The sequence below is a fragment of the Gossypium arboreum genome, chromosome 3 (assembly GCF_025698485.1).
Source record: "Gossypium arboreum isolate Shixiya-1 chromosome 3, ASM2569848v2, whole genome shotgun sequence".
Taxonomy (NCBI): domain Eukaryota; kingdom Viridiplantae; phylum Streptophyta; class Magnoliopsida; order Malvales; family Malvaceae; genus Gossypium; species Gossypium arboreum.
In genome coordinates, this window is record NC_069072.1 from 31,240,171 (window position 1) to 31,312,259 (window position 72,089).

Here is a 72,089-nt window from a genome sequence, read left to right on the forward strand (position 1 = left end):
GCATGGAAAGACTTCTGAATGAATTAATGTATTCGAACGAGAGGTGATAATGAAAATGAATAAATACGGGAAAGTTCAGGTTTGTATGAAACCTATGTGGTAGATAATACTATGTGCATAAAGCTTGATGAATTAGTATGAACATATTAATTGTGATGGAATAGAATTGATGGATGATTTGAGAACTACTAAATGTTTATTAGTAGATGTCTTGTATTATATAAATTGTTGATTATATTTAGTATGAACTTACTAAGCTTCAAAGCTTACTGTGTGAAATGTTCTCTGTTTTACAGTGTTATAAAGCTAGCTCAGATCCGAGGATCATCAGTGACTCATTCACACTATCGTACATCTATTTTGGTTCCATTTTGAGAGTTGTATATATGGTATATGGCATGTATAGGCTAAAAGTATTTTAGTATGTTTTGTGATGTGAATATCTAGCCATGAGATTTGGCTTGTAAATGTTGGTATGTATGGCCTTTTAAGTTGGCCTAGATGATGTGTTTGATAGGTAAGTCATATGATGTATATAATGTTCATGTGATGGTTTGAATATGGAATGTTGAATTGGTAGTTTTGTGGTATGAAGTATGTGATAAAATGATGAGTTTATGTATTTGAAACTTATGTAAGTTGTGATGATTTTAGTACATTGGTTAGGTATGTCTTGGTTGTGAAATTGAGTAGTGAATTGAATGGTATTTGAATGGCGTGAAATATATACAAAATGGTTGAATTGGTTGCCTATAAATGTATGCAAAAAATGTTAAAATGTTGTGAGTTTTGAGTGCTTGAGATAGGTGGGAAATGTGGCTTAAACCAAGCCTAATTTCACCCCATACAGTTGAGCACAGAAGCGTGTGCCTCGACTATGTGTCTGTTGTAATTTAGTTATTCAAGTCAGTCTAGAGCATGGCTTAGACACACGGGTGTGTCTGGTGGCCGTGTGAGGCACACAGCCTTGGTACATGGGCGTGTGTGGCCATTTCGAAGAGTACATGGGCTAGACATACGGGCGTGTGGTCGGTCGTGTGATCCAAGTTAGTTTCAACCACGACCAAGGTACACGGGCGTGTCTTGTGTCCGTGTGGTGAATTCAGTATGTATGCCCTGTTTTGCCACAGTTTAGACACACGAGCGTGTCTAATGCTTTGTGAGGCACACAGCCTACTCAAATAGGCGTGTGACCTTTATAACTTTGAAAAATCTTTAAGTTTCAAAAAATTTTATATGTGCTCGTTTAGTCCTAACATTTTTCTAATGCTTATTTAAGGTCTCGATGACCCTAGTAAGGGACTTACTGTTGATGTTTGATTATGATTCGAGAATGATGTATATGATTTGTTCGTAAAATATTTTGATTTTTTCGGTAACGCCTTTAACACTAATCTGGCGACGGATACGGGTTAGGGTTGTTACATTTAGTTGGTATCAGAACTACGGTTTAGTCGATTCTAGGACTAACGTAGCTTATGTGAGTCTAGCTATACATGCTATATATATGAATTGCGATAGTGTGATGATTCTGGACAGTTAAAATGTGTTTTTCATATAGCTAATGGATCCCGAACGAGTAATAGCTGATGATGTTGAGAGCAATGTGCCCGCTCCCGCTCAAGGAGCAGCGCTGGCTGAATCTAAGCTGATATCTAGTAGTCAGGAAGGAGAGGATAAGCAAGCCTTCTTCCAAATGATAACTGAGTTGTTCACGAAATTCGTACGAACGAATTCGGCTGCTCAACAACCTCCACCCCCACCTGTTCCTCAACAAGTCCTGGTTGTGCCACCAGTAATAGATCTGATTAGATTGAGTAAGCCACCTGTTGATAAGATTCGTAAGCACTGGGTTGAAAAGTTTCGGGCTACAGTTGATGATGATACCAAGACGGCTGAATTCTGGCTTGAAAAGACCATCCAAGTATTCGATGAATTGTCTTATACTCCAGATGAATGTATAAAATGTGTAGTATCTTTGTTTATAGATAATGTATATCACTGGTGGAAAACATTAACATCGGTGGTTCCTAAAGAACGAGTTACTTGGGAATTCTTTCAGACTGAGTTCCGAAAAAAGTATATAAGCCAGAGATTCCTTAATCAGAAAAATAAAGAGTTTCTGGAGTTGAAGCAATGTCAAATGACTGTAACAGAATATGAAAGAGAATTTGTACATTTGAGCAAGTATGCTCGAGAATACATGTCTACTGAAGGGATCATGTGTAAAATACTTATTGATGGATTGAATGAAGATATAAAGCTGTTACTCGGGATACTTGAATTGAAAGAATTTGTAGTATTGGTTGAGAGGGCCTGTAAAGCCGAAGATCTCAACAAAGAAAATAAAAAGGCTGATTTCGAGGAAGAGATTTGAGGAAGAGATCGATGAATAAATCTTATCATTCCTCGTCGAAGAAATCAAGAGATTATTTTAACTTATCAACAGCTTCTGTGGGATATCATAATAGAGATCACGTGAAGCAAAATACCAACCCTAAAGCTCAAACTACATCAGTATTGAGTGTTTGTAATGCAAAGGATGTAAAGCATAAGTGTCAACAATGTGGAAGACGACATTTTGGTGATTGCTGGGGGAAAAATAATAACAGAGCTTGTTACAGTTGTGGTTCACGAGATCACTTTATAAAAGATTACCCAGAGTTAGCTAAAAAAGATAATGTTCAGAACTCAAGGCAGAGAAACACTGCAGCTAGAGGTAGACCACCGAAAAACACGGGAAATGTGAGTGGTGGTAGAGGTGTGACGCGAGACACTGGAACGAGATCTGATGCTAGAGCACCTGCACGAGCCTACGCTATCCGAGCATGAGAAGAAGCGTCACCTCTGAATGTTATTACCGATACTTTTAGTCTCTATGATACTAAAGTTATTGCATTTATAGATCCAGGGTCTACTCATTCATATATATGTGTGAATTTAGTATCTAGTAAGACTTTTCCTGTAGAGTCTACTGAAATTGTAATTAGAGTATCGAACCCCTTAGACAAGTGTGTGTTGGTTGATAGATTATGCATGAATTGTCCATTGATGATTTGGGGTAATTACTTTCCAGTCGATTTGATGTTGTTACCATTTGACGAGTTTGGCATAATCCTGGGTATGGATTGGCTAATGTTACATGATGCTGTTGTAAATTGCAAACCAAAGATGATTGATTTGAGATGTCAGAGTAATGAGATTATTCGAATTGAATCAGATGTTTTGAATGGATTGCCAGCTGTGATTTCAATGATGTTAGCTCAGAAATATGTGAGGAAGGGTTGTGAAACTTATTTAGCTTATGTGCTCGACACGAAATTGACTGAAAAGAAGACTGAATCAGTGCCAGTTATTTGTGAATATCTAGATTTGTTTCCTGATAAGTTACTGGGTTTACCTCCGATCCGAGAAGTTGAGTTTGGTATCGAATTAATACCGAGAACTACTAAAATATCGATAGCTCCATACAAAATGGCACCGACTGAATTTAAAGAGTTGAAAGCTCAGTTGCAAGAATTGACAGATAGAGGCTTCCCACGACCGAGTTATTCTCCCTAGGGTGCACCAGTTTTGTTTGTGAAAAAGAAAGACGGAACTATGAGAATGTGCATCGATTGTAGACAGCTCAATAAAGTGACGATCAAGAATAAATATCCTCTGCCCCGAATTGATGATTTGTTTGATCAGTTGAAAGGGGCTATAGTATTTTCGAAGATAGATTTGAGATCGGGTTACTATCAGTTGCAAGTGAAAGACTCTGATGTTCCAAAAAAATACTTTTCGAACGAGGTACGGACACTATGAGTTTCTAGTTATGCCTTTTGGATTAACGAATACACCTGCTGTTTTTATGGATTTGATTAACAGAATTTTCAGACCGTATTTAGATCGATTTGTTGTCGTATTCATTGATGATATATTGATATATTCACATGATGAAACCGAACATGCTGAACATTTGAGAATAATGTTACAGGCTTTGCGAGATAAGCAATTGTATGCAAACTTCAGTAAATGTGAGTTCTGGTTACGCAAAGTCAATTTTTTAGGGCATGTTGTGTCGGCATCTGGTATTCAAGTTGATACAAGCAAGATTTCAATTATTTTGGATTGGAAGCCTCCGAAAAATTTCTAAATTCCACAGTTTTTTAAGACTTGCTGATTATTATCGTCAGTTTGTAAAAGGCTTTTCGTGTTAAAATCCTCAACAATCATCAATAAATATACACATATGAATTTAAATTACGTCTAAGATTATATATAAATGCATTTTTTTGTACTTTATAGAAATCTTGAGATTTAACTATAAAGAAACTCGACTATGGATATATTTTGATGTCTTTTGCTATATTCAAATAAAAAAGAAAAAAAAACCTTGAAGATAATGAAATAATATCATAAATGTTATTTTTGCATCATTGGGATAGAAAAGATTGTTCGTTTCTTAGTTCAAGAAGAAGAAGAAAAAAAAGGGGGTTAGAAGAAATTTGATTATGAAAGACGAGAAAGTGGGAAGAAATTTAATAGTGATGAGAGGATGGGCTCCTCTTTCTACAACTTGAAGAAAATGGGGATAAGATTGAGGTTGGACTATCAAATCAAAAACTGCCTCCGTGGATGCGGTCCACACGGTATTTGTAGTTTCCTGGCAACTACTAGTTAGTGAGAAACACGCGCCTAGACTTTTCTGCTTCGACGCCCACTTTGACTTTGACTACCTCCCCAATATATATAACATTCATCCCACTCAAACAAGTTGGAACTGCCTGCCTGTCTTCTTCTTTAGTTTTCTGAGCAGCTTATCCATCAATGGCTTCCTTTAACCCAAGTGGGTACGAAAAGTATTCAGGTTCAGCAGCAGAAGCAACCAAGTTTGGCCAAGACGCCGCCACGACTGGGATTCCAGTTAGCTCCTCCAACGCCTACTACACCGACACTTCTCAAAACACCAACACTCGTCCTCAGACTAAAACGAGAGTCCGTTGGTCATCTGGCCTCTGTGACTGCTTCTCTGACTGGAGAAACTGTAATTAGCTAACTCAAACCCTTTCTTTTATTTGCTGGGCTTGATTTGAAAAGGTGGAAGCTGATGATGGTTTGCTTGCAGGTTGCATAACGTGTTGGTGCCCTTGCGTGACTTTTGGCCAAATTGCTGAGATTGTAGATAAAGGATCATCATGTAAGTTTTTTTAGTAGAGTCGTGTTTGATTTAGAGATGGTGGTTGGTTAATAAACAAGAGGTTGGGTTTGTGCAGCGTGTGGGGTAAATGGAGCACTTTACACACTGATAGCATGCGTGACGGGGTGCGCATGTTGCTATTCCTGCTTTTACCGAGCCAAAATGAGGCAGCAATACATGTTGAAGAAACACCCTTGCGGGGATTGCCTCGTCCACTGCTTCTGCGAGTATTGCGCCTTGTGCCAAGAGTACCGTGAGCTCAAATCCCGCGGCTACGACTTATCCATTGGTAGTCTATTCCACTCCTCATTTATATTTCATATACATATTTCATATATGCACCATCTAGGGCTAAAGGTAAGCGTCGAATTCAGTGAAAAAAAATTATAAGTTAATTGAGTTGATGAGTATTATTTTATTATTTTAACTTGATTTGAAATTTTTTCGAATTAAATAGAGTGAAATAAAATTCGAGTTGAGTCGGATCGAGTTAAATTGTTCGACTTAAATTAAAATATTAAACATGTCAAATAAAAATATTGTTATAGTATAACTAATTCTATATTAGAATACATAAATTTGAAATCATATATATTTGAAAAAAAATTTAAAGCAAAATAAAAATATATGATAAATTTGAATAATTAATTAGGTTCTAAAATTATTATTTTGAAAATTTTAAAATCTTAAATTTTTATATATATTTTAAAATTGTTATAAATATTTTAATTTTTAAAATTATTTGAATTTTTAAAATTTTTAAAATTATTTTATAATTTTTGTTGAGAGAGACCCATTTGCTTATTTTTAAAGTTGACAAGGTCTAAAAGAGTATTTTCACTAATCTGTTATTCGAGTTATTCGAATTATGAAATTCAACTCGGTTCAAGCTCGAAACTCGACTCGAGTTATTCAAGTTGACTCGAATAATTCGAATAACTCAAATAACTCGATTAGATTAACTCAAAATTCGAAAAAATTTTCAATTTTTTTTCAAATTGAATCAATTTTGCTCACCCTAACACTATCTACAATAATTTTAACTCAACTTCATATTACTTAATTTAATATGTCTTTTGATAAATCATTTAGAATTTTATTTCACTGAAAATAAAAGTTTTTGACAGCTAAACTTTTAAAAATATTTTTTAGGATTTGATTAATTTTTAATTAATTACAAAATTTTTAACAAAATGTTAAAAATTTAGGTAAATAACTAATTATCATTTAATGTTGAAAATGTTAAGTTAGTTATCTCTTTTATTAAGTGAAATGCTTAAATTATTGTATTTAATTTTTATGAAAAGTATATAAGATAAAATAAAATATAAATATTAATAAAATTAAATTTTAAAAATAAATTTATTAAACAATAATCACATTCAATACTTTATATTATTAATATACCAAATAATTTTCTAATATAAATTTATTACTTATAAATGTTGAATATTTGTAATTTATCACTTTAACTGAGAAATTACTAAACTTTAACTCAATTTAAGAATTACCACGTAACCAAACTTTAAAAAAATCATATATTAAAAATATTATATAAATAATTTAATTTAAAATGAAATTAAAAATCACTCTCCTAAATATGCATAAGGTTCAAAGATCTCAAAATTTAATTAATAAGATTATTTACATTTTTATTACTTTACCAATAACTTTTTTCCAAAAGAAATTATTGCTTAAATATTTTTACATCATATGTCATAATCGAATTTTATTGAAGTGGGTGATTTTTAAAAGAAAATAGTGGGCAAAATATATAGAAATTTCTTAAGTGTAAATCCTTGTAGAGGAGATGGGTATTTCCTTTTGAAGTAAACAGATTTTTTTAATAAAAGATAAAAAAGAAATAATTAATAATATGTTTTATTTTTAAAATTTATATTATTTATACTATATTTTATTATTTTATTGACTTGATATCTCAACCAAATAATTTATTTAAAAATGACTAAAATTATATATTACAAACTAACAAATTTTATTAAAAGAGTAATATTGTCTTTTTATATTATCAAATTTATAAAATTAATTTAAACTAAAAATAGATTTAGAAATATACCTACAGAATTTGAATCTAAGATAACATGAAATCTAAAACCTCAAATCAAAGCTTTGTTTTTATATAAAATTTTCATAAATATATTTTTAACATAATTTTCTCTTATATCATAAGTGTGTCATTGTTTAATTTTTATTATATTTTATCACATTCTGTCAACAAATTTAATTATATTAGATTATTGAATTCCCACAATATGGGTAAATATATATAATATTTACAAAAATTATTTTAAAATAAATAAAATTTTAATTGAAATGATAAAATTGAATTAGTATCTTAAGTTCAAAGTTTACTATTTAGTGGTTTTATTTTTAATTTAATTTTTAATAAATTTGTTAAAATGTATAAAAAGAAAAAAACACTTACTGTTACCTCTTAAATAGAATTTTTTAAATTATTTTCTAATTAATTGAAATTGATTAATTTGTAACACCAATCTACTAAAAAATTAGATTGCATACTAATTTAAACGTAAAATAGAAAGAAATATAGTAATGGTGACAAGTGACGTGAATGCGTGTGATGACGTGTCCTAAAACTTATTGATGAAAAAAGTGAGTAATATTTTATTACAACATGACGCCTTTTCATAGTGTAAAATGATTATGCGAATGAGGGCCTCCTACCATTACCAGAAAGCTGAGGCTGTAGGAACGAGGGCTTTTGCAAGTTGTGATTTTAGGATTTTGAGTGTTTGATTATTGTTTAATTATACTAAAATGTCATGGGTACTTTTTAAGTTGTGTGAATTCTAAGTTGAATATATTTCAATTTTAATTTTTTTGTGATTTAAATGAGTTGATATTAATTTTAATTAATCGAATACGTATTATTTATTTATTTTACTTATATTTTAAATTGTTGTAACATATTTCTTCAAAAAATTATATATATATTAGTTGGTTGAATTCTTCATCAGCACTATAATAAGTACTAAAGTTTAAGTCTGATTTGATTTATAAAATAATAGTATAATGACTTATTTAACTTTTCAGTTTTATAAAAAAATCAATTTAATTTTTATTTAATTTCTCATCTTTTTAGCCCTTGAATTTTTCTATATATTTAGGTAATTTGACAAACATAATAAGTTTAAGGGTTAAAAGAGAAAAAATTAAATTACATGTTAAAATGATTTTTCTTTGTAAATTTGGAGAGCCAAATAAATCATTATGCCTAAAATTAATATCTAAACTATTATCTAAATCCTGAGTTGATGTCACAAGTCAACCAAATATCAATTTGGATGGAGAAATTATTAAATTATTTTTATATATTTGCAAAAGTTATATTCTTATAAGAGTTCTCTTGTTTTTTCACATTTTAAAAATAAAAATAAAATGTAAATAATGACATTTGAACCCATGCCATTAGGATAGAAAAAATCTCAACTTTACCACTACAACTAAAACTTTATTTTGATTTTTTTTTTTACATTTTAATAGTATTAAGTATAAGTTCTCACTCACATTGTTAGTATCTATCTAAACTATTAGTTAAACCTCTGAGTGAGTTAATGTCACGAGTCAACCAGTCACCAACTTGTTTGAATTTTAAATAACAATATAGATTGATAATGTCGTTGATTGAGTTTGTATTACATTTCAACTCAATATTGCATTTTTATAACTCTTTTATATTGAATTTTCCTTTCACTAACATGATAACATTTTGACATATTATAGAAAAATATCAATAGTGTGATAAAAATTGGAGTAAATTTAATATTCTTGATATAATATATTTGCCTATTTAAAAAATTTACTCACAATTTAAAGTATTTTTTAATTTTAATTTTATGTATATTGCATGTGTTGTTATTATTATTAGATTCAAACTATAGATTTTTTATTGTATATTACTTTTAAACATATAACTATGTAGTTATATTAAATATGTAATTTCAATATATATATATATATATATGCGTGTGATAAAATTTTTAATTTTAGTAATTTAACTTAATTGAATTGATGTGATTTAATTAAGGGATGGATCTCGATATTCATTTTGGAACCAATTAAGAGACTCAATTGTTGACCATGAAATTTTAAAATTTTTTCCATGCAACATACATGTGTGTATGCATATAGTAAAATTATTGGTGGAAAATCTTAAGGGTATTTAATTAGGGGGGAATTATTTGTGTAGGGTGGCACGGAAATATGGAAAAACAGAGTCGTGAAGTGGCGATGACTTCAATTCCACCGACGGTGGAAGGAGGGATGAGTCGATGAACCTACATCACCCACACTGCAAGTTTTCATCTTTCTTTAACTACCATTGTTGTTATTATAGTAAAAATCTCATTACTGCCAATGTCATTATTATATTTATCTTGATTTTAATGTTTTTCCTATAACAGTCTCTACCCGACTCAAATCACTGAGTTCAGATATCGAATGTTATGACATACAAATACTTGGCATAAATATTTAAACAATCTGTGTATAATCCCTTTTCAATACATCCCTTTTTGTATTATTAAATAATTTCTGAATAAAAGAAATAAAGAAAACATCTAAAAATACAAAAAAATTTTAAAATAATGTAAGACATTACAACACAAAAGTCCAATAAAGACAAACTAATCTTGGTGTCCTGTACTATACACCATATTCCTAAAATGTCTTTTGTATGCATAATAACCCAACTTGTGGTTTCCCTAGTACATTCTTGGTTTGGTCTCTCTCGGCGTACTCATTCTTACAGCAACACCTAAAACATGAACAAAACACTTGTAAATTCACGCAAACTTAGTGAGTTTTAATACAAAATACCTTGGAACCTTTCTAGTTAAATTCTTCATCCTGCAGATTTTGGATTACCACTTTGTCTTTGGTGGATACATTCATAATATCGAACATACACTTATACGCCAATTGTCATACTTAACGTATCAACTCTCACTTCACTCATTAGCTAACTCTAGATCTTACTAGATGATATATATATATATATATATATATATATATATATATATATTCTTTTCTCTTAGAACAACGAAGCTAATTCTCAAAAGAATTTCTATACAGAGCCCACTTTCAACGGATTTCCTCTTCGAACAACATTTAATATTTTTCCCAGAATGGTTATTCACAGATATTATTCCTCGACGAATACTTACTCACTAATCTTACATTTGTCGGATTCTCATACTGAGTTTGATGACTATCAGACTACCAATTAGATCATATCCTGATTCAAACCCAAACAAACTCATACTGATGATGAAACGTTCTAGATCATTTAGAAGAATTCCAAACGTCTATGTTACATAACACAAGAACAACTAAATTGACAAACAAATCAGATTTCAAATAACCCTAGAATGAGACATGATACTATTCAGATATGGCATATACCAAAAAACTCAAATTTGAACCCTACATAGCGTAGACGAACTCAGACCAACGAACACTTATACTCTTATAACTGCAAATACGCTCATATCCTATACTCGCAGACTACTATGGTGGATTCCCTCTTTAGAAATATAGATACATACTTTCTTTTAAGAAACGTCCCTTAAGACTAATTCAATTTCATCACAAGGCTAACCAAACCAAGTTAACTTTAGACGTATCAGATCCTTATCATAGAATTATCTATCGGAGAAATCTCATAACTTACCCAGATCTTACCACAAAGGCAGATAACTAGATTCTGTCACGTAGGCATCCCTGAATACACCACATAGGCATTTTAGAATTCTCCACAAAGGCTACATAGAGTACGTCACTAAGGCTTAGCAGATCACGCCATATAGGCAACACACAAAATCACGAGTTTATTGTCCCAGCGGACTTTCACAAAAGGTGTCATGGGGCAACACACAAAATCATGTGTTTACTGTCCCGACAGACTTTCATAGAAGTTGTTATGGGGCAACACACAGAATGATGTGTTTACAGTCCCAACGGACTTTCATAGTAGGTGCTATGGGTTTCTCCCTCATAGACTTACACATATCTTCATGTCGTGATCTTTCAGTCCAGTTTACATATTACTGAAGGCATCACCATGAGTATTCTTATTATCATATTATGCCATGGGTCTCAACCACATAGACTTACACATCCTTATGTTGTGATCTGCTAGTCCAGTCTTCATCTCACTGGAGGCAATAGCATGAGTGTTTTCATTGTCATATAATGTCATGGGTCTCTACCACATAGACTTACGCATATCTTCATATCGTGATTTGTCAGTCTAGTTAGCAATATAACTGCCCTACCATATGCATCACAAAAGGGATGTTTTACTCAAAAGTTACTTACCCATATTTGTTCACATACCTAACTGATTCTTACTTTCTCATATTAGATATCACATGCAAACTTATATAACTTCTTACTCAAATAGTACCTCTCACATATTATCCTTACTCATGCAAAATCTTTACATTACTTCATATACACACACCTACCGATTGTCTAAAATATTATCATCATACATATCTCCAATTGAATAGTCCACATGTAAGAGCCAAGATAAAAACTCATCTAATACTCGCCTAGACTGTAACTTGGAGTTCCAAACTTGAACATCCCTCTCGAACCGGCTGCAACAATTGCTTAAAAAACATGGAACCACCATTAAAACTCATTTACAAACAAACTGCTAACATCTCAATTACAGACAACCACATACAGGGCTTCTTATTCATAACTTACTATTCATATGCTTCTTAATATCTTTATTCTTTTAAAAACTTAACATGCAGAGCTATCAAACTTACCAGAAGGTGGAACATCCACTGATTAATTCAAAAACCTTAGATTCCAGCTTAATAAAGGAGAAGAAAACATATAATTTTAATAAGAAGAACCAGAGAGTAATATTGAGGGAAGAAAAACCATCCAGACAAACTCTTTTCACAATATATATACACCCAGTTCCCCTTAATAGAACTTGACAAGTGTTAATTGTATCCGAATTTGTCTTAATAAATGACCTACAAATCTGGGAGAAATATAAATAAGAATCATGTACATATGTTATTTGACCAATCAATTCAATTGGCTTCTAACTAGATCACGTTACAAAAACCCAATTAGCATAGTGCTTAGGCAAACTAGGTGTACTATAAATTTGGTGGTAATTCCAATCAAACTTACACTTCGCTTGTCAACAAGTTTCTTAAATAGCAGAATATTGTGAGATAAAATCTTTAATTACTTATACGACGAATACTTTATGCCAAACTTTAATCTGCTAGAAAACTGTTGATTGGCGGACTATACTACGCCAAACAAATAACTTCATTCTACACTCCTTCTCCTTAGATCCGCTAGTTTTGTGGTGTGACATTTCCATTTTTTTGGCCAAAAGGATATCAATATTGATTAATTATAAAAACTCAAAGTATCACATAAAGGATTTACAACTTAACAAAGCATAATCTAATAATCTTATAAAAGCAGACACTTAGTCAACTCTACAGATATTAGATAAAAGCATAATAGACATTAGGCGAAGCTGGCAAGCCTTCTTTATCCTAAATAAAAACCAAAGAAGATGGTCGTTGGTGAACCCAACCCTCAATACGCATCTCTTTTTTAGAATGCTTAGCTACCCAATTTGCAGCTTTGTTAAAACCCGTTTTGATCCTCTAGATTAAAATGTTGTTGAGTTGATTCCTCAAAACGTCAAATCTTTTTACAATCAGCTGTAATTTTCAATTCCTATTAGCCTCAATTTTCTTAATTTCATTATCTACAATTAGAGAATCAGTCTTTAATATCACATTTTCCTATTCATTATTAATCGCAACCTCATCCCCTTTAGTGATAGCCAAGGGCTCTACTATTTCAACTTTATCAACAACAACATTTTAATCAGCTCCATCAAGAACAAATCATCTACAAATAATACCAATACTTGATTTCCCGTATTTTATATCCACCGTACCATCACAATTATTTTTAATCTAACCCAAACTTCTCTTTCCATAGAGTCATGTTTGATATCCCTTCCAACCACATGTTCATTCTTACAGTCCAAATACTCTTGAGTCCCAAGTCTGATTCTATGAATAGCACCACTAATATCCACCCATTTACCACCAAGGATAACCTCACAATAAACTTTCCAAATAATCCAACATATAAAGACAATTCTGGTAATTAAACCATCAACATGACCAACATACACCAAAATATAAGTAAACCAACAATTGAGAGAATTAATATACTATTTATGAATTCATAAAATAAAGCAACATTCAAACCAAATGCCCTTAACCTAATTATAGCCAAAAAAAAGATATATTCAATAGTATCCTCCTCAATCTAGCACAGAGAGCATAATGGGCTTGGCAAACATTTTCTTCCCCAAAGATTTAACTTTCAATGGGATAACGTTTGAGCAGAGTTTCCAAAAGAAAATTTTCAGTTTACTAGGAACTTCCATCTTCGAAAGAGCATTCCATGCTTTAGTGTCAACATTGTGATAACTTGAAGGCTTTATCACCAATTTGCTTCTACTGCTCTTTCTTAAAACCTGGTAGCTCGATTTGACAGTATAGACTCATTTCTTATTAAACAACCATACCAGTCTGTCTTCCTCTTGAATGTTATAAACTGGGATCTTTAATATTTTAGCAAGCGTTCTATAATTAATCTACAAGAAACAGTAGACATATCCCATTTACATTCTTCCTTGCACATAATCTCCATAGCTGTGGTATCCAAAGGAACATTAGAATGTCCATTATGAGTTGGTTAACCTTCTACAATACTTAGAACCCTGAAGCTTTACCTCTCTACCTTCCAAAAAAGAGAATTTGAGTATCCGCAATAAATGTAGGACCTCAACCATTGGTAGGACATTCAAGACCAACACCCGAAACATGAAATCCCTAATGACATATCATTTGTAACTTATGAATTCCTAAGGTTCAACCGGGACTCGTTATCCGTTAATTCATCATAGCATTGATATGTTCACATATTAATCCCTTTGCAAAATATTTAACATAATAACAAGCAATGTAAATAACATTAATATGATAATTGTTCATACGACCTTACCTTGACGACTAAGGCGTAGAAATATGATCGAGCTAATCTATAGCTTTCGTCTTTTCTTAATTTAGATTTGGTTGAGGCTTATCTTGATCTAAATAGAAAATTATATTCAATTAACCTCAACATTCAATTAAATCCATAATTCACATTTATACATAATTACTATTTTACCCCTAACATTTTAACTTTTCACAATTTAGTCCTTAAGCTAATTACTTAAAATCTAACCATCATCTAAATCCATATTAATCTAACATTCAAGGAACCTTAAAAAAACTCATATCACAATAAAACCCTAGAATTAATGCCTTTAATTAGTCCCTAAATGCCATTTTCATCAAAAATCACTTCACAAAACTTGTTTATCTCTCAACAAAGGTTCATAATCTATCATTTAACATCACAACCTATTCAAAAACATTCATGGCATAGCCCTCAACCTTTAACAATTTTACAAATTGACCCCCGGATTAGTTAGATTAAGTTAAAATGATCTAAAAAACATATAAATCATTAAAAACTAACCTAAAAAAATACTAACATGCAAGAACAATGCCAACTGAACCTTCAAAGCACCAAAAATGGTGTTTTTTTCTTAAATATTTCAGTGGGTGAAATCAATTAGAAAGATGATACCATCTTTTCTTTGTTTTAATTTTATTTTATTTATCAAATTACAAAATTAACCTTTGACATTAACATTAGAATTCACTTAAACTATGTCCATAATTGTCCACTAGCCTTAAGAATATTACAATTACCATTTAAATTCATTTACTTAGATTTTCATAGCCATTAGACCCTTTTAATTAATAGAACTCAACTTTTACTCATTTTATGATTTAGCCTTTTTTGCTTAATTAACTACTTAAACATCAAAATTTCTTAACAAAATTTTAATATGATTTAAACATAATCTCGTAAACATTAAAATAATAATAAAATAATAATTTACTCATTGAATTTGTTGTTCCGAAACTATTTTGATTTCACTGAAAATGGACTATTACAGATAGAATATTGAGACAAGGATTAAATTGAATAGAATAGAAAATAGTATGATTTGATTAATACATGATCATTGTTATAAAATTGTATTGAAACGTGTTATACGATGAGTTAAAATTATGAAACATCGATGAATTGATGATGAATTGAGCATTATTGACTGAAAATTGCTCGGGCCAAGTCGAATATAGTTGGCATGCCATAAGGTCAAATTATTGACTGAAAACCATTATTGTCGGGCAACCCGAGGTGGTAGATTGTACACATAGAGTTACCATTTCTGAAAAACCTGAGATGACAGATTAGACAGATTAAGAAAATCATAGTTGTTGGGCAACTCGGGGTGCTAGCATGTACATGTATAGCGTCATCGTTGTCAGGCAACCTAAGGTGACGGATACGCGTATCCATTCTAAGTCTGTGTCTAGTTAATAGAGTTATAAATAGACGAATTGGTTAATTGATATATGAAATGAAACAATACTAAATTTTAAAATATGACAACATGTGAAAGACCGGGTGAGACAATTTGAAAACAAGCCCTAAGGGCTGATTGAATATGAATGAGTTTAGAGGATAGGGGATAATTGAAATGGTAACATGGTATAGATTATATGCATATGTTTATAAATACAAATTGATGATAAAATTCTTACGAATGATAATGTGAAATGTGTAAAGGGTGATATGGTAAATATACATATAAATTTAGATGGCATAGTTTAATTATGTGAATTGGTTATTGTGATAAGTTATTGGTTAACTTGTTACAATTGAAGGAATGGTACTAAATGAAGAATAACATGGATAACCTGTTTAGGTACTTATATGATGAATTGATGTGTCAAATGAAAATGTGCAAGTTATGTAGCAGTAGATTTGGCATGAATAAGTTTATGAATTGGTGTGTAAAATTGATTAAATGCTTGATCATATGAAAATGAAGAGGTATGACATAAAATGGCTTGAGAATATGTTACTATTTGAATGTGTGACTTTATTCAGCTTGTTTTATATTATATTGAATCATGGAAATACCACTGAACGTTTTCGCTCAGCGTACGATTTGTTTTCTCCGTGCACAGGTATAAAAGATTCCTAAGAGTTCCAGTATTAGATCTAACATCCAGGGGACTCAGTAAAGTTTGTATAAATATCATATTGTTTTTAGTATGGCATGTACCTAGATTGAGTTTTTTTGGGGTAAAATATGTGTTTATGTGGATGATTGAAGCTTGAATTGATCTTTTGCAAGTAGCTAATGGTTTTAAATGTGAATTTAAGTTTACTATAGAGTTTGAAATGTATGGAACAATATTATGTTATGGTAAAATAAAGTGTGGACCCATATTACTTGTTTAATGTAGTTAAAAACCATGAATAATATCTATTTGATGAATGGAATCGGTTAAATAGTTAAATTACAAATGAAATTTTACAGGTGTAATATAAAGGTTTGGAACTAAACTTGTTGATGTTTAGTTTTTGGCTGGAAAATGTGATTGAAAATATAGGTTGGTTGTTTTAGTTAATTGTAGGTTGGTGTCACTTTGATATTTTAGAAATAGCTTGTCACGTCACGACGTCAAGTATTTTTCGTCACGACGAGATTAGGTCCTTATGCCATGCCACGACGTCGAGCAATGGTTGCTGTGGGGAGGCTAAGTCAATATGTCTCATCACGATGAGAAACCCTCAACGTCATGACGTCAACTCCAAACTTTGAAAACATTACAGTTTAGTCCTAATTCGACTTTGGGTTAGCATTAGAGCTTTCTTAAGCTCGTTTAGGACCCGAAAGTGAATATGAATCATTTTATATACTTGTTTTATTTATTTTTGAATGTTTAATGTTGTAAATTGAACTGTATTTTTATCGTAGTGGCTCTAGCAACAAATGTGGCACCTTATAGCTTGACTCGACGATTGGGTTGGGGTATGAGATGTTACATTTAGTGGTATCAAAGCTATATGTTTAGTCGATTTTCAGAATAAATCAAGCTCAAATTTATGTTTAGAGTTACATGCTAAAGTCAAGTCGAGTTTGAGTTGGGATTTGGATGTTGATTATAAATCTCTTTTGTGTTATAGCTAAAAATGTATAAAGAATTAAGAAATGATGTTGAAGATTGGATTTATAATAGTGGTTACTCTGTTGAGAGTGAGAATTAGATTGACGTTAAGGCATCTAGCATAAATCCAATTAGTGCTCGACATAATAGGGTTGAGTGTTCTCCATATGAGTGTGTTACGCACGATGTATCCCTCCTGAAAGAGGAGGCATATCAATGGTGGTTATCAGTTATCTGACATGTGTCAGTTGACCAGAATAATTGGACTTTCTTTCAATCTGAATTCCAAAAAAAAACACGTCGGTGAGAATTTGGATGATCTAAAGCTAGATTTTATGGTGTTGAAATAGGGTGAGATGTCAATTGTTAATTATGAGCACGAGTTTCTTCGGCTAAGTAAATACGCTTCAGGATTAATGCCAACTGAAGAGGAAAGTTGTAAACGATTCCTTCAGGGATTGCGTAATGAACTTAGAGTTCAATTAGTCTCGCACAAAATAAAAGAGTTTGTTGATCTAACTCAACGAGTGAAAACGGTCGAGCAAACAATGGGCCATAATAAGAAATTTGAGCCCTCCTGTGTAACAGCCCATTTTTAGTGATATCAGGAATAGTAGTTTCGGGACCATAATTTTGACAGACAAATTATTATTTTATTATTTATTTAATGTCTACAAGGTTATATTAGGGTCGTATTAAAATTTTATTAAGAAATTTTGAAGTTTACATAGTTAATTAAGTAAAAAGGACTAAATCATAAAAAGGGTAAAAGTTGAGTTCTATTAGATAAAGGGGTCAAATAGCTTTGAAATCTTAAAATAAAGGACTTGAATTGTAAATATACCATTTAAGGTGTTAATGGGTGTCAATGGGCATGGTTTAAATGAAATTATGATAGTTTTTAAAGGATAAAATGGTAAATGATCGATTAAACCTAAATTAAGTAAAAGAATTGTTTCATCTTCCTTAATTTCCTTCTTTGCCAAAATTTAAAGAAAGAAGTAGTCATTTTAGGGCTTGAAGTTTCAGCTAGCATAAATGCTTACATGGTATGTGTTTTTGACCCTATTTTTAATGATTTTTATGTTTTTTAGTTCATTTTAGCTTAATCTAGCTAGCTCGGGGGTCAATTTGCAAAAATTTAAATTTTGAGGGACTTTTCATGAATGTTTTTGAATAGGTTTTGATGTTAGTTGATAGATTATGAGTCCTTGTTGAAAAATAAACAAGTTTTGTTAAATGATCTTTGATGAATTTTAGAAATAGGGATTAAATTGTTAAAGGTATAAGTTCAAGGGTTTTATTGTAAAATGTTGATAAATATGAGTTGCTGTAAAGTCCCTTGCATCATGGGTTAAGTTGGATTTTGGTTAAAATGGTTAAATTCTAAGTTATGAGTTTAATGACTTGTGAAAAGTTAAAATGTTATGGGCAAAATTGTAATTTTGCATAAATATGAATTATGGATTAAATTGAATTATATAAGTACTTAACTAAATGAAAATATTTATTTAGAGCAAGACAAATGATATATGAACTTAGATCGAGGAAAAGAAAAAGCTTTCGATTAGCTCGACTAAACTACTACGCCCTAATTATAGAGGTAAGTTCGTGTGAATTATAATCATTTTAATGTTATCAAAATTGAATGCTTATTATGTTGTTTTATTACAAATGAATCAATATACGAATGTATTCATGCTATGATGAATTGTTGAATACTGAGTCCCGGTTGAACCTTAAAAATTCTTAGGATTCAAATGATATGTCATCGGGGATTTCATGTTTCGAGTGCTAGTCTTAAATGTCCTACCAATGGCTGAGGTCTTGCATTTGTTGGGAATTCTCCACAGCTCGTGTGAGCAGCATCGGATAGCTTACATTTCGACCCATAGCTCGTGTGAACAGGCTCATTTCATAGCTCGTGTGAGCATTGATGTAAAGGAAAGGTTACGGTTATATGTAAAGACACACTATGTATGAGCTTTCTCGAGTATCCAATGCAATTCTATTTAATTAAATGTATTTATCTTTTTAGAATTTAAGTTAAATTAGACTATCTCCCTAGCACTATAAATAGGGGGTGAAGTGACTCTATTTGGGTGTTCATCTTTTTCTGTAAACACTCTTCCCCTGAAAGTCTAGGCTTTTGTTTCTTCATATTTTCTTTCAATAAAATTCCCTTTTCCATATTTGTATTTATTTTCTTTTCCACCATTATCATGAGCCACTAAAACCTATCTAGCCGAAAGTTGTCAATATTCCCCAAAAAGGGTTCTTGAGGCCTAGAATCCATACTTAGCCTTCTCGCCAAGTATTCATCGTTTCTCCGTTCTACGGGCTGACGCTTCCGTCCATGGCCCTTAAGAAGTAAGCTTTTCACCATATGCAAAAGCGGCCGCTTCGTATGTTTTGGAAGGATTGCACAGTCGGTTCATTAACTTACTGCGTCAGAGGTTGGCGAGCCAAAGAGACAAAATGGCGTGGGATTCGCCATTGAGAAGCGTTGATCTAGCATAGATTACTGGCTAAAGTCAGGTTCCCTAAAAATCGTAAGTCTAATCTTTGGAGCTGGTGGTCGTAGGCATCCTCTTCCACTATAACTGGTTTACTTGAGTTGAGAAGGGTTATTTAAAAACCGAGGTTTGAACCAATAAGAATCTCTTTTCCTTTAACTCTCTTTATTATTTTTATTATTTTTGTAATCACAATTTCAGTCAACTTTAGATTCTATTTTTCCAAATCAAATCTTTAATTCTGTTATTTTTATTTTTTTCTATCACGCAGGTTTTCTTGGGCACGATTCTGCCCAGGATTTCGAGAAACAAGCATTCATATAATCTGGTCCCTGAGGATTCAACCCTACTTCCCCTTTACTGTTATTTCTATTATTTCTATTATTTTACAGGGAATAGGATATTTTTGGTGCTCTCAACGACAGCATCAAATTTTGGCGCCGTTGTTGGGGATCGGTAACGTACTATTCTTGTTTTTTGTTTCTTATGACCAGATCTGCTCCAGGAACTCTTGCGTTTGATTCAGAGATTGAAAAGACTATGAGAGCCAATCGCAAGGAAACAAAGCTAAGGAAAAAGAAGTCAGCGGTGGTTGGAACTCAAAGCAATCCACCACCAGAAATCAGAATCGACGACGAAGCAGAGTCTAGGGTTAACGAAAACCCTACTCAAACTTTTGAAGGTGAAAAACTAGAAGTCGATTCCCGAGAAGAAGTGCTTAACGCTAGGGTTGACGTAAACCCTAATTTAGCACCTCAACCTATGGCTCAGACAATTTGGCAACTGGCCGAAGCGCCGACAGAATGACTGTCACTATGCATTACGTATCCTACTATGGATACTGATTTTGAATTAAAGTCAGGCTTGATCCAGCTACTGCCAACTTTTGGGGGGTTACAGAATGAAAATCCCTACAAGCATTTGAAAGAATTCCATATGGTTTACCTTAGTATGAAACCTCAAGGGGTAACTGAGGATCAAATTAAACTGCGCGCTTTCCCTTTTTCCTTAGTAGATTCTGCTAGGGAATGGTTATTTTATTTACCTCCTGGATCTGTAACAACTTGGGGTGATCTGTCTCATTTATTTCTCAACAGGTTTTTTCCAGCATCGCGTGCAGCCGAGTTAAAAAGAGAAATTGTGGGCATAAGGCAAAAAGACGCAGAGTCTTTGTATGACTACTGGGAGCGATTTAAAATGCTGTGTGTGAGCTGTCCACAACACGGTATTACAGAATAGTCTTTGCTCTAGTACTTTTATGAAGGCCTGAAACCCATGGAGATGAATATGGTAGACGCTGCGAGTGGAGGAGCGTTGGTCAACATGACTCTACAATAGGCAAGAGATTTAATCTCCACAATAGCTGCAAATTCCCAGTAATTTCGAGCCAATCCTGAACCCCCTAGAAGGGTTCATCAGCTAAGTAATTCAACCTTAGAAGATCAAGTTGATAGAATTGCTAATATTTTGAATTCTCTTGTTACAGAAAAAGAAAAAACAGCCCGGTCATGCGGAATATGTGCCACCCTTGAACATACAACTGATGTATGTCCCAGTTTGAATGATGACACTATGGCTCATTTAGATGCTGCGGGAAATTTTCCTGGGCCACCACAAAGGCGATACGACCCTTACGCTAACACCTACAACCCAGGATGGAGGGACCACCCTAACTTAAGTTATGGGGCCAATCCACGATATAACCAACCATACCAAAATTAGGTTCCATAGCAGCCACAAGATTCAGGTAATTCTCTGGAAACATTGGTCAATAAATTAGTAGCTAATATGCTTGATTTTCAACAGAAAATCGAGGCATCTAGAAGAGAATTGACCATGTCAATTGAGAAATTGAACTCTCAAGGGAAGCTGCCGTCACAAATAGAACCTAATCCAAGACAACACGCAAATGCAGTGATGTTGCGAAGTGGAAAAGTACTAGAATCAATTCCTGATAGGAATCTTAGCCAAGAAATCACCCAGAAAAATCCTGAAAGCGACGAACAGGTCTGAGCAAAACCCCCACTGCCGAAAATCCAACCTCCATTCCCAGGACGATTAAACCAGTGTCAAAAAAATAAAGAAGACAAGGAGATCTTCGAAACATTCAGAAATGTCAAGATCAATTTACCACTATTGGATGCCATCAAACAAATTCCGCGGTATGCCAAGTTCCTTAAAGAACTCTGCACCAACAAATGAAAATTAACAGGTAATGAAAAGGTAAGTGTTGGTTAGAATGTATCTGCAGTGTTACAGCGGAAAATGCCAGCAAAATGTAAAGATAGGGGCATGTTTGTAATACCTTACAAAGTAGGCCATTTAGGAATTAAGAAGGCTATGTGTGATTTAGGGGCCTCCATAAACGTCATGCCTCTTTCCGTTTATGAATCACTTAACGTGGGTTTTTTGACAAAGACAGGTGTTATCATTCAGTTGGCAGACAGGTCCATTGTGCATTCCGAAGGAGTCCTCGAGGACGTATTAGTCAAAGTCAATGGCCTTATCTTCCCTGTAGATTTTTATGTGATAAAAATAGAGGAGGATAACGCTCCTGGGTCTTCAGACATCTTGTTGGGACAACCTTTCCTTAGTACTGCGAATACTAAGATCGACATACGAAGCGGAACCCTCACGATGGAGTTTGACGGGGAGATCATGAAGTTTAATGTTTATGGCATTATTAGTCACCCAAGTGAAGTCTTGGATGTAAACCGTGTCGACATAATTAACTCATTAGTAGAAAAAACTTTTGAGTCATCTTATGGAGAAAAATCTAAAATGATGTTTGGTGATTTTGAATCTGTTAATAAATTATTGGCTCCCATGAATACTAAACTTCTACCTTCTATTGTGCAGGCACTAGATCTGAAATTAAAACCACTTCCAAAACATCTCAAATTCACATTTTTGGAGAATGATGAGACTATTACCGACTTAAAAGGAATCAACCCCTTGGAGGAAAATACGGAACCAAAGAAAGAGGCGCAAGGACAATTAAACCCAAATATGGTGGACATGTTAAAAAATGAGAATTTTCAAGCTCATAAGAAAGAAAGAATTCAGCTGGAATAGTCCCAATACTAGTTGGGGCGTCAAGCTAGCAACGTTAAACAAGCGTTTATTGGGAGGCAACATAATTTTTATTTTTATTTATTTTTTCTTACTATTTTATTATTTATTATTTTCAGATATTAATAAAATTCTCTTCTTTTGTCTAGGTAAACCGAAGCAACAATAGGAAGAACTCATTACCATAATACACGAACGACAGTAACTACACGGGGAGTTCTTCTAAACTTTTCTTCTACCTATTTATTTATTTATTTATTTCACATCAAGGACTATGTGTTTTAAGTAGGGGAGAGACATTCCTCATTATTTTTGTCGTTTTAGATGCTGATTTGGTTGTTGCTGGCCATATAATTTTTTTTTAAAGAATATTTTGCCTCTTTTCATGACCAGGAATTGCCTACTGTTTGCCCCACAAGCATGATTCTTGCCTTTTGAGGAAGTTATGATTTTTCCCCATATTTGATGCCATCTCCACTATTTTATTTTTATTAGGCTAAAATAATTGTGATTAATGGAGTTAACTCTATCTTGCTTTTCGTAAAATCGATCAAGTTTAATATAAAGTGAACACTTAAAATGATTGCATGCTTAATTTATATTCATGGCTATTAGGTGATTATTGAAACGTGTTCTTGACACTTAAATTGTTTTTCTTGAGTTCTCAAAATGTTAATTTCATTTAATTGTTAATAATTTTTTCCATGGTTATGAGTACAGCTTAGAACGTGACTGACTGAGTAACCGGGGTAGGGTGCTTGGGTTACTTCGTGTCAAAAGGTTGTGTGGCGTGATAGTTAAAGCTCCGCTAACCGAAATTAATTATTAAGAATGTGTTGGGCTGAGTAACCGAGGTGGGGTGCTTGGCTGTTATCGCTCTTTGCGTCAAAATGTTCCACATGTTCTTGGGGAAAATAAAAATAAAAAGTATGTTGGGCTGAGTAACCGGGGTTTGGTACTTGGCTGTCATCACTCTTCGCGTCAAAAGGTTCAACATGCATACATAAATAAATAAAAGAAAAAAGAAAAAAATATATATGTAAATAAATAAAATTTGGGACTAAGGAAGAAACAAAGAGGGTGCCTTGGTAAGTTTAGTAATTCACCTAATTTCCATGAAATAATTCAAATCGATTTTAATTTTTATGTGTATTAATTGGAAAACTTTTTCTATTTTACTTAAAGCAAACTTAGGGTTCTCTTTATTTTTCATATGCGTTTTAAACTAATTCTTATGAAACTTTGGAATGGTATTTCTTTTATGGCAGAATCTAACTTTCACAGTAGATAGGAACCATACTTGAGGGAAAGCATGGACTAAGTAGGGGGAATTTGATAATGCTCTAGAATAACGTATTTTTATTTATTAATCATATGTTTATTCTGAGCTTGATCCTACTAATTTGAGCTATTTATGTCTTTTTATCGATTAGAGACTGATTTGGAGGCAAAAGCAAAAGTAAGGGACAAAAGTGTGAATTTGGAGACACAATGGGCTGATATGCAACACAGGAAAAAGATTGTGTCAAAAGTTCGAGCATGGAAGACACAAGGACTAAAAACGCAAAAAGAAGAGATTTTATTTTATAAGACTCCATTTTATTTATATTAGGATAATTAAAATTAAGATAATTATTAGGATTATTTAATTTTAGGATTTTATTTTAATTATCTTTAATTATCTTTAATTAAATGTATTTATCTTTTTAGAATTTAAGTTAAATTAGACTATCTCCCTAGTACTATAAATAGGGGGTGAAATGACTCTATTTGGGTGTTCATCTTTTTCTATAAACACTCTCCCCCTGAAAGTCTAGGCTTTTGTTTCTTCATATTTTCTTTCAATAAAATTCTCTTTTCCATATTTATATTTATTTTCTTTTCCACCATTATCATGAGCCACTAAAACCTATCTACCCAAAGTTGTCAATATTCCCAAAAAAGGGTTCTTGAGGCCTAGAATTCGTACTTAGCCTTCTCGCCAAGTATTCATCGTTTCTCAAGACTGTGACGCTCCGTCCATGGCCCTTAAGAAGTAAGCTTTTCAAAGATATGCAAAGGCGGCCACTTTGTATGTTTTGGAAGGATTGCACAATCGGTTCGTTAACTTCTGCGTCGAGGTTGGCGAGCCAAAGAGACAAAATGGCGTGGGATTTGCCATTGAGAAGCGTTGATCTAGCATAGATTACTGGCTAGAGTCAGGTTCCCTAAAAATCGTAAGTCTAATCTTTGGAGCTGGTGGTCGTAGGTGTCCTCTTCTATTATAACTGGCTTACTTGAGTTGAGAAAGGTTATTTAAAAGCCGAGGATTGAACCCAAGGCGGAATGAGACAACTGGAGGCTGGAATCTACCAATAAGAATCTCTTTTCCTTTAACTCTCTTTATTATTTTTATTATTTTTGTAATCACAATTTCAGTCAACTTTAGATTCTATTTTTCCAAATCAAATCTTTAATTCTGTTATTTTTATTTTTTTTCTATCACGCAGGTTTTCTTGGGCACGATTCTGCTTAGGATTTCGAGAAACAAGCATACATATAATCCGGTCCCTGAGGATTCGACCCTACTTCCCCTTTATTATTATTTCTATTATTTTTATTATTTTACAGGGAATAGGCTATTTTTGGTGCTCTCAACGATCGCATCATCCGCCCATATGTTTCTTTTGGAGCATAAGTGTGGGTGTATTGTATCTGCCTTGTACGTAAGGGAAGATTTTATTTCAGGATATTCTACTATTAAGAAAAAATAGTGTTAAGCGAAAAAGCGTAAGTATGATATGAATTATCGCCAAAGGTATAAAATGTCTTATTTGTCTGAAGTATTGTGCTAGTTAGATTGTAAAGTAACATGGTTAGGAACCAACTGGATAGACTAGTCTGATATTTATAATGTGAGATTCTTATTTATATTTTTCTAAAAAAATGTAATCCATTAAAAAGGAAAATGTCGAAAATGTGTGACACTTGTTAAGTTCCATTAGGTAGGATGGGTTATATTTATACAGGTGACAATGGTTCTGAGAGAGGTTCTTCTTCTTTTGAGAGTACTTTCTGATTCTTTTTCTTAAATCCAATGGTATCTTTTTCTCATTAAGCTAGAAGTTAAGAATTTTTGGTTTAATTAGTGATCATTCCATCCCTAGGTAAGTATTACAACTTTACATGTTAGATTTTTTGAAAGAGTGAGTTTGTATGTGGTATATAGATAGTAAGTGGTAAGTCTAAGCTTTGCATGGGGGTTATAAAAGTTTTTATGATAGTAAATTGTATGAAAATGAGTTTTAATGGTGGTCCATTGTTTTGTAAGCAGTTGTTGCTGCTGTTTCAAGAAGGATATCTAAGTCTTGAGCTTAGATCTACATTAGGTGAGTATCAGGTGAGTTTCTACCCAGACTCTCTCTCTTAGTAAACTTTTCAAGCAAAAGAACATATATATATATATATATATATATAGAAGATGATGATATCTATAATAATTGGTAAATGTGCTAGTACAGTAAAGATGAGATAAGTGTTGTGATGATATGTAATAAGTCCTATTGAAGAGGAATGTTGATTTATAAGTATGCAGGTAAAGTTTGAGATATGAAAAGAATGAGTTAGTCTGGAATGCAAATAAATTTAGGTTAGTAAATAATGAGAAATGTCCCTTTGTGAAGCCTCTGGTAAGACAGTTTATTGCTAACCAGATTGGAAGATCAAGATATAAAAACAAAGTGTAAGATCATAAGGTTGAGACCCATGACATCTTGATATTGTTTTGAAACACTCATGGTGTAGCCTCCACTAAGATGAAGGCTGGACTGGTAGATCACTAAACATGAATGTTAGTAAGACCATATGGGTAAGACCTATGGTAAGATATGTTTGTATAAATGTTCATGGTGTAGCCTTTGATGATGTGTAAAACGAATGGGCAGGTCGCGATACATGAACTTATGTATAAGTCCATGAGGGAGAATCCATGGCACCTTCTGTCAAAGTTTGTCAGGACAATAAACACTTGATTTTGTCTCATGCTCTTGTGGCGTATTTTGTACAACCCTTACGTCGTACTATAATAAATCTATCTGGTACAATGTACTTATCTGCCATTATGGTAAGTTTGGGTAAATCCTAATTATTCTGTAATAAATATTGCTACGACAGGGTTATGATATGTCCAAGGTTAATTGATGGAATTAGATATGTAAAGTAATTGGATAAGTTTTTAAGGAATTTCTTGTAGAAAAGTGTTTATCTGTATGCTCAGAAGTGTATCCGTCATAATAATTTGTTAGTGTTGAATATGGTCGCATTCGTAGTTGAAAGACATAAGAAATTGTTTACTTGAATTCATCTGTGCTGTATAGTTCTGAAATTTGAGTATTTGGTATATGCCATATTTGAACAGTATCATACATTCTTTTGGAATCTTATGGAAATCGAGTCATCATATTTGATGAGTTATCGAGGTTTTGTAATAAGGTTGTATGACATTCGTCTGGGTGATTTGTATAATACATTATTAGTGAGATTTTATATGATATTGATCAGAGTATGACTTGATTAGTAAATTGATGGTATGCAAATCTAAATTAGTACCGCCATACATGTATGTATCCGCCAGCGATTAGAATCTATGAACAAGTGTTCTGAAATGAATGTATGTGTGCAGAGTTGATTTGTATAAAGTGGTCTCTAAAGTTATATTCTTTTGAATGGTACATTGGTTATTGAAGAGTATGAAATTTGGTGTGTAAATATATGTCGAAACTGTAACAGTATCCGCTCGAAATAGAAGTAATTAGTTCATAAAGGTAGTTTAGCGCACATGTGTTCTCCAAATAAGATAAAGTCTTTGTCAAGGTATTTTTGTGATAAATCTCATTAAGTTCTCTTGAACTTACAAGATTTGTTCTTGTTTTAGGTATTATGGTAAAATAATATGCCAGGAGTACGTCAAGGTAGCGGCGAAGTGGGTTTTATGCATACAATGAAAAACTGGCATATTGTAGCTTTCACCCTAAGAGTCTATCTTTAATAAATGTTGAATAGTAAAAGTTTAAATAAAGGTCTAATTTAATATTTTATACTTTCCTTTGTTTTTAGATATTAAGGCCTTCATTTAAAATTGTTTTTGTTAAGGAGTATTTGTTAACTGTTTCAATATTTTGTTAAGTATTATGTAGTAACACCCGACATCCAGACCCAATGAATCGGGTCAGGTTCAGGGCATTACAAAACATATCATTTTCTGTAAATTTGTTGATAATGACGTTTGGCGATTTCGATGTAATTCTAAAAATAGACTACATAACCAAGCATGATGTGATTTTAGACTGTCACAAAAAGAGTTTTTTTGTTCAAAGTTCGGAAGGCGATATTATTGAACTCAGAGGTATTAGATCGCGTGGTTCAATTTGTATCATTCATCAGTTATAGCTAGTAATATCCTAAATCAAAACTGTGAAGCATATTTAGCCTATATGATTAACTCGAACACAGATGAAAGTCAGATAAGTAAGATTTAGATAGTATGTGAAATTCTATATGTGTACCCTAAAGAATTTCCAAGATACCTCCTGACCTTGAGGTTGAATTTGCAATTGAAGTTTTCTGGAACAGCTTTTCTGTCAATTACTCTGTATTGTATGACACTAGTGAAGTTAAAAGAGCTAAAAGTTTAGTTACAAGATCACTTGAACCCCGAATTTATATGTCTCAGTATATCGCCCTAGGAGCTCCACCACTGTTCATAAAAAGAAAGATGGGTCAATACAGTTTTGAATTGGTTATCAAAAGTTGAATAAGCTAAAAATCAAAAATCGATTTCATCTGTAATGTATCGATAATTTGTTCGACCAATTGAAAGGTATCTATGTTTTTCCTAAGATTGATTTGAGGCCAGGATATTATCAGCTGAAGGTGAAGGATAGTGACATGCCAAAAATAGAGCTCCGTATGCGGTATGGTCATTACAAATTTTTGTTGATGCCATTCGGGCTAACAAATGCTCCTGCAGCATTTATAAATCTCATGAACCGTATATTCCAGCCTTATCTAGATCAATTCATAGTGGTACTCATTAATGATATCTTGATCTATTCAAAGTCAGAAGCAGAGCATGATAAATATCTGAGAATAGTATTGTAGGTGTTGCGTGAAAAGCAACTTTATGGGAAGCTCAGTAAGTGTGAGTTTTGGCTATCTAAAATGGTATTTTTGGGGAACGTTATTTTGGCTGAGGGAATTCGGGTTGATCCTAAAAATATTGAACTTATCCTTCAGTAGAAAGCACCGATAAATGTATCTAAGATTCAAAGCTTCCTTGGTCTAGTCGGGTATTACAAAAGATTCATAAATGGTTTTTCTAAAATAACATTTTCTATGACGAAACTCATGTAAAATAATGCGTCGTTTTCATGGGATAATCATTGTCAATAAAGTTTTGAGAAGTTGAAGGCTATGTTGACTGAAATATCAATCTTGACTGTAGCCGAATCGGGGAAAGAATTTGTAGTATTCAATAATGCTTCATTGATGGTTTGGGTTGTATTCTGATGTAGGATGGTAAACTGGTTGTGCATGCATCGAGACAGTTGAAACTGCATGAACCCAATTACCCGGTGCACAATTAAGAGCTAGTCATAGTGGTGTTCGCGCTAAAGATCTGGAGGCATTATTTGTATAGTGAGAAATGTCGTATCTACACAGATTACAAAAGTTTCAAATACCTCCTATCCGAAAATAATTTGGATCTGAGACAATGTCGTTGGATCGAGCTACTAAAAGATTATGATTGTGTAAACGATTATCATCCTAGAAAAGTAAATGTTGTAGCTGATGCTTTGAACACAAAGACAACAATTGATTTGCAATAAATGTTTACTTAGCTAAGTATTTGTGATTATGGCAAACCTCTAGTTGAGTTAAAGATTAAGCCCATGTTATTTGAGCAAATAAGGGAGGCACAGCTTGTCGATACTAAATGATTTGAGAAAAAGAAGCTCGTTCAGTAAGGAATCGTTAAAAATTTTACATGGATGAAAATGATTGCCTTAGATTCCGTAATTGGATATGTGTTATTGAATATTTCAAATTGAAAGAATTCATTCTACGTGAGGCTCAAGATAGTTCCTTTTGTTATGCATCCTAAAGGTGCAAAAATGTACCATGACCTGCGAGAATCGTATTGGTAGCCTAGAATGAAAATGGAGATCTTCAAATATGTCACAAAATGTTTGACCTTTCAACGGGTAAAGGCCGAGCACCAAGTTCCCATTAGGTTGTAACAACCTATCTCTATTCCATAATGGAAATGAGAATGGATCGCAATGGATTTCATAATTTGCATACCGATATTACTAAGCAAAAGAAATTTCATTTGGGTAATTGTTGATTGACTAATGAACTTTTCTCATTTTCTAGCAATAAGGACTGATTGGTCACTTTCGAAGCTAGCTGAAGTATACATTGGGGAGATAATTAGACTATACGGTGTTCCTATATCTATTATCTTCGATTGAGATCTTTATTTTACCTTGAAATTCTAGAAACAACTGCATGAATAATTAGGTACGAGGTTGAATTTTAGTACAGCTTTTCGTCCTCAGTCCGATGGCCAATCAGAGAGAGTTATTCATGTGCTAGAAGATATGTTGCGAGCCTGTGTTATTGATCTCAAATTTGACTAGGTTTGTTATTTATTGTTAACTAAATTTGTGTATGATAATAGTTACCAGTTGAGTACCCAAATGGCTCCTTATGAAGCATTATATGGTCGATGGTGTAAAACACCCTTATGTTGGTCGGATTTGAGTGAAAAGAAGTTATCAGGCCAGAATTGATTCAAGAAGTAGAAGAGGTAGTTAAGTTGATCCAAGGAAAATTGAAAGCGATTCCCGATAGGCAGAAGTCGTATGCAGATCTAAAACAGAAAGATATTGAATATTCAGTAAGTGATAAGGTATTCCTGAAGGTTTCTCCGTGGAAAAAGGTCTTGCACTTTAGCCGCAGGAGAAATTTAAGTCCCAAGTATATTAGGCCATATAAGATCATCGAGAGAGTTGAACCAGTTACTTATCATCTAACTCTTCTATTGAAATTGCAAAATATTCACAATGTATTCCATGTATATATGCTCCGACGATATCGGTCGGATTGATCTCATATTATATTGGTTTAGGCAATTGAAGTTCAATCTGATATGTCATATGAAGAAGAACCGGTAAAGATTATAGCTTGAGAAGTAAAAAAAACTTAAGGAATAAATAGTGCCACTAATGAAAGTCTTGTGGTGTAGTTATAATGTGGAAAAAGCAACCTGGAGACTAGAAGAAACAATGAGATCCCAATATCCCCACCTCTTTCTAGGTAAAGTTCGAAGACGAAGATTCTTAATGGGGAGAATTATAACGACCTCGTTTCTAATAGTACCAAAAATAGTGATTTTTGGACCTTGTTTCCATAAACCGAGATTGTAAGTATTAAATAAGGATATTTATGAATTTATTATATAGATGAATTAAAATTTGGATAGTCAATTTAGCCCAAATTGTGGTTAATTAGGGTCTAGGGACTGTATTGTAAAATGTTCAATTACTGTAGATTTTTAATAAGGAAATGGCTTGGGGACTTAAATTGCAATTAGCCTAAGGTTCAAAATATCAATTAGACCATGCAAAAGTAAGAGTTAGTCGACAGTAATGATGTTTGTTAATTAATTGAGCAAATTATGACTAATTAAGGTGAAAACATGATTAATTAAATTAATCAACTATTAATCTTAGTATAAAAGTAAAATTGGTGGATGGAGAGATGATATATCATCTTCTCCAACTGACCAAAACAAAGAAATAGCCAAGGAAAACGTCACTTTTAGGGTTCAAGCATTTCGACCTTTAATTCAAGTAAGTCCCTAGCCATTTTTATTTGATTTTTATGGAAACTGAATCATGAAAGCTTGAGTCAGGTAGCCATATACTAATTTGTAAAATTGTTAAAGTTTAGAAAGTTACCATTGTAGAGAATCAGATGAAATTGGTGTGAAATTGTTAAAACTTAATCTTGGATTAAGAAAAGAATTAAATTTTAAAACTTAATTGTTACTTTCGTACATGAGGGACCAAATTGAATAAAATATAAAATTTTCATGAAATTTCATTAGCAAAAAAAAAAAAAATAGAAGGTACCTAATGAGTAATTGTGAAATCGGATTTCAATCTGAAGCTTTAGATCGAAAGTTATGTTTGTCCCATTGAATAAATTATAAAATATGTTTGATATTGTAATTGATTTCGATTTGAATGGAGTTTGATAATATTATATGTTTTATTATTTTTTTTAGCTAACGTTGACATAGAACCATTGAGAAGGAAAGGAAAATCAAAATTCATCGACGAGTAGCTCAAAAATTTAGTTTTTATTGCTTTGGTTCGGGATTAATTTAATTATTGCATATTCATGAAATTTTGCTTCATATAATGTTGAGGTGAGTTGTTATTGGTTATTTGAATTGAATTGCTATGGAATATTGAAACAGAGACTAAATTGAATAAAATAAAAAGTAGTATGATTTGATTGATACATGATAATTGTTATAAAATTGTTTTGAAACATGTTATATGATGAGTTAAAAAGATGAAACATCGATGAATTGATGATGAATAGAGCATTATAAAGTATGAATTGAATCGTATAATGAAATCGAAAATTGGTTACCCTAATAACTGTTTAGACCGATCCAGATGTAGCTGGCATGCCATAGAGTTAGGTTTTTAATTGAAAACCATCATGGCCAAGCAACTCTGATGGTAGATTGTACAAATAGAGTTTTTGTTGTAGGACAACCCAAGGTGGTGGATTCGCTTATCCGTTATGAGTACGTGTATAGTTAATAGGTTATAAACATATGAATTGGTTAATTGCTATATGAATTGAAATGATACTGAATTGTAAAATATGACAGCATTGAAAGACTGGGTGAGAAAATTTGAAAACAAGCCTTGGGGGTCGATTGAATATGAATGAACTTATAGGCTCGAGAATAATTGAAATGGTAATATAGAATTGAGAATATGCATATGTTTATAAATACCAATTGATGATTGAATGCTTGTGAATGATAATGTAAAAAGAGTAAAAGGTGATATGGAAAATATACATATAAATTAAATGGCATAGCTTAATTTGGTTGTTTTTTAAGTTATTGGTCCACTTGCTACAAATGAAGGAATGGTACTAAATGATGAATAACATGGATAACATGTTTAGGTACTTATGTTTTGAATTGATGTGTAAAATGAAAATGTGCAAGTTATATGGTAATGGTAGATTTGGATGAATAAGTTTATGAATTGGTGTGTAAAATTGATTAAATGCTTGACCATATGAAAATGACGAGCTATGGCATGAAATGGCTTGAGAATAGGTTATGATTTGAATGTGTGCATTTGTATAATGCATGTTTTATATTATTTTGAATCATGGAAATAACATTGAGCGTTTTCGTTCAATGTACAATTTATTTTTTCCGTGTGTAGGTTTAAAAGATTCCAGAGAGTTTGAGTCATAGGTTCAGCATCCAGGAAGTGATCCCCTAACTCAGCAAATTTTGTATAAATCTTGTTTTCTTTTTAGTATGGCATGTACCTAGGTTGAGTTATTTTAGGGTATAATATGTGTTTATATGGATGATTGAAGCTTGAATTCATATTTTGCAAGTAGTAAATGGTTGTAAATGTGGATTTAAGTTTTGCTGTAGAGTTTGAATGTAAGGAACAATATTATGTTATGGTAAATTGAAATGTGAACCCATGTTACTTGTTTAATGTAGTTAAAAACCATGAATAATGTCTATTTAATGAATGGAATTGGTTAAATAGTTACAAATGAATTCGTGTAGGTGTAGTATAAAGGTTTGGAATTAAACTTCTTGATGTTGAGTTTTTGGCTGGGAAATGTGATTGAAAAATATAGATTGGTTGTTTTGGTTAATTGTAGGTTGGTGTCACATTGATCTTTTAGAAACAGCTTGTCACGTTCTGACGTCAAGCGTTTGTTGTCGCGACGATATTAGGTCCTTATGCCATGTGTAACAACCCTAACTCGTCTCCTTCACCGGATTAGGGTTACAAAGTATTACTACAAATAATAAATTCGATAATATTTAAAAATAATTCAAAAATTAATTTAAATATCATAAATAAATATTAAATTATTAATCATAGCATTCATACAAAAATAAGCCTTAAATCAAGCCTATAAAACATTAAAATCAATTTGGAAACAAATAGGGACCAATCTGAATCAAAACAGAAAAATATGAGAAAAATTGAAAACAAGGGTCACAAGGCCATGTGACAGAGGCTAGCATGTGTGGCCCCAAGTGTGACCATGTGGCTACTCCACACTTCCATGCGCTCAAACAGTGTACAATTCGAAAATAGGGTTACATGATCGTGTCCCTAAGCAATGTAACTAACTGTGCCCATGTGAAAGATCCTGCACCAAAAATCAAACAAGCACACGATCTTGTCATACAACTGTGTGGGGCACAAGGCAGTGTGGGTCATGTGACAAACCGTGTCACAGGTCGTGTGTACCTAAATAACTTCAAAACAAAGTTACTTCAAACAACATTTCTTAGGTACCACGCCATACCATTTCTAACTATTTTCACCTATTCAAAATACATTCAAACATGCTAAAAACATACCAAATCATTCAACCTAATTGTCTAACCAATGTACCGTCATTAGTACCACGTTATAAGCATAAACATCAACCATTTAAACCTAAACAAATTAGCTACCATGCTTATACATTTACCAAATTAACATATATCACCAATTGCACAAAATCATTACTTGAATTTCATCAATTAACCTACCATGTGTGTATCAATTCAACAATCCAACAATGCATTATATGTCAAACACACTTTTATGCTATCAAATATCAAACCAACCAAAATACCATTAAGGATTTACATCAAAACACATATTACATATTTCTAATGGCACAAAACATAACCAAATAATCATAAACTACATATACCAAAGTCCTATTTACATGCCACATATATCCAAACCAAAATGAACATTTAATTATCGAATAAGCTACCGAATAATGTGATCTACAAAAGCAATCCAATTGATAGCTCGAATTCGATGATCTACACGGAAGAAATACTAACACGAGGTAAGCTTACGTAAAGCTTAGTAAGTTCGTATTAAATATAAAATTTAACTTACTGTAACAGTTGTTACTCAAATATTTCTCAACTAAATACCATAAAAAGATCATAAGTTCATTATTAAACTATAAACATCACAAGTCTCACAAGGTTAGTGAGTTCATATAAACATAACATGAAATTTTGTTATCATGTCATAGAACATTACAACTGAATAGATTTAAAACTTAATTCAACCATCACCTATTAAATTAACAACTCACATTTCATTTCAAATATCCATATCCTAGGTGACAGCCCTAATTTGACCCCAGTTGGGAAGTGGTTTCGGGACCACTAAACCGAGTTGTGAAAATAATTGAATGATAAATTTTGTGCTTAATTTGTGTGAAAATGCATATGTGAATTTGTGGTGCTTTGATTTTTGCCAATTAAGGTGAATTTTATTGAAAGGGACTTGTGTGAAAAAATTAAGAAATGTGCTAGGTATTTATGTGATGGCTTATTACTATGGTTTAAAAAGCATAAGGATGTGCATGTCAAATTGTCATTTTTTTTATAGTGGCTGGCCATGTGGTTGAGTAATTGAAAAGTATAAATTTTATATGTATTTATATATATAAATGTATTATAATATGTAATAACAATTTTATATTATAATGAAATAAGTAAGTGGGTGAAAAGAACAAGGTTGATAACTTTTGTTCTTCATTGTCAAGGGGGGATAGGAGAGACCAAACTTTCGGCTATGTTAGCATCAAAATTAAGGTATGTTTCATGTGCTATCTTCAAAGTCTTGTGAAAATCTAGTTAATCACATAGTTTCCTACATAGCCCATGTTAAAAACTTTAGTTTTGGTTGAGGATATAGCATTCGCCATTTACCTAAGTTTTTGCTAAATTATTGATAGTTGAATGTTAGTTTTAAAGAATGAATAATTGTGATTGTAATGGAGTTTCATGTTGCTTAGGTGGTGAATTAAGCATATATGTGCATTAGATGCTAAGTAGGAAATCGGCTAATGTGTTGGGTGTACTATGGCGATTGTGACTTGGATAAAATTTAGTAATGTATGTGCTTTAAATGCGTTATGAACTATTATAAGTTAAATTAAGTTGAAGCTTGGTAAAATTGAATAATTGTGGTTTAATTTCTTAATGGCAATTGGCTATTATGGTGAAATGCAAATGTTAATATTTAGTTACTAGTGTTTATATGTGTGCTAGCGGATTTGAACTTGAATGATGATTTGAGCACAATGTGTTGTATTGATATTATGCTTAAGTGAAATTATAGATATATATGATGAAATTGATTGGTGATATACATGTTTGAATAATATGTATGCAAAGAATGTGTGAAAGAGTGAATTGGTAATAACTGTTTGGGACAAGAAGCAGAAAGTGATTTTGGAAAATCACCATAAATTGTGGGAGTTGAGTTAGAGCTGAATAAATTATGTAATTAAAGCTTAATGAGTCTAGTTTCTTATAAAAGAAACCATGTAAGCAAAAGAATTTCCGATAATAAGATATTTGAAGTGATGTGGGACAGGGTCAAAATGACTTCTAGATCCCCTATTCTATTTTTATAAAATCATTATAAATTGTACAAAATTGGTTATAAGATGAAGTTTATATGCTTAGACTCCTTAATGAGTCTAGTTTCAAATGAAATAAACAAGAACATATTTTGAATTCTTTACAATGAGAATTTTGATTCATAGTGAAGAGTGGTCAGATTAGTCAAACAGTGAAACAAGGGAAATTTTAGGAAAATTCTGATATTGATTTGCGAAACCAAAAATTCTTAAAATTTTATGGATAAAATATATATGAGTCTATTTTCAGGGAAAATTAACGGCACTTGATTTGGAGTTTTGTAGCTCCAGTTATAAATGATTTAGTGACTGTTGCTCAGGAAGACAGCTTGCAGTGAAATTATGATTATGTGGTTGACAAAAAATTCGTTAATGAGTTGCTTATTGATTTCTTATAAGCTTACTATGATCAGTAAGTGTGAAAGTCGAATATATATATTAAATTTATAGAGTGATGCTTGAATAGTCGAATAATGACTAGTTTAAAATCTTTGAATTTAAGCTCAAGAGCATAGAGGGACAAATTCGGATAAGGGAAAAGAGAAAGTAATCGAATAGCCGTTGTAATCATTCGGTAACATTCGAGGTAAGTTCTTAAGTGTTTAAGCTTGATTCCTTTTTATATGCCTAAGAGTTAAATTAATATGGCAAAGAGAATGTAAATTTTATTTAGTTAATGTGCCGAATATGTAATGATTTAAGGCTATAACCCGATTATGGCTATTATGCTTAAGTGAATTGGATTTGGAAATTTGATGCACTAAATGAGTGTTACAATGAGTAAACTATGTCGTATATGTGTTGGTAGAGATATCACGATTTGTGATTATTAAATATCTAAAGGAAACCATGATGTGTATAAAATTATTATTATTAGTCCTTTGTGGTAGCCAAATATGGCTTGGCACTAAAGTGATTAAATGTGAACTTCGATGAGGTAAACTATTAAAAGTGTGGTGCTTTAAGACTATGGGCTAATACGATATGTGGATTCATTCCGTAAAGTAAATTATTCAGGTACAAATAACCTAATTAAGTATATGTGAATTAAATGAATTTGATGATTGATGTGAATTGAACATATAAGAAATGGTTTCAGGTTTATGTTCAACTATGAGACCTTGTGTTAAATCGACAATCGATTTCGTTCAATACATTAAGTTGGTCAGGTATGCGATATGTACTTATGCATGTTAAATCGATTGGAATTGAATCATGAATTTGAATTGAGAAGCATAGGTAAAAATGCCTATGTCATATATGTGAGTAAGGGTAAAACCATTGTAAATTATCGATAAGGATGGGCTATGTGCGGAACCAACTTATAATTGCTAATTTGAAAGGTTGTGTGCGAATCGGTGAGCAATATGTATATATTAGGTGAATTGTGACCTTTTAGTTCTACTTGAATTAAGTTGTGCAATAAATAATTTATGTATATGACTTATAGTCGAATGGTCACTATGGGTTAACTTTCAATGGTGAAATGGATATGTGATATTTATGTATGACTTTTGAACCGAAATGTAAATGATGGTGTTCATAAGGAGCTTATATCCGAATGTAGCAAATGACTACTAATATGATATGTTGAATGAGATGTGTTAATATACGATTAAATATACATGATATTTGATGTGTATCCGGGCTTAAAGACCCATGAGCTATATCTGGAATTATATCCGGTTAAATCCATGGGCTTCATCTTGGTAATATATCCGGTTAAATCTTGCGTGCTTCATCTTGGTATTATATCCGGTTAAATCCCGAGCCTAGTGCTGGTATTATATCTGAGTTTAAAGTCCCGTAGGCTTCGTCTTTGGTGTTATGTTTGGGTTTTATACCTTGCGTGCCAAGTGTTAGTGAATTTGATAAAGTATATGACTACGAGATCCTATGCTAAGATGATAAGTTGAACTCGTATTACACATTAAGTGATTCAGGTATGTGATATATATATTATATGTGAGATTGATCTGACGGGAATTAAGAATGTGTAATGAGAAGCATATGAAAAGATGTTGTAAATTCATATGTATATTTGTATATGTGTGCATTTAGTTATTATGCAAAGTTACAAGATAGTTTTCGATATGCTATTTAACTATGAATGTTGAAAGTAAGTGTGGGTAAGAAATGATACACTAGTGAAATTTGAAAGAATTAAAGTTAATCCGGAAGCTTGCAAATACTATGTTTATATGAGTTTGAGTATAAACGGAGTAAAATGATATGTGTTTGTGCATAATCAACCAAATAGTATTGTACTCAGAAAGTGTTATGTGATTTCGAACATTTGGTTTGTTTTTAAGTTCAACTGTTTAAATTGCTTAAGACTTACTAAGCTTATGAAAGCTTACTTTGAATGTTATGTTTCTCTGTTTATTTTTGTAGATCGTTGACTCTTACTATTAGCTCGGGGATCATCAGCACTTCGTCACACTATCTACTATTGTAATAATCATGTGATTTGGACTTAGCTTATGGCATGTATAGGATAGACTATAAATAGAATGATATTTTGACTATTGTATTTAAGCCATGCGAATATGGCATCTTATGGAAGTTTACTTTTATAAGTTTTAAATTCGATCTTTGTTTGTGTCTATTAGTTATATAAATAAATGATCTTTTATTTAAGAAAAGGTTCAAAGTTTTACTGTTCTGATCCGATTCCTAATTTCTGGTAATATCTCGTCCTATTCCGGCGACGGTTACGGGATAGGGGTGTTACATCCTATGTCCCAATTTATACATCTATTTCCATATAACCATTTCATATAAGCATTTCATGTAATCATTCCATATAATCATTTCGTATAACATTTCATCTAAACATTTTATTTTATCATTTCATATACAAATTTAACACAATCATTTTGTATATCACATTTCATTTCAATATTTCATATAAATTTCCTCATTCAATGCCTAATTCTATATAAACATTTTGTATATTTCAATTTATACATTTAGCTCCCGTTGAACCAAATGAAATAACGTCGGATACGCGAGAACAATGCTCACACAAAGTGTGACTGTAACTGTAACTGTACATGCTCACACGAGTTATGAAATGGGCTTACTCACACGAGTTCTGGGTCGAGATGTTAAACTACTCGATGCTTTTCCCACAACCTGTGGAGAATTCACAACAAATGTAGGACTTCAGCCATCGGTAGGACATCCAAGACCAACACTCAAACTGTAATAACCCTGATGACATGTCATTTATATCATAAATATTCACAAGGTTCATATGGGTCATATTATAAATCCAAATAATATGACCTTATTAATATTATACCCTTACAAGTACACATCCCTATAGTTCCCATTTTTTAGATATAATTATCAATTAAATAACACTGCAATTTAGTCCAATTTTCTAATTATTGATAAACTATATTATATACATATTTTTATCCCATGCTTGACATATTTATAGATAATTTATCATTGGTTTTACTGAATTGGATGCTCCTAATCCGTTAATTTCATGTTTTATACTCAGGAGAGCATAGGATAGTGAAAAGAGCAAGAAACGGGCCAAAAACAGACAAAATAGGCTAAAATCAGTGTTTCACACGGCCTAGGCACTCCCACACGAGTAATCCACACGCCCATGTGTGAAACACGGGCTGGCCACACGCCCAAGTGTGACACACGGGCTGGCCACACGCCCATGTGTCATGGACGTGTCGACATTAAACCACGTCATTCTTGCACACGCCCTGAGCACCTTCACACGGGCGTGGCACACGACCGTGTCCCTGTCGAGCCCCGGTCTAATTCTATTCAAAAAAGGCTAATTTTGGGCATTCCAAAGTCTATGAAAACACCCTAGAAGAGGATCAAAGGGGACACGGAGAGCAAAAAGCAAAAAATACTCGAAGACAGCCATTGAAATCAGCTTGGAAGCAGGAATTACTTCAAAACTGAATATCTCCATTCAATTTCTACCGAAGTTTTTGAGTTTCTTATGTTTTGTTATTTTCCTAATTTTGATATGTTTTCCCCTATCGTTATGAACTAAACTCCTTAAATACCTAAGGGAGATGAAACCTAAGACAGATCTTATTATTATTTGAATTATATGATAAATACTTTTCTTATTCCTAGTTATGAGTTTTAATCCTTGCTTTAATATTCCAGGATTTTAATTTAGGTTTTGATGTGCTTATTTAGTGGAGCAAAAGTCCCTGTTTAAGAGTAGATCTTCCATAATTAAGCGGAGTTGCATGCAATCCTAGAGATAGGACGACATAAATCTGCCAGATTAGAGTCAAATCTAATAAGGGAGTCGATAGACCGAGTTAATGCGATAATAAGGTTTTAAATTAGAAAGAGATTTCGATTAATCAACCTAGAGTCCGGTGTTCTTAGTCCCGAAAGAGATATTAACATTAGTTAGGGATTTCTACGGATTAAGTCAAGTGAATAAATCGTCTAATTCAAAAGTAATAAGTGAAGTCCAGGTGAATTCTTCCTTGGGTATTGTCTTCTCCATCGGTTTTCCAAAAGTATTTTCCAACTTTAATCTCTATCATGTTCTTAGTTAATTAGATAGTTAATCTTAGTTAAAAACATCCCTTTAATTCTTAGGCTAGATAAAAAAAAAGATAATAATTACTAGTACTTTCACTCCTTATGGATACGATATTTTCGGTCTCACCATAACTATACTACTGTTTGATAGGTACGCTTTCCTTAGTCGAATTTTTAGTTAGTTTAGCGACCGTCAAGTTTTTGGCGCCGTTACCGGGGACTAAGATATTAAGAACACTTAATTTTTATTACTTTAGCCATTTTTTATTTTTATTGCAATTTAATTTTGTTTTTACTTTAATTACTAATTTTTCTTTTATTTATTTCTGGTAGGTTTTTATAGTTTGTATCTGAAGAAACCCATCAAAACCTCTACTTTTTGATAGTGAAATTAAAAACACGGCACGTAAAAATCGTAGAGAAATAAGGCAAAGTTTACTGTATATAGAGGAAGAGCACGAGGACGACACCACTAATACCGAAGAGATGGCTGAAAATCAAAATAATCCGCTGCTTCCTGTGGTTGCTGCAAATCCAGTGAATTAGAATCCTGCTCCTCGTACTATGTACGACTATACTAAGCCCAATTTAACAGGAACTGAATCGAGTATAGTTAGAGTTGTTGTTGCTGCAAATAATTTTGAACTGAAACCTAACAGATTCAAATGATACAACTGTTTGTTCAGTTTGATAGTTTGCAGGACGAGTATCCGAACACTCATTTAGCAAACTTTTTGGAATTCTACGACACCTTTAAGATCAATGGCGTTTCTGACGATGTCATTCGCCTTCGGTTATTTCCCTTTTCATTACGAAATAAGGCTAAACAATGGTTGAACTCATTACCACGAAGGTCAATCACTACTTGGGAATGAATGATCGAAAAAATTTTGCTTAAATATTTTCTGCCAGCTAAAATGGAAAAGTTAAGGAATGATATCTCTTCTTTTATGCAGATGGATTTAGAAACACTTTATGATGTAGGGGAGAGATACAAAGATTTATTGAGAATGTGCCCTCACTATGGGTTACCTTTTTGGCTACAGGTTCAAACTTTCCACAACAGTTTGAATCCCTCAACTAGACAAATGATCGACACAGCTGTCGGTGGAACCATCAATAATAAGACACCTGAAGAGGCTTATGAGTTCATAGAGGAGATATCACTGAACAATTATCAGCGGTAAGTCATGAAGACAAAGCTGACCAAAGCAGTCGGCGTTTTTAAAGTTGACTCAGTTACTATGCTTTCAAATCAGGTAGAACTCTTGAATTAAAAGATTGATGGTTTATTTGGTTTTACGCAGATACATCCAGTAATGTAGTGCAAAACAAGTGGAGGTGGAATAAGTAATTCAGAATACCCACCCTACAGCCCCAATATGGAGAACGAGCAAATGAATTATATGGGTAATAATCCTCGACCTCAAAATAATCCTTACAGTAACACTTATAATGTAGGTTGGAGGAACCACCCAAATTTCTCATGGGGAGGCCAAGGGAATCAAAGACCACCACCCCCTCCAGGCTTCCAACAACAACCTTACCAGCAAGAGAAAAAGCCGAACCTTGAGGAGATGATGACAAAGTTTATTTCAGTAGTGGAAACCCATTTTTAGAACACTGAAACTGCACTTAAAAATCAACAAGCATCAATTCAAAGGGCTCGAGAATTAAATAGGATAGCTGGCTAAGATGATTTCAGAGAGACCACCAGGGAGTCACCTAGTAACACCGAACCCAATCCAAAAGATCATGTGAAAGCAGCTACACTAAGGAGTGGGAAAGTGTTAGCTGAATTTGAAAAGAAGCTGCCGCAAGAAGCTGACAGAAAGGAAGATGAGGAGGTAAAACCCAAAAGCAATAAAAAACCGGTGCTGAGGGAATATAAACCACCAATATTGTATCCAGCAAAGTTGAAGAAGGACTGCATGGATGCACAATTCGGTAAATTTCTTAAACTTTTTAAACAGTTGCATATTAACTTACCTTTTGTTGAAGCCATCTTGCAGATGCCTACATACGCAAAATTTTTGAAGGAGCTTCTAACAAATAAGAGGAAGTTTGAAGCGTTTTCTATAGTAGAACTCAACGAGGAATGTTCAGCCATACTCCAAAATAAACTGCCAACCAAACTGAAAGATCTAGGAAGTTTCACTATTCCCTGCTTAATTGGTAGTTTAAATGTTGAAAAGGCACTACTGATTTAGGCGCTAGCATTAATTTGATGCCTTACAAAATGTTCAAGCAATTTGGCCTTGGGGAGCCAAAACCTACTAGGATGAGTATTCAACTAGCTGATAGATTTGTTAAATATCCTAGGGAAATTATTGAAGATGTACTCGTAAAAGTAGATATATCCATCTTCTCTGATGATTTTGTTGTGCTTGACATGGATGAGGATGTTGAGGTGCCTTTAATTTTAGGTCGTCCATTTTTAGCCACTGCTAGGGCTATTATTGATGAGGGTGACAGTAAACTTGTGCTTAGGGTAGGTGACGAAGAGATTATTTTTAAAATTTGTGATGCCATGAGATTTTCTAGAGAACAAGATGACTCCTGTTATTTTATTGATTCTATTGATCATTGATCGCATGATTTCGTGATAGGTTTTAAATATTTATAATTACTCGTTCTTGAACTAACTATTATCGCGATGTAGACAAGTGTACCTATCGAACAGTAGTATAGTTTCAGCAAGATCAGATTGTCGAACCTAAAGGAACTAAAAGTACTCGTAATGACTGTCTTTTTATTATCTAGCCTAAGAATAAAGAGGTTTTTGTTTTAACTAACTAATCATCTAAACTAAGAACGCTCAGAGAAAAGAATTGAGGAATTGCTTTTGGAAAATCGATTGACTTAAGACAATACCTAAGGAAAAATCCACCTAGACTTTACTTGTTATTCTGTTTCCGAATCGGACGATTTATTCATTCAACTGGTTCCGTAGAGGTCCCAATAACGTCTAATCCCTAGATTGAATAACCGAGACTTTTCTCTAATTAACACTCTAGGGCTACATTAACTCGATCTATGGATCCCCGTATTAGGTTTCACCCTAATCCGGCAAAATCTTGTCACCCTATTTCTAGGCGCGCAATCAACTCCGTTTAATTATGATAAATGTACTCTTAGCGAGGGTCTATTCCTCCTCTGAATAAGAGCTTATCTTGAATCAGTATCCTGGGATATCAAAACAAGAATTAAGAACACATAATTAAGAACAAGTTAAATATTTATCATACGATTCAGAAAATAATAACAAGATTCATCTTAGGTTTCATTCCCCTTAGGAATCTAGGGGTTTTAGTTCATAACTAAATAAGAAGACATCTCAGAAGAATAAGGAATACAAAACATAAAGAAAACCCAAAACTCCTGAAGGGAAATTGAAGAGAGATCTCCAATCTTGATGATGAATTCGGCTTCTGAGATGGATCAATCGGCTTCCTTGGAGTAATTCCTTACCCCTTATTCTCAGTCTCCCTTTTTCTTCCTCCTCTAGGGTGTATTAATAGGCTTTGGGATGCCTAGAAGCCCTCAAATTAGCCTTTTCTGAATTGGACTAACTTGGGCTCGGCAGGGACACGCCCGTGGCACACGCCCGTGTTCGATTACTTCAGGCCGTGTTCTAGCCTGCCAAATTGACACGACCGTGTGGTCTACCTGTGTGAGGAGGCCCAGGCCGTGTTGACTTCGTATTTTGGCCCATTTTCTCTATTTTTGGCCCATTTCTCGTTTCTTTCGCTCCTTATGCTCTCCTAAGTATAAAACATGAAACTAAAGCATTAGGAGCATCGAATTCACCAATTCTAATGAGAAATCATCCATAAAATGCATTAAACATGGGGTAAAAATATGTATAATTTACGGTTTATCAATCATGCTACTCAAGATTCTTTACAGGAAATCATACATAAGGACACATTGGAACTATGTCTTACCCAAGGAGAGGAGGTAAATAACGATGATTCTGCGATAGGTAAGACAAAATCTGAACTAAATTCTAATGAGCCTTCACTGAAATCGAAGAGTTATGAGGGTATTGAGGTAAACAATGAATTAAAATTAAAACCCTCTGTTGAATAACCTTCTAAATTGGAATTGAAGCAACTACCAAATCACCTAGAATATGCGTTTCTTGGAAATAATTCCACATTACCAGTGATCATTGCTTCAGATTTACAGCCAACTAAAAAGGAAGAATTACTTCAAGTATTGAAAGAGCATAAAAGAGCTATAACTTGGAAGATTTCTGACATAAGAGGGATCAGTCCTTCTTTCTGCATACATAAAATTTTAATGGAAGATGAATATAAACCTTACGTGCAAGCTCAAAGACAAGTGAATCCTAACATGAAAGAAGTCATAAAAGCTAAGGTAATTAAACTTCTAGATGCTGGAATTATTTATCCTATTTCTGACAGTTTTTGGGTGAGTCCTGTGCAGGTTGTCCCTAAGAAATAAGGCATGACTATTGTGGCTAATGAAAAGAATGAACTAATCCCAACACGAACAGTTACGGGATGGAGAATTTGCATTGACTATAGGAAATTGAATGATGCCACAAGAAAAGATCACTTTCCTTTACCATTCATTGATCAGATGTTGGAAAGATTATCTAGGCATATGTATTATTGCTTCCTAGATGGACTCTCTGGTTACTTCCAAATCCCAATAGCTCCTGAGGACCAAGAGAAAAAGACATTTACATGTCCATACGATATGTTTGCTTAACGACGAATGCCTTTTGGATTATGTAATGCACCTGTTACTTTTCAGTGATACATGTTGGTCATTTTTTATGAACTCGTAGAAGACATTATTGAGGTATTTATGGATGACTTCTCGCTATTCGGTAACTCTTTCCCTCTTTGCCTTAAAAATTTAAAACGAGTCCTAATGAGATGTGAGGAAACGAACTTTATACTGAATTGGGAAAAATGTCACTTCATGGTTCGTGAAAAGATTGTGTTAGGTCACAAAATTTCTAGTAAGGAGATCGAGGTTGACAAAGAAAAAGTTGAAACTATTGAGAAATTACCTCCCCCTGATTCAGTTAAGGCTATTTGAAGCTTTTTAGCTTATGCTGGATTTTATAGAAGATTTATTAAAGATTTTTCTGAAATAGCTAAGCATTTAACAAATTTACCAGAAAAAGATGTGTCTTTCAATTTCAGTCAGGAATGTTTAGAAGCATTTAATACTCTTAAGGATAAATTAATTAATGCTCCAATTGTAGTTGCACCTAATTGAAATTTACCCTTTGAACTAATGTGTGATGCGAGTGATTTTGCAGTAGGTGCTGTTCTTGGACAGCGACAAGACAATCATTTTCAACCGATCTATTATGCTAGGAGGACATTGATAGCCGCACAAGAAAATTATACGATGACTGAGAAAGAATTGTTGGCTGTAGTTTTTGCATTCGATAAATTTGGACCATATTTAATATTATTTAAAGTTGTCGTTTACACTGACCATTCAGCACTTCATTACCTCCTTACTAAAAAAGATGCAAAACCTCGACTAATAAGATGGATTTTATTGTTGCAGGAATTCGATTTAGAAATTCAAGATAAGAAGGGAGCAGAAAATCTTGCAGCAGATCATCTATCTAGATTAGAAAACCCACATCTCAATGAGCTTGATAAACATGAGATAAATGACTCATTCCCTGAAGAATAACTCTTTGCTATATTTGACTCTAAGGAACCTTGGTTTGCATACATTGCAAATTATTTAGCTGCTAACATTACACCAAAAGGTTTGACACATTAGCAAAAGAAACGATTCTTCACTGATGTGAAAAACTATTTTTGGGAAGATCCTTTTCTTTTCCGTATATGTGCAGATCAAGTAATTAGAAGATGCGTCACGAAGTCAGAGGCAATTAAGATCTTGGAACATTGCCACTCAGGACCGACTGGAGGATGTTACAATGGGACTAGGACCGCACATAAAACGCTCGAATCAAGTTTTTATTGGCCCACACTATTCAAAGACGCCAACAGGTATGTTACTTCTTGTGATAAATGCCAACAAATAGGTAATATCTCTAAACATGACGAAATGCCTCAAACGTACATACTTTCATGTGAAATATTTGATGTATAGGGTATTGATTTCATGGGTCCATTCCCTAGCTCATTCAGGAATAAATACATCTTAGTAGCTGTTGATTATATGTCCAAATGGGTGGAAGCCCAAGCTTTACCTACTAATGATGCTAGAGTGGTGGTGAGGCTCCTTAAGAAACTCTTCTCTCGATTTGGAATACCTAGAGCAATTATCAGTGATAGGGGCACTCATTTCTGTAATGCTCAATTTGATAAAACCCTTAAGAAATATTGAGTTTACCACAGAACAGCTACCCTCTACCATCCTAAAACTAGTGGACAAGTCGAAGTCGCAAACCGAGAGCTTAAACATATCCTAGAAAAGACTGTAGAATCAAATAGGAAGGATTGGGCAGTGAAAGTAGATGATGTTTTATAGGACTATAGAACTGCTTATAAGACCCCCATAGGAACATCTCCTTACAAACTTGTTTATGGGACAAGTTGTCATTTACCATTTGAACTAGAACATAAAGTATTTTGAGCTATAAAACATAAAGCATTTTGGGCTATAAAATTCCTAAACTTTGATCCCAAACTCGCAGGTGAAAAGAAATTGATGCAGCTGAACGAATTAGATGAATGGCAAGCTAATGCATATGAGAACTCACGATTATACAAAGAAGCCACGAAGTGCCATCATGATGCTCGTTTAAGGCAACACAAGTAATTTGAAGCTGGAGATCTTGCCTTGCTATACAACTCAATGCCCAAATTGTTTCCTAGGAAGATAAAATCACGATGGTCAGGTCCATTCGTAGTCCAAACCGTTTTTTCATATGGCACAGTAGAGGTAAGTCATCCAACCCAAGGCACTTTCAAGGTAAACGGACATCGTCTTAAACTTTATAATGGTGAGGATTTTAAACACCTACTTGAATATGCCCACAAGGTAAAGTCGAGCTTAGACTTTAAATAAGCGCTCCTCGGGAGGCAACTCGAGCACTAACTCCACTAAATAACTTTATTTTTCTTTTCATTTTTCATAATTTAACTGTAGGTATTTTTGGCACACACGGCCGGACACACGGGCGTGCCCTAGGCCGTGCTCTCACCACGAATTGGAGACATGGGCATATCTTGAGCCGTGTAAACTCTTAAAGCCTTAGTATTCACATTCGACAGTGGCGAACCCGGCCTGAACACACGGGCGTGTCCATGACTGTGTTAAAATAGGACAAACATTTTCCCCAAGACAAGATGACACACGGGCTACGATACATAGCCACGGCCATACGATACGGTCGTGTGCATCACACGGCTAAGGGACACAGTCGTGTCCCAGACCGTGTTGAAACTGCACTTTAATTCTCTAAAAAATTAGTAGAGGCACAGCATGCATTAAATTACCAAGGCCATACGAGGCGGCCGTGTAAGTCACACGGTCATGAAAACGGGTGTGCCTGAGGCCGTGTGGGAACTTGCACAAACACTGAAACTTTCAACAAGTCAGAATGGAACACGAGCTTATGCCACGGACATGCCCAAAGCCGTGGGTAATCCTGATTACATAACACGGGTATGTTGAAACTCACACGGGCGTGGGAGAAGCGAAGGAATCAGGACATAGCCATGCGATGCGGCCATGCGGGCCACACGGCCTAAACACATGGGCGTGCCCACAAGTCGTGTGTGACACTGACTTAAATTATCAGACCATAAGTACAAATCAAGACACGGGCATGTTAGACCTAACACAAGCGTGGAAGAAGCGAACAAAAGACCACACGGCCGTGCGACGCGACCGTGCGCACCACACGACCTAGACACACGGGCATGTCTAAAAGGTCGTGTGCGATACAGACTTAAAATTTAGCGAAAAAAAGGGCAAGGACCACACCACACGGGTGTGGGCCACGGTCGTGTGGTCCAAAACAGGGCCTGTACAACCGTGGCCCCCTTTTCTTTCTTCTTAATTAAAAATCCTAACCCTAAATACTATTTAAACCTACTATTCACTCTTCACTATTCCCCCATCTTCTTCAACCAGCCGCCTTCTCCTTCTCCATTTTTCTTTCCCTTTTCTTTTCCCTTTCTCTTCTTTCCTCCTTCTCCCTCTCTGTTCCTTTCCTTCTTTCTTTCTTCCTTCCACTTTCTCCTTCTTTGTTTATCCCCTCAACTAGAATCCCACCGTTTATCAACCATAAACCACGACCACCACTATCGATTTCCTCTTTTGCACCTCTAGCTCCTTTATATTATTTTAATCATTTTATTATTACTATTATTTTTATTATTACTAATATTACTCTTATTTCTTTATCATTGTTCTATCTTATTCCTATTCGATTGATATATTGTTATTATTACTATTGCTTTACTAATATTGTGATTCTTACTCAGTTACAGTTTTTCTTGATTTTATGCTTAAGTTAGTTTTGGGCATTCACAATATGCTGCATATATTTTAGGGTAATTTGTTTTGTTGATTTAATTCGTATTTTTCTTGCTCATTTATTTTTATATATATTTATTTAATACTCAATTATTTAGTTTTCTACTAGGTATTACGTTTCGTCTGCCTAATTAAACTGCACTTGGATGATTGTTTCTTATTCGTTTGGCTATTATGTTGATTCGAATTATGTGATTACTTTTGCAGGACATTATGACAAACACAAGAGGCAAGAAAACTGTCGTTCTTTCTTCTAAAAAACAGAAAGGAGCGACATCCTCAACTGCGACCACTGAGATATGCCATCCTTTCCTCCAATTTCCACTAGGACCTCAGGAGGAGTTGTTTCAAATTCTACGTGTCTGACCCCTTGGTGTGGACCATTGCATCAATTGGGCCGCATTAGAGTAGGTCGACCTAGCTGACTCAGTTTGGGTCCTCTTCGTTACCGCTCCTTGGGACCGCTTCTTCGACATCATTGAGCCGACGTACCTAGAGTTCACTTTGGAACTTTGTTCAAAATTTCAGTTGCAGACGGTTATGGCGGAGTACGATGACCCAGGCACAGTCCAATTCCGTCTTGGTGATCTAGTGCGGTTATTGAGTGTCCCAGAATTCGGAGTTGCCTTGGGACTTTATACAGAAGACTTTATGGAGGCTAAAAATTCTCCCTATCTCTACCGTCACATCCATTATACACCTTCCTCATGTTGGGCAGCCCTTATGCCTGCTACAAGCATCTATGACCCCAGCCGCTCCAAGGAATCAGCTCTATCTCCAGCATTACGATATCTCCACGCCCTTTTAGCCCACACCTTAACAAGGCAACGAGAAAGCGCTAGCATCGTTAACACTCATAACGCATACTTCTTATGGAGCATGAGGCAAAGGCATGTTTTTTATCTCACATACTTCATCGCCCTTGCTTTTCATCATCAAATCGAGCGACACCAAAAGGGAGTCATCAGTATCGGCCCTTACGTGACTCGTCTAGCTTGACACTTTGGGCTCCTGAACACATCGGCACAGTCTTCATCGCTCACACTCATCGGCCAGATGTCCCCACAAGGCATCTCAAGTATGCTCCACATGAGGATGACAGAGCGTCGTCGTGGGTTCGATCCTCCTCAATACCAACTAGCACGAGCCACCGATGAGGATAACCCTGAGGATATTCTTGATGATATCCCTTCATTTCATGAGGACCCACCTTCTCAGCCACCACTGAGTCACAGACCAGTTCATGCGGCTGCTTCATTGACAGAAATTTCTGACCACCTGAATCGCTTTGAGCAATATTGCACTCAGCGATTCGATAGCATAGAGGCGACTCTACAGCAAATTTTCTAGCATTTCCACATTTCGCCTCCAGCACCACCACCTCACGATCCAGCTACGGATGAGGACTTTTGAGTCCATTTATTTTCACTTTTTTTTTGCTTTCCCTTTTGTTTTTATATTTTTTTTAATTTTTATTTTTATTTACACTTTTCATGTTCTAAAAGACTTTTATTAGTATATTTTGAACCCCTTAATTTTTTGGTTGTTTCTTTATGAGTAACCATAACAACCCCATCAATATAACCCCCTAAAACATTACTGGTGATATCGCAGTTTCAAAAGGGAATATACAAACAATCCTATGGGGACAGATAATCCACGACTGCCATGTCCTGCTCGACCACGACCATAGCGACCATGACATCGACCACCATGATAACCTCTTTGCTTGGCGCTGTGATTGTGGAACCCAACCTCTACCACCACCTTCACCTCAGCCTAGTTCCACATGCATGTCATTCACAATGCCTACAAATCCGTTTCCACTATTCCAAGGAATACATTCAAATTCAGGGCAGTTTCGCTTCTTCCCCTCTGTTATGATATCATGCTTTTATTGTTATTATCTATCTGTGTACATTGAGGACAATGTACATCTTAAGTGTGAGGAGGTTATGATATTATGATTATCAGAAAATCCCTGAATTATAAATTGTTCTCAAACAATTTTCTCATATTACTATTAGAATGAATTTTGATTGACTTATGATTTTTATTGATATATTTGGGATCAAAATATACGTAATTGTGCATTGATTGTCGAACTTTAAGGTAGTAGAGAATCAAGTATGATAAGTGGACTTTTGAGAATTAAAATTGCTAGGTTGTTTCCCTGAATTGAGGTATTATCTTGAAGTTTTAAGTTTACAGGATTGACATCAAATACCCATAATTTTCGTGAGATTTTGAGCCTTTTAGAGCATATATCTTCCTTGCTCACTTATTTTATTGGTTATGAGTGTGTCAACATTAATTTGCTATTCTAGAATTTGCTTCAATTATGCATATTAAGACCACACCTTTGATTTGATATACTGAGATGATAAAGGCACTTAGGTTTGAACTCACTTATCCTACAAAAAGTCTACCCACATATTTGACCCTTAGTGAACCCGTTTGAGCCTTAAACATTGTTTCTTGATTTTCCCCTTAATGATAACCTACAAATTAACCCTTTTTGATTCGTTAAGAATTTTTCCCTTTTATACCCTTTTTATCGAGATTTGATTTGATTAGTTACCTTGCCATGTTCGTTCATTGCAGTTGCTGAATTATTTCTTACTCTCCATTTTTTGTAACTTTTCTTATTCTTAGTTAAAAAAAAAAAAGTCGAATATTTATTCATATAATTACATATGGTTATAGAAAGTTTTGATAATTCAAAGTTATTATATTGAGAAAAAGCTCACTTCATTAGTTTTGGATACTTTTAATTCTGCCACTTGTTTGTAATTCAGTAATTAGCTTTCTGTGTCTAAGATTGGTAATCTATTAAATTGATATCGATTCTAACCCTCTTTTCATCCTTTATCCACACCTTTAACCCAAGCCCCATTACAACCCTATTAAAGACCTTTTGATTGTGTATCATCTCATTTATAAGTGGTGGAGATTTGATTTTCATGCAAGCCTATGGTAATAACTTTTCATGTTTGACTATTGAGTGCTTAATTATTGAACCTTAAACATCTTGAGTGATTTGAGTGAATCTTTAGTGAGGATGTAAACCTTTGTCGATTTGGAATTCAAGGTAATTACTCAAATAAAGGGGGATACCTATGATCTTATGATTAAAATGCTCAAATTGGATTGTTTGAAACTTTAATGTTCTTTTAGATGAAGTCTCAATGTAAGATTACTTGTTGATTAATTTGAAACATTCTTGATGAGAATTATAAGTTGAGAATAATTCATTTTAATTGTCAGTTGAGGATTTTGCTTGAGGACAAGTAAATACTTAAGTATGGGGATATTTGATAAACCATATTATATACATATTTTTATCTCATGCTTGGCATATTAATGGATAATTTATCTTTGGTTTTACTGAATTCGATGCTCCCAATCCGTTAATTTCATGTTTTATACTCAAGAGAGCATAAGATAGTGAAAAAAGCAAGAAACGGGCTAAAAACGAACAAAATAGGCTAAAATCAGTGTTTCGCACGGCCTAGGCACTCCCACACGAGTAATCCACATGCCCATATATGACACACAGGCTGGCCACACGCCCATGTGTCATGGCCGTGTCGACATTAAACCACGTCAGAATTGCACACGGCCTAAGCACCTTCACACGGGCGTAGCACACGGCCGTATCCCTGTCGAGCCCAAGTTTAATTCTATTCAGAAAAGGCTAATTTTGGGGTATTTGGGCATTCCAAAGTCTGTAAAAACACCCTAGAAGAGGATCAAAGGGGACACGGAGAGTAGAGAGCAGAAAATACTCGAAGACAGCCATTGGAATCAGCCCAGAAAGGAATTACTTCAAGATTGAAGATCTCCATTCAATTTCTACCGAAGTTTTTGGGTTTCTTATGTTTTTTTATTTTCCTAATTTTGAGATTTTTTCCCCTATTGTTATGAACTAAACTCCCTAAATACCTAAGGGAGATGAAACCCAAGACAGATCTTATTATTATTTGAATTATATGATAAATATTTTTCTTATTCTTAGTTATGAGTTTTAATCCTTGCTTTAATATTTCAGGATATTAATTCAGGTTTTGATGTGCTTATTCAGTGGAGAAAAAGTCCCTGTTTAAGAGTAGATCTTCCATAATTAAGCGGAGTTGCATGCAATCCTAGAGATAGGACGACATAAATCTGCCGGATTAGAGTCATATCTAATAAGGGAGACCATAGACCGAGTTAATGCAACAATAAGGGTTTTAATTAGAAAGAGATTTCGATTAATCAACCTAGAGTCAGTTGTTTTTAATCTCGAAAGAGATATTAACATAAGTTAGGGATTTCTATGGATTAAGTCAAGTGAATAAATCGTCTAATTCAAAAGTAATAAGTGAAGTCTAGGTGAATTCTTCATTGGGTATTGTCTTCTTCATCGATTTTCCAAAAGTATATTCCAACTTTAACCTCTGTCGTGTTCTTAGTTAATTAGATAGTTAATCTTAGTTAAAAACATCCCTTTAATTCTTAGGCTAGATAATAAAAAGATAGTAATTACTAGTACTTTTAGTCCTTTTGGATACGATATTTTCGGTGTCACCATAACTATACTACTGTTCAATAGGTGCGCTTGCCTTAGTCGAATTTTTTGTTATTTTAGCGACCATCAATTATCATATATCAATAAATTTTACTCATTTCCATCATGAATAATAATTAACATATAAAAATAGCACTTAATAAGTTAAATCAACGTACAAACTTGCTTAATAAGTCAAAAACGATTACAAACGCGATGTCGACAACTATTCTACTTACTTCGTTTTTACACAATTTGTGTTCAGTTGATTTGTTCCTTAATCTATATAATAATTTAATTCAATTATCCAGTTCAAGTATTTTTAAATACTAAAATTAATGTAATTTACCCTTTACTCAATATTTTATGCTTTTACCCTAAACTTTTAGCTTTTATACAATTTAGTCCCTAAACTCAAAACTTTCAAATCTAAAATAATTTCCCCAATTTCATGCTAGCCGAATTTTCCATTATACCAAACAACCCATTTTTATTAAAATTTCTCAAAGATTTCATGCCTAATTTAATATTATATCAATTTAATTTAATATTATATCAATTTAATCCTTTAACTACAAACTAATTAAAATCACTTTACAAAATAATCATATTTAACTATAAAACTTAATAATCTATCACCAAACATCAAAAACATCACAAATTCATCCATGAAAAATTCTAAACTTTTAACAATTTTGTGATTTAGTCCTCGAGTTGGCTAGATTAAGCTACAATGATCTCAAAAACATAAAAATTACTAAAAATAGAATCAAAATCGACGTACATGCAAGGGATAATAGCCAGCCGAACCTCCAAGCTCACCAAAAATGGTGTTTTCTTCATTTAACAATCATTGGAAATGAATTAATGAAGATGACAATATGTTTGTCTTTCATTTGTTTTTTTTAATTATTAATTTACTATTTTACCCTTTAAAAACCATTAAATTTTCCTAATTAACAAGCCATGACCATCTACTTATTTAAATTATGGTCTAATTACTATTTAAACCTTCAATTCATGACTTTATAGCTATTAAGCATAAATAAACTAATAATGATTAACATTTATAACTTTTATGATTTAATCCTTTTACTAAATTAACTATCTAAACTTTAAAATTTCTGGACCTAATTTCAATACACCAATATAATCACTCCGTAAATATTTTTCAAAACCTCATTTTTTAAAACCACTTGACTTTAAGGACGAACCACTTGTACTTAACTATTTGTTCAATTAACAAAAATTATCACATCAAAATTCAATATAATAATATATTTTTCTTGTAAATATAAATATTTACGAACTCACTCGTTGGATTTATGGTCCCGAAACCACTGTTTCTAACACACTGAAAAATAGGTTGTTACGCCACGTCATGACATCGAGCAATAGTTGCTGGGACTAGGCCAAATCAGTGTGTCATGTCACGACGAGGAACCCCCGACATCGCAACGTCAACTCCAAATGTTGAAAACATTACAGTTTAGTCCTAATTCAAATTTGGGTTAGCATTAAAGCTTTTGTAAGCTCATTTAAGACCCGAAAATTAATACGAATCATTTTATATACTTTTTTTATTTAGATTTGAATGTTTAATGTTATAAATCAAATTGTATTTTGATCGTAGTTGCTCCAGCAATAACTGTGGCACCTTGTAGCTCAAACTTAACAATTGGGTCGGGTATGGGGTGTTATAATTTCCCCCATAGTGTCAGAATTCCCAAGTAAAAACTAGGATTAGGAGCCACTGCAATATTCATGTTAGCTTGTATTGGACACCTTAGAATCTCAATAGAATTCGAGCTAAAAACAAGGGTAGACTTTTCATAATTCACCCTTTGTCCAGTTTCTTGACAATATAGCCGAATAGTTTCAATTAGATTCCTACACCACTATAACTTCAACAAAGAAGAGTGAATCATCGGGAAATAGTAAATAAGACAATATAGGACAATTTCAACTCAATTTAATACCCTTAATATAACCAAAATAAACTCGTTTAGAAGCATATGAGACAAAACATCTATAACAATAAGAAAAAGGTAAGGAGACAGTGGGTTTCCTTGTTAAGACCTCTAGAGGGACAGAGTTTTCTACTAGACTTACCATTGAATGCAAGGTGTAGGAAACACCTCTAACACATTCATAATCCAACATATCCATTTGATGTCAAATCCTATTCCCTTAATCACTACTTCTAAAAAACCCTCACTCCACCCTGTCGTATGCTTTGTTCATATCCAACTTCACTGCCACAACACTCCTCTTTCTTTTTTTTTTCTTCAACTTCAAATAATGAAACACCTCTTAAGCCATCATAATGTTATCATGGACCATCCTACCAACAATGAAATCGCTTTGATTATGAGTAATCACACCCCCAAAATATCGTTCATCCTATTCACCATAATCTTAGAGATGATTTTATAAGCGAAATTCCTCAAACTAATCGGCCTAAACTAAAAAACAAATTTAGGCCTTTTTACTTTTAGGAATCAATATAATTACGGTCCCATTCAACTCCTTAGGTATTACCCTTTTCTTAAAAAATCTCAGTACATTCTCCATCACATCCCTTTTTATTATATCCTAAAACTGATGGTAAAAAAATACCATTAAACCCATCTCGACCTAGGGGATTTATAAGGCCCCATTTGAAAAACTGCCTTAATAATCTCTTTTTCAATAACTTTTGCTACTAGCAACCTATTCATCTCACAAGTAACTCCTAACAGTTCATCATTCCATTACATATATTCACTCTTAAAAAGCTCCTCATTACATGTAGTGAATTTAATAATAATCAAATCTTCATCATCCAATCACCGGTCACCATCTTTAATTCTAAGTATTCTATTCTTCTACCTATGTTGAACAGTAACTTTATGGACAAAACGTGTGTTCTCATCCCCAACATTAACCAGTATCTTCTTGTCTTCTAAAACCATAAAATTTCTTTTTGTTCCAATATAATTTTAAGCTCTTCTTTTAATTCACATAACATACTCAATGATTCATTCCCATCAACACTCTCTATGATTTCTCTAGTCCTTTGATTCAACTCTTCAAATTGGATATATTTATTTTTAACATGTTTCCTTATAACACTGATTTCTAATTAACCCAAAACTTGAAATAATTGGAGGACTAAAGGAAAAGAGACCGCAAGTTGGCAGCCTCTATTCAAAGAAACAGGAAAGCTGAAAACTAAAGTGGACAAAATTGAGAACCGAACCTAGTTTGCTTAGAATGGAACCCGTCGGTTCCTTAGTGGGAGACATAATAATTAGCGATGGAATGTTGAAATACTTAGCTTAGAATATCGAGTTTAACTCATGATTTTGGTTAAATACTTAGCTGCCAGAAGAATGGAAGCTCTAGCATCCCAGGAAGCTAAGTTGTAGAAACAATGAAGATTCAAGTGAGTTCCAGACTCCAAACCTATTGTTATGATCTATGTTGTTTAAGTATGTCATGTTTGCATAGACATAAAATATGTTGGTATGTGCATGCATTGCATGACTTTAGGAAAAACTTCAATAGGATAGATGAAGTTAGGATGGGAAATGGGGAGTGACCCTATTAGATACCGTCTTGGGCGAAGCCCTGAGCCTTACAGAGGGAACACTGTGATGTTCGAGCATCAAGTTTAGGAGGTTTAAAGGATGTAATAGGAGAAGGATTTGGGAAATTTGTATTATGGAAAAGTATTTACCATGACGGCAGCAACGACTAGTTCTTCTAGATGACACCGTGATGACGGTATATGGCGTAAGACTAAAAATGAAAGACGCTATTGCAATCTAGTATGAGGTACATAGCGTAAGTGTAACACCCCTCACCCGAATTCAACACCGGAATAGGGTTATAGAGCATTACTGGACTTACGAAACAATTAAACAACATTTAACATACATAACATCCTTTCATACATTTATCATTAAAACTCAATCAAATTTTTCCTAATACGAGCCTACGAGGCCCTAAACATACTTTGGAAGTGGTTCGAGACTAAACCGATAACTCAGGAAATTTTTCAACACTTAGAAAATTTTTGTATAAAATAGGGGACACACGCCTGTGTGGCCCACCCGTGTGCCTCACACGGCCAACAGACACGCCCGCGTCACAGGCCATGTGAACATTTGAAATGAGAGTACATGACCGTATCTCAACTCGTGTAACTCTCTGACTTGGGTCACAATGCCAACACAAACGCCCGTGTAACTAGCCCGTGTACCCTAAAAATAGCCATACACACCCGTGTGCCAGGCCGTGTCAATCCTGTAGGGTATACTGACTTATGCCACATGGCCAAGTCACACACTCGTATGTGAGGCCATGTGGAGCATACTGACTTCATTTTAATTTCAACACCAAGGGATACACGGCCGTGTATCATGACCGTGTGTCACACACAGCGGAGACACACGCTCGTGTCTCTGCCTGTGTGGACAAAAATAGGCTATTTACCAAGCCAATTTGTCACCCACAACTTCATGTACCTAAACAACCCAAATGGCACCACAACTTAGCATAATTGAACATATATTTTAGCCACAACCAAGACAAATTTCATACCATTTCCAACACTAATAACCAACATGCTTATAACTTATGTTTTTCTTAATCAAACATACCCAAACACATATACCAATCAACTAGCTAAACATTTACCAAACACATATCATTTTGTACCCATTCACAAGCATGATACCAATTCCAAAAACCTCATAATATAAGTCATTCACATATTCATCTATGGACTCAAATACTTTTACATGAATTCACAACATAAGCCATATATTTACATATACTAACATTTCGTTCAAACATACCAAAATAGGCCAAGTTTCATGGCTATATATATACAACACAAAACATAACCATTCACAAGCCATCTCAAATGGAAAAACTCACTACCAAAACATAATCAACATGACTAATATCCTATACATGCCATATGACCAAACTATAAGCTCAAAAGTACCAAAGTGATGGTTGGATAGTGTGACGTAGTCTCCGACGATCCCCAAATCCGAGCTAGCTTTGAAATCACTATAAGACATAGAAAATAAACAAAGTAAGCTTTATAGCTTAGTAAGCTCGAATGATATAAACTTAACTAATCATAAATACACCACTCATCAATTTAAACCTATTAACATGGAATTCATGATTACTAACAAACCTTTCACATGCTTATTCATATTCTTATATGCAAACTTTGTAACTTCTTTGATTTAAAGCTCATACTATGCATGTACATACCTATACCAATTCATAACAAGCTCATACATATTCAGAATATCGTTCAATACTAGGTATCTCGCACACTAAGTGCCATACTTAGTGGAAGCTATCTCAAAACGCACACTAAGTGCCATATATAGCCGAAGCTATCTCGACCTCGCACATTAAGTGTAATATATAGTCGAAGCTATCTCGATCTCGCACACTAAGTGTCATATATAGCCGAAGCTATGTCAAATAGCACACTAAGTACCATATATAGCCGAAGCTATCTTGATCTTGTACACTAAGTGTTATATATAGCCAACACTATGTCGAATCGCATACTAAGTGCCATATATAACCGAAGTTATGTCGTCGAACATGATTGTAGTCACGTATATAAAATTTATGCAATATCAAAGCATTAAAAGAATAATTATAATAGTGCTTAATATATACGAACTTAACTCAGATATTAAAACGGTGAATCAAGTCGATTAGTCAATAACTTTCGTTTTTCCCCGATTCTGATCCAAATTCCATTTTTCTTAATCTAAATATATTAAAAATTAACTCATTTAATCAACTATTTATTCAATTCAATCCAAAATATGTATTAGGGCTATTTTACACATTTGCCCTTAAACTTTCACATTTTTCATAATTTAGTCCTTATTTCATCAAATTGCAAATTCATGCAATTTAGTACAAACCCATGCTTAGCCGAATTTAATACATGTTATTATTATCCCATATTTTCAATTTATTCAAACTTTTAACCACCACATTTCACACTTTCTCAATTTAATCCCTTTTTTTGACATTTTTGTCAAATATCACTTTACAAAAGTAATTAATCTAACATTAAACCTTCCAAATCTATCATAAATCATCAAATTACTCAAGCATTCAACAATGGCATCATGATAAATCTTTAACAGTTTTGAAATTTAACGTACGGACTAGCTAGAATACGAAGCAACGATCTCAAAAACATAGAAATCATCAAAAACAGAACAAAAACGGACTTACAAGCTCAAAGAGAAGTGACCGAATGTTCAAAGCCCTAATAATGTCTTTCTTCTTCTCCCAATTCGGTTGATGAAGATGAATGGAGAAATAAATTTGTTTTGTTTTATTATGATTAACTTTAATTATCAAATTACCTATTTAACCTTAATGACAAAACATTAAAATCATCATGTTAATGTCCATCTTTGCCTACTCACAATTAAAATGGTCTAATTACAACATAAGGACCTTAACTTTAATAAACCATAGTTATTAGACACCTTTAACTAATAGAACAACACTTATTGCATTTTACGCGATTTAGTCCTTTTTAACAAATTGACCATTTAAACGATAAAAACGAAATTTTCATGCCAACATAATATCACACTGTAAACATTAAAATAATAAAAAAAATAAATATTTTGACCTCAAATTTGTGGTCCCGAAACCACTGTTCTGATTTGACTAAAAATAGGTTGTTACAGTAAGACCATGGATGAAAGACACCATGGCAACATGGTACAAAGTATAAGGTATACAATGGAAGACCATAGATGGAAGATGCTATAGCAGCTAGGCATGATGAGTAAGACCATGGATGGAAGACTCCATAGCATCATAAGATAGTACACAAGGATGGTGGACCGGTGTAAGACCATGGATTAAAAACTCCATGGCATCCATAGAGATAGTTCGCTGGGATAGTAAACATAGAACAGAGATAGTCCGCTGGGACAATAAACACATAATAGAGATAGTCCGCAAGATAGTAAACACATAATAGAGATAGTCCACTGGGATAGTAAACACAGAATAAAGATATTTCGTCAAGACAATAAAAATGAGTTAAGTCCGCCGAGCAGTAAACATAGGGTAAGTTCGTCGGGACGTAGGAAATGAGGTGAGAAGGGTATAAGAACATAACTCATCTATGACAACCCATAGAGTCGCCAGGACCACAAGTATGGGGCATACTAGCAGTGCGCCAAACAAAATAAACCACACATGGAAGAAGAATTAAAAGAAAGCATAAGTATGGCAAGTGGATCAGGAGGAATTCACCAAAAATGATGAAAGTGGTAAGGATAGTTGTAAAAGATGATAAGGTATGGACAAGGACTCGACAAGAATTAGAGGAAGATATGTTGCCCGAGAGCTAGCCTAACTATAGAAAAGTATTCGAGGATCGCAAGCAAAGATCTATCATGAAGAGCCACCAGAGGTAGCTCAAAGAAGTTGTACGCGAAAGGCAGATCTCATGAAAGGATAGGAGCTTGAGGCCAAGTTTGTATAGAAACAGAAGCCTTGAGAGGCCAAGTTTTTAGATAAGCTCGAGGCTTTTGCTGTAAGAAGTATCATTATCTCAATATAGTATGTTCTATAATAGTTAGCCAATAAATTTTAGGTATAGTTAATCTGGTCCATTTGTGACACTCCATACCTGGATCCGACAAACGGGTCGAGTTAAGGTGTTACATTCCTACTCCATTCCAACAACATAATACCACACTTCTTTAACTTCCAACTAAGATTCGTTTGAACACCACCCAACATAAATATACTCGAAAATTTACTCACAACATCAGAACAACTATCATATTTCAACTATATACCTTCAAATTTAAACTTTTTTTTCCTTTTTATCCCTAAATTCAGAAAACACAACCATAAGGAGTGATTAGAACCTACTGCTAGAAGTTTAAATCATTGAATGTTAGGAAATATCTCCAACCAGTTCAAATTAACCAGAGCCCTGTCTAGTCATTCCTTAATCCATATCATTTCCCTCATCCTGAACCAAGTAAATTTTTGCCGCTTAAAGCTAATCTTAATCAGCTGAAAAACTCAATCATCTCCCTAAAACATTAGGTTTTACTTTTTTCCTTACGACGACCTCTCTCCTTCTCAAACTCATATGCAATATCATTAAAATCTCCTACAATCATCCAAGATTCATCAATACTACAACTTTTAGTTTGTATATATTTCCATACCTCTTTTCTATCTTAAAAAATAGAAGGGACTGTATCCAAAGAATCTTATAAGAAACATCACTCCTATTATTAATACTCATCTTTCCACAAATGTGCCAACCCACCACTTAACCCTTGTGGATCTATATACCATCCACCATCAAATTTCAAATTACCCTTCATATTTCTCTAATTTATGCCTCCTATTTTTTTATTCAAACAAAAAGACAAATTTTGGATCATACTTCCTCTTAATCCCCTTTAAATTCTAGACTGTCAGAGTTAATCCAATACCCTGGTAGTTCTATGCTAATGCTATCATAATCCTTTAGTGGCTATTATAGGCCAGCCACCATAGCCATCAACTAAATTCCCATCCTCTCTAATTTCTCCATTCTAAGACATATCATTTTCCTCCCTAATTGGTACCTCTACTAGACTGTTCATTGAAAACTTTTTTGGTCTACCCTTTTAACCCCTTCTTACCCCTATGAACTCCTCAACCTCCCTCTTTTTCTATAACTTCCACCTCATACCAATCTTTAACTAATTATCATTCAAGCTTATCTCAGCTAGGACCTTCCTTTTTTTCTCCTGCTATCCATTTCCCACTATCTCCAAACCAAAATAACAACCACTTCTTTTAAAATTTAAATTTTAAACTCTGTTAGAAGAACACTTTCACCAATCTCCTGACTAACCCTTATACCATATTGAAAGTTAGCATCAAGTTCCTCCTCATTAGGCAATTCCACAAAATAGTCACACTTCTTATCTTGAACAATACAACCACTCTCTTCACTTCTGTGATGATTCACTAACTTTGAAGTACAAAAATATACAAGTGAAAAATATAGTACAGAAAGTAAAGTATCAAGGGGTTTTATATAGGCATTTAGTTCAAGTAGTTTATGGAGAAAGCTTGATTTACACTTGGTCAATTCACATTGATTAGATACAAGCATTTCGCTAAACTCCAAGTAAGGACTTTTGGCAATAGTGGTAGATAGAACATTTTCAGTATCACTTAGATTAAATTTTGTCTCAATTTTACTCTAGATATTAGGCTCAGTAGGTTCCAAAACAGGCTACTTAAACACTTTCAAAACAGTTTTAGGTTTTAAAAAGCTTGGTTTAGAGCTACTAGTTGAACTAGATTCATATATTTGTTTAGAACCAAAGCTTAAAAGGTTTTTCCAGTTTAACCGATGGTGTATATATGTTTATTTTTAGTTATCCATATCTCACAAATATAATTAAAAGCACATCAATATGAACCTGTTATGCGCCTTGGCATAGGATCTAGTCACAAGTCTAGACTGTAACAGCCCGTTTTTGGTCAAATTAGAACAGTGGTTTCGGAACCACAAATCTGAGATAAAATATTTATTTTATTATTATTTTAATGTTTACAGCATGATTGAGTGTTTGTGTGAAAATTTCGTTAAGAAATTTTATCGTTTAATTGGTTAATTTGAGAAAAATGACTAAATAGCGTAAAGTGCAAAAGTGATGTTCTATTAGGTAAAGGTGTCTATTAGGTATAAAACCTTAAATTTAAGGTCCTTAAGTGATAATTTACCCATTAGAGAGTTAATGGATGATAATGGTTCGGCATGAAGTGAAATAACAAATATTCATTAAGGTTAATTTAGTAATTAGGTTATTAAGTTAAAATAAATAAAATAAAATAAAATCATCACTTACTATCATCATCTTCAATCGAATTTAAGAAGAAGAAAATCATTCTCTTAGGTTTTTCATTCGGCCATGTTCAATAGCTAATTAAGGTACGATTTTTGTCTCGTTTTTAATTATTTCTTTGTTTTTGTGATCGTTGCAACTAGTACTAGCTAGCCCAGGGACTATTTTTCAAAACTGTTAAAGATTTTGAATGATTCAATTGTTGAATACATGTTTATTTTGAAGTTTTTTGATAGATTATGAATGCTTGTTGATATATAAACAAGTTTTGTTAAGTGATTTTTAGTGAAAATGCAAATTAGGGGCTAAATTGTGAAATGTGAAAAATGTGTGGTTAAAATGTGAAAAAAATGAAAATTACTGGCTGCTAGGGGTATTATAGTAATTCATCTAGCATGTTTATAATTGGAATTTCATTAATTTTTTATTTTAGCTAGTAATGATAAAAGTATATAGTTTCATGAATGAATGTTTGAAAGGTTTGTTAGCTAATGTAAGCTACTTGTTGGTGTATTTAAATTATTGAAGTATATTTATGTGATTACATTAAGTTTATCATACGAACTTACTAAGCTTAATAGCTTACTTTGTTATTTTTCCCGTGTTTTATAGTGTTATCAAGCTAGCTTGGATTTGGGATCGTCGGAGATCGCATCACATTATCTACCTATCACTTGGTACCTTTGAATTTTGGTATATTAAGTAAATGGCATGTATAGGGACTTTGAGTCATGTTGATTATGTTTTGGTAATGATGTTGGCCAAATGAATTGGCATTGTAAATATTTATAATTTGGTTTGTATATATAGCCATGAGTGATGGCTTAATTTTATTATACTTGGTATGTTTGAATCATGTGCATATATATATGTTTATGCCTTGTGTATATTGAGTTGGTTGTGATGATTGATGGTTATAGGTATTATGAGTGTTAAATGGATGATTAATGAATGTTAGTATGTTTATGAAATGAGGCCAAATAATGTAAAATTGGGTTTGGTTATATAGATGTTTGAAGTAATTAGTATTTAGTATGTTTTGAATGAGTAAACATGAGTTTATAAGTATGTTTGTGGTTGTTATTGAAATGGTACATTTTAGTCTTGTTTGTGGTTGATTTGGATGCCCTTAGATGCTATGAATTTGTACCATTTGGCTTGTGTAGGTGATTGCAATTTGGTGTGGCGAAATGGCTTGGTAAATAGCCTATTTTTGTCCACACGGGCAGAGACACCGATGTGTGTCTCAGCCGTGTGTGACACACAATCGTGTTACATGGCTGTGTGTCCCCTAGCGTGGTTTTTGAAATCAAGTCAGTATGCTCCACATGGCCTCACACACGGGCGTGTGACTTGGCCGTGTGGCATAAGTTAGTATACCCTACAAAATTGGCATGGCCTAGTACACGGCCTGGAACACGGGCGTGTGTGGCCACTTCGAAGGGTACACGGGCTAGACACACAGGCGTGTGGTTGGCCGTGTGACCCAAGTCAATAAGCTCACTTGTTTGGACATGGGGTAGGACACGGGCTGGGACACGGCCATGTGTTTCCATTTCGAATGTCCACACAGCCTGTGACACAGGCATGTTCGAATGTCCACATGGCCTGTGACGGCCTGGCCACACAGGCGTGTGTCCCTTGTTTTGAGAAAAATTTTCAAAGTTTCGTGGAATATTCATGAGTTATTGGTTTAGTCCTGAACCATTCCCAAAGTATGTTTAGGGCCTCGTACGCTCGTTTAAGGGACAAATTGATTGAGAATGAATAATGATTATATTTATTGATTGAATATATGTGAAAAGCTTATTTAATTGTTTTGTAAGTTCGGTAATACTCCATAACCCTATTCCGGCATTAAATATAGGTGAGGGGTGTTTCATAGACGAGAAAGAATTCTTGCTTCGACCTATGGTTACTCAAAAGGCAGATTTGTCATTGACTGAACCTCCTCTTAAAATAACAGTTTTTTTTATAGAATAATTATTTATCTCTTTATTTCATATTGGCAGCCTTTTATAGACTGTTAATAACAAAGAAAAGAGTCCTAATAGAATTCCTAACTTAGAGTTTATGAATGAAATAAAAACCTAATATAATAGAGAAAATAAGTAAAAAAAAACTCTTAATAAAACCTGATATAATAAATAAATAAAATTAAAAATCTGACTGCAATAAAAGCATCCATATCATTACTCCCCTTCTCGAAGTTGAGCTTGTCATCAAGCTCAAATTCAGAATAAACTTCAGAACTTATCCAAAATCATCTACCTAATCATCATCTTGCTTGCCTTCAACATCTGGTACTTCTATCCAAAACAACATTTTACATTTGTGTCCCATGGAATAGGACTCGACACAATTATAACACAGCCCCTTAGCTCTTCTTTTCACCATTTCTGTCTATGTCAATTTCTTAACAAATGGTGCAGAAGAACCTGTTTTTCCGTTGTTCCCTGTTGGTTCTGTTGTTTGTCTCCCTCCCTTTGTAATACTCTTAGTTGTTGGAATGATTGAATTGCTACTAGTGTTTTGGGAAGTTAGCCAGTTTAGGATGGCTCGAGATGACAGTTTGGAAAAGACATTTTGTTTATTTTCCAATGTTCGAGCCATATTCATTGCAACTCCAAGGTTTTCCAGTTGTTGCATCTCAATATCAATTCTAAGTTCCTCTACCAACTCGGCAGTAAAGAGGTTTACTTGTTGTCAAGGTTTAAGATCAGCAATCCTAGCCAATAGTGATTGAAATTGGCATTAATCTTCCTCTACAATTCGAATTTGTCTCAAGTTGGCAAGTTTCCCCAAGGGGTTATTACTCATAGGTGATCCAAACCTTACATGACAACACTTTTTGAAGTGCCTCTATTCAAGATTTGCCTCTTCTTCCATTTGATCAAAACACAATTGTGCATTTCTTAAGAGATGGAATGATGTTAAGCCTTCCTTGTCTTCTTCATTAGTTCGTTGATTGTCAAAAAAAATTTCGCATCTTTTCAGCCATCCTAAAGGATCTCCAACACCATCATAAGTGGGAAATTCCATCTTAGAGTATTGTGGCACCATGCACCCACCATGTTGCGAGTATGAATTCTTTTTCCTGCCTCCGCTACTACCCTGTTCTTCATTATTTTTCTTTGAATCCTTTTTTATTATCTTTTAGACCAAAAGAGATAATATCACCATCTGCTCCTCTAATGCTTATTGCCTTGTAACCATTTGTTCCATAAAAGCTTCCAACCTGGCTATCAAAGTCTTTTCGTCACCCATTACAGTTGACTTGGATATCAAGTTATTATGCGCGTTGGCGTAAAATCTAGCCACAAGTCTAGACGAAAAAAAATTCTTACTTCAACCCATGCTTACTCAAAAGGCAAATTCATCCTTAACTAAATCCCCTCTCAAGAATAATTGCTTATCTCTTTATTTTATATTAGCAGCCTTTTACATACTGTTAATAACAAAGAAAAAAAATCCTAATAGAATTCCTAACTCTCGAGTTTATAAAGGAAATAAAACCTAATATAATAGAAAAATAAGTAAAATTAAAACTCTTAATAAAACCTGATATAATAAATAAATAAAACTAAAACTACTATCAAAACCTCAACAAAATATATTGATGAAATAAAATTCTTGAACCACAAATTGAAATGCAGTCCAAAGAATACAACCCACTCTACCTTTCTCAATAACATATATATAATTGATACACCGCATCATATTGAATAATTCTTTGCTTTGTTTGTACAAAAAATTCCAATGCCAATGAACAACTCTTCTTTAAAACTACTTGCTGTCCGTTTCTGCAATACTTTGCCATCCTTCACTCATGTAGGAGAAACAAAATCTGATATGCTACATGTGTCCCAGCAGAGAGAATCGGATTTTCCCATATATTGCTCAAACCAAAGGGTGAGTACAAATAAGTTCTACAAGAAAACAGCACCTGTAAGTAAAACACCTATCATCACAGAGGTTGTGAAAGAACCAGTGCCATAGGATTGTGGTGGGCGGGCTGAACTTGTGTCATTCGATGAAGGAGCCAGCGATGTACCATTAATTAAAGTTCCATTCTTTCTGGAACTACAAAACAAAATTAAGACATATAATCGGATTTCTTTACGGCCATCATAATCTAGATTGAAGAAAAAATAATAATATTTAGAAGCATTAGCGCATGCATACCTTCCAGGAAATATACACAAACCATGACCTGACCAACGGACAACATATATGATATCAGCTCATCCATTCACAAAATAAAATAAGAAAATGAAATTTATGATATTGGAGTCACATACTCGGATCACTTGTAGTGATGGTAGCCACCCCCTTGAAATCACAGGTGCCAGGAGATTTGGCCATCCGCTGGTAATACGCATTGAAAGCATAAGTTGAATGGGAAGCCACGTTATTGGGCTCATAACACGGATGCCCCATCAGCAAAGGTGAGCAATCAACTTTCCCTGGTCCACAAGCCCAATCAAGAGCTGCTTGTAACATCTTTGGATCAGCACCCCGCTTCGCAATGCAAAAAGTTTTGTTCGTTGTGTCATTCGCGAAAACAGTATCAGCACCTGTCAAGTGCAAAGTATAAACTGGTATTCCATTGGCATCAAATAGCCCCCAGTTTTTTTCCGAGTCAGACCCAGGTCTCAAATCTTCATTGTAAAGCTCATAGATGTATGTACTAACTGCAATCCCAGGGTGTTTAGGAGTCCCAGTGTTATTGAGCACATGCTTGATCAGGTTACTGTTGTATGTATTAGCATTATCAACTATAGCATCAGGCTCAGAAGAATCACCCTTAGAAGGCCAACCAGATTCAGTTACTACAATCGGAATGTTGGTAAAGTTTAAATAAGACATTGCAAAATATGCTGCATCAACAACAGCATCGAAGACATTAGTATAATGCAGGAGTGTGTTAGCATCGACGGCTTCTTTGTTAGGAGGAAGAGGACGGAAAAGTGCATAGTCCAATGGGATCTTGCCATTTGATTGCATATAATCATAATACGGATATACATTAAGCATGAGGTACGACCCCGTAGACTGCAAAAATTTTAGCAATGGAACCATGACTGGATCCCATGAACGGTTAAAGAAAGCTTGTGAAGGTGGAAAAGAGTCCAAAATAATTGAAGAAGAATGTGGAGTAGAGACTTTGATTTGATCGTCGAGATTAGAAGCTACAAGGGCAGAATGGATGAACTTTAAGGCAGAAACTAGAATGGGAGCAGCATTCGGGAGTGCTGTTAGAACTTCAGATCCGACAGCTATTGCTGTGATGTTGGTGGCAGGGACATGGGCTACAATATTGCGAGCCACCCAATTAGCTGCAGTGGCATTTGACTGACCGATACCGAGGAGTTGGTCATTGGGGACAGAGACAGTCACCTGGATACCTGTTTTGGCAAGCGCAAGGAGCATGGCTTGGTCAGCATCATAAAGTCTAACATGTCTTATTCTCTGAGCCTTGAGAAGGGCCACCACTTCAGTAGGAGTTGGCATGTCCGAAAGGTCCGTACCAATGTTCACACCAATGTAGGCATCTGCAAAGAGAGATCCACTTGAAGATATGATTCAAACAACCAAGTTACATAAAGAAAATTATTAACTCATACAGCGGAGGGTCATATCTCTATACCTATGTCCAAAAATGAGAAAAATGAAGAGATTCCAACAATTAAATGAAACATTCAAAGTGACATAGCTTCATCATCCATCATATAAGACTACCAAAGCACTTGAACAGTTGGATCTGTACCCCAGATTCTACATTAAAGTTTTCTTCTTTTGGGAAGAATATATTAAAATCAATCATCATAAGAAACATTGCAGGAAGGTGATGGGCCTCTCTACATATATAATATAAAGGACCAACTAAGCAGAACTGTTATCTTTCTATATTTAAGAAGACAATAGTACCCTCCAATGTACATTTCCTAGGATGCTAATTCCTTTAACATTTGGAACCTTTCCATAAGGTCATTTTAGTCCTACAGAATATTCTCTGAAAAAAACATGTAGTTTTAGACAGGCAAAGCAAAGCCACATGAGCTGGGACGCATTTAGAGATTCCCATCAAAGATGGAGAAGGGAAAGTTCATAAGAGCTTACAACAATGGGAAAGACTGTTCTCTTTCTCTCTACAACCATTATCATCATCTTTCCAGTTTCCACAAAAAAAAAGTTCATTATAAAAGTAAAGTAACATTGTGATTTTAACTTTTTTTTTAATGCTCTTGGTCATTCAACTAAATGGATAGTACCCAGAAAATGTGTAGAGACAAACTTATGTATCATGTATGTAAAGTGTAAACCATATCAATGCAAATGAAGAAATAAGGAAGTACTAAGGTATAAGGGCAGACCAACCCAGAAAAATAGACAAAAGCCCATCACTGAAACAATAAAGGTAAATATGGTTGATTAACAGAGATAACAAAAAGCACCCACAAAAACAAATGAACCGAAGCTTTAAGTGGAGTAAGTAGCAATAATGGGTTCAAAGAAACACTTACCTTCATCACCAGAAACAGCAGAGACAAGCAAAAGCAAAAGCAGCAAGAAAATGGCCATAAAGAACCCACAAACAAAGAACCCCAGATGGAAAAAGGAGAGGCGAGAGAAAAGAGGAAAAATAAAAGGGAGGTCCTTTTTCGAAGTTGTGGAAGTGGAAATAATATAGATATGAAGTTAGTGAAGTGTTACTGTAACGAGAGGTTTTAAGTTTAATTTATGGAAAGAGAGAGAGAGAGATGGGTTTTTGCAAGTTGCTTTGTTTCGAAGCGCTAATAGCCTTGTATAGATTGATCAAATAGTCGTGTCAGAGATCGTACGGTCCAGATTTAAACACTGTTCACTGCTATCATTAAGGCGTACCACATGAGAGCACTCTTATTTGGATGTTCACTGTATTTTGTACAGATTATTATTATTATGTATTTGTATTTTTATAACTGTATTTTCATTTAGGCTTTATTTCTAATTTGGCTCTGAACTATTGTCGTTTTTTCATTTTGGTATTTAAACTTGTTTTGATACTAACTCCTAACCGCCTTTAAAAAAAATGACCAATTACGACGTGGCATGTTGACTAACGACTTGTCATGTTAACTGTTTTGATCGATGACATGGTGAGTTTATTATTTCTCGTGGATCAATCATTGACTGGTCAAAATTATTAAAAATATTTTTTATTTAAATTAAAACTTTTATTTTAAAATATAAAAAAATTATAAATTTATAAAAAAATAGTAAAAATCATTTAAATTTATTTAAATATATATTATTTAAAAATATTAAAATTGTCAACATGCCACATCATAGGTCAACTACCATGTCATTGATGATGTGGCACATTCTGATTGGAAAGCTTCTTTTTAAAACACCGTTTAAGTTTTAAATTTCTAAATAAAGACTAAAGCTAAATTTAGATACTCAAAGGAGACTAGAAAAAAGTTTAGATACCAAAATTAAGAAAAAAAAAATAGTTATAATTCAAGAGGCAAATTAAGAATAAAGCCTTTCTTCTAATTCATCTTAATTAAGGGTGTTCAAATTTCGGTTAAAACTGAATTAATCGACCAAATTAATCTAATTCGATTAATCGATCGGTTAACCGATCTAATTTAATCAGAAATCAATTAATAATTTTTTGAAAGCTCAGTTATCGGTCAATTTAGTTTGAAATAAAGTAATTAATCGAATTAACTTAAATAAATAGCTCACTCTCTACCCGAACCATAACCATCCTCAATCCAAATAAAAATTTATAAACCCAACTTAATCCAA

At 33.9% G+C, this 72,089-nt stretch overlaps 3 protein-coding genes, 1 long non-coding RNA gene and 1 other non-coding gene across 6 annotated transcripts; 3 read left to right on the top strand and 2 right to left on the bottom strand.

The window, feature by feature from the left end:
• The first annotated feature begins 4,729 nt into the window (after positions 1 to 4,729).
• LOC108458174 (protein PLANT CADMIUM RESISTANCE 2-like) lies at positions 4,730 to 16,734 on the top strand. Of its 2 annotated transcripts, XM_053025643.1 has the most exons (5): positions 4,730 to 5,029; positions 5,111 to 5,182; positions 5,259 to 5,471; positions 9,414 to 9,517; positions 16,387 to 16,734. In XM_053025643.1, the coding sequence occupies exons 1-4, from the start codon at positions 4,813 to 4,815 to the stop codon at positions 9,497 to 9,499; spliced, it is 588 nt and encodes a 195-aa protein (XP_052881603.1). In that variant the 5' UTR covers positions 4,730 to 4,812; the 3' UTR covers positions 9,500 to 9,517; positions 16,387 to 16,734. The 2 variants fall into 2 exon arrangements, with proteins under 2 accessions (XP_052881603.1, XP_017612952.2); XM_017757463.2 differs by lacking the exon at positions 16,387 to 16,734 and having other exon boundaries at positions 9,414 to 9,705.
• Positions 16,735 to 18,925: 2,191 nt separating this feature from the next.
• Positions 18,926 to 19,394, top strand: LOC128290657 (uncharacterized). Its single transcript, XR_008280442.1, has 2 exons — positions 18,926 to 18,976; positions 19,127 to 19,394. It is a non-coding gene; the product is annotated as an uncharacterized LOC128290657 (long non-coding RNA).
• Positions 19,395 to 21,991: 2,597 nt separating this feature from the next.
• LOC128290656 (uncharacterized) lies at positions 21,992 to 24,828 on the top strand. Its single transcript, XM_053026387.1, has 2 exons — positions 21,992 to 24,282; positions 24,395 to 24,828. Exon 1 carries the CDS (start codon positions 22,155 to 22,157, stop codon positions 22,962 to 22,964), a length of 810 nt encoding a protein of 269 aa, XP_052882347.1. The 5' UTR covers positions 21,992 to 22,154; the 3' UTR covers positions 22,965 to 24,282; positions 24,395 to 24,828.
• A 17,386-nt stretch (positions 24,829 to 42,214) lies between these two features.
• LOC128291205 (small nucleolar RNA R71) lies at positions 42,215 to 42,321 on the bottom strand. The gene has a single exon (XR_008280981.1). It is a non-coding gene; the product is annotated as a small nucleolar RNA R71 (small nucleolar RNA).
• Positions 42,322 to 67,879: 25,558 nt separating this feature from the next.
• Positions 67,880 to 71,074, bottom strand: LOC108458478 (glucan endo-1,3-beta-glucosidase 3-like). The gene is made up of 4 exons (XM_017757898.2): positions 70,817 to 71,074; positions 68,591 to 69,844; positions 68,475 to 68,502; positions 67,880 to 68,372 (listed from the first exon to the last, which is right to left on the bottom strand). Exons 1-4 carry the CDS (start codon positions 70,872 to 70,874, stop codon positions 68,219 to 68,221), a joined length of 1,494 nt encoding a protein of 497 aa, XP_017613387.1. The 5' UTR covers positions 70,875 to 71,074; the 3' UTR covers positions 67,880 to 68,218.
• Between the last annotated feature and the right edge of the window lie 1,015 nt (positions 71,075 to 72,089).

Coding starts and splice junctions, on each gene's coding strand:
- LOC108458174 (XM_053025643.1), top strand. CDS start 4,813: ATGGCTTCCTTTAACCCAAGTGGGTACGAAAAGTATTCAGGTTCAGCA. Junction 5,030..5,110: donor CTTCTCTGACTGGAGAAACT/GTAATTAGCTAA, acceptor GTTTGCTTGCAG/GTTGCATAACGTGTTGGTGC. Junction 5,183..5,258: donor TGTAGATAAAGGATCATCAT/GTAAGTTTTTTT, acceptor GGGTTTGTGCAG/CGTGTGGGGTAAATGGAGCA.
- LOC128290656 (XM_053026387.1), top strand. CDS start 22,155: ATGCCAGCAAAATGTAAAGATAGGGGCATGTTTGTAATACCTTACAAA.
- LOC108458478 (XM_017757898.2), bottom strand. CDS start 70,874: ATGGCCATTTTCTTGCTGCTTTTGCTTTTGCTTGTCTCTGCTGTTTCT. Junction 69,845..70,816: donor TGCTGTTTCTGGTGATGAAG/GTAAGTGTTTCT, acceptor CTCTCTTTGCAG/ATGCCTACATTGGTGTGAAC. Junction 68,373..68,474: donor TTGTGTATATTTCCTGGAAG/GTATGCATGCGC, acceptor TTTGTTTTGTAG/TTCCAGAAAGAATGGAACTT.